Source organism: Strix aluco, chromosome 11, assembly GCF_031877795.1.
Source record: "Strix aluco isolate bStrAlu1 chromosome 11, bStrAlu1.hap1, whole genome shotgun sequence".
Taxonomy (NCBI): Eukaryota; Metazoa; Chordata; class Aves; order Strigiformes; family Strigidae; genus Strix; species Strix aluco.
Window position 1 is genome coordinate 13,838,813 of NC_133941.1, and position 65,309 is coordinate 13,904,121.

Genomic DNA, 65,309 nt, shown 5'->3' on the forward strand with positions numbered 1-65,309 from the left:
TGTGAGTCCTGCACTTCAGAGCTCACGTCCCCACACCATCCACATCACACTTCATGGTAACAGACCTTTCTCTTAGTTTAAAATGGAAACTCTTATGTATGTTTGGAACTGAATCTAATTCCAGGTGTCCAACGGAGAGAAACTGTTTACAGGTAATCTGTGTAACAAGTTACATACATTTTTAACTGTCTCGTGTTTTTCCCCTGTGAAGGCTGCAACTGGAAAGGCTGATTACCCATAGTTCATTGCAAGCTCAGCACTCAGTCCAACTAGGTTGAGTTTTGTATGTATCTCTGTTAATGCTTGTTACTTTTAACTAATCAGATCTTTTTACAGTATCCATGTATTATGTAATGCTTCTTTAGGAAAAATCTTATAGTACATGTTAATATATGCAACCAATTAAAAATGTATAAATTAGTGTAAAATTCCTGAATTACATGTTCAAGTACTGAAACACAGATTGTGTAGAAAGTGAGGAGGACACTTGTGAACTGCAGCGTGCTAGCAACACAAAGTCCAGATAGAGGCAGTATTCTGTACAGTAGAGATGAACTATGTAAGCCTTCTTGTTTTGAGGCCAAAAAGGCTTCATCTTCTGAAGAATCTGTCTGGCTTCCTTGTATCTAAATTCTCAATTTGCATAACAGCATTGATATGCACACTGGATTATTGGATTTAAAATTAAATACAGCTATGAAATGACCTCATTTGTTCACCTCCCCTACTGCTTAACTCCTAACATCCTGGAGCGAGTGTGAGAAGGAGCCAGAGCTGAGGTGTCCCAGGGGCTCTTTGTACCGTGGAAGGAGCTCCTCTCCCACCTTGGGTTATGGTAGCTGTTTCCTGATGAAAGACCTGGACTATGAATCTTCCCTTTCTTCTTACTGACTGCTAATCTGGATTTTTGGTATGGAAAAACTTGGCAATCTAGTCCCTTTCCTCTCTTCCTTTCTTCCTGGTATTTGTTCTTGCGTTTGTAGCTTGCTTAAATGGAGCCCTTCTACCTGTTTTCCAGAGGTCTACATTCTAGTACGTAGGCTGAGCTCTTATGTAAAGAGACAAACATGATGCCAATAAACTTAACAAGAACAAACCTTCTTGTTTACTCCTGTTTCTGACTCTCTTTTTTTTCCTTCACTAACATGCTCTCTTTCCTCTGTTTAGTCACCATTTTAGCAAGCCAGTGCCTGCTAACTGAAGGATGTTTGTACTTCCTCCTTACTACAAAGTCTGTGCCTTACAGATTGGTTTTCAGGAGTGCCTTGAGCAGGCCCTGTTTGCTTGGCTGACCTGAGACTCTGCTTTTCTTGAGGCTGCTTGCAGTGACAGGAGTGGTGCTGGATCTGATTGCTCTTTATGAGCATAGTCCCTCAGTCCTGTCCTGGGCATATGAGAACCTTTGTGGATGTGGGAAGAGGAGGGCAGGGCTGTTAAAGCTCTTGCCTACCTTCCTCAGGGAGGGGGTGGTGAGAAGAGCAGGCTCAGCCCTTCCCAGCTTACCAGTTAGGTGCTTCAGGTGGAGGAGAGGCAAGGCTAGCCTAGAAGGTACCTTGGAGTGAGTTAAGGCCTAGTCAAGGTTAAGCCTTTAATTTCTAGATGCTGGCCAAGACCCTCTGCTTGCACTCAGCAAGGCTGAGCTCACTACTCCTGTGCCCACAGGATGATGGAAAACAAAGTATAGAGAAATGAGGCCAGTTATTTCAAGAGCCTTCTAACAGTCTTTGCTCTGTATCCTATTTTATGGCTTTGTCCTGTCATGCTTTTCTCTCACTTGACTGGGCTTTTGCTGTCCACATCAACTTCAAATAACTACTCTGCAATAGCAGTGTGTCCTGGTGGGACCACTTTCCTGTCTGCATCTCTTTGAAAGACTTGGACCTTCTGCTCATCTCCAGTTAAAGCATCACTCTGCACTTGTTTTCTGTAGATAAAGTTCTAGTGTGGAGAAAGCCAAGCTGGGGGAGGGGGGGAGCAATAACTATAAAGTGATGTTTTGGGTCTTAACTCTGCACCTGTCTCCTGCTGCTTTGGCCTTGGGTGGTGGAGCTCGGGCTGCAATGGCTGCACCGTGCAGCTGTGATGAGCCCTGAAGAGCCACTGTGTTTAATCTCCCTCCCATCAAATAAACCGTCAGTGACATGAGGCAAAGGGGGAGTGCTCCACGGGGGGTAGGATAGCTGGGGAGCTCCTTGCCACAGGATGTTAAGGATGCTAAAGAGGAGGATTCCATTTGCCACCTACAAACTGATGGTTTTGCAGGTGGGAATATGATAGGTACAAAAATCAGTGCAGGAGGGGAGCAGGGTGGGAACTGGTGCCCTCCTGTTGTGCTCAGTGCTGGTGCTGATGGTGTCACAGATGGGGATGGGTGTTTGTGCAAGATTCACTTGTCATCACTGTGGTCTGGAGAAGCTGGCTGGACTGATTGTCCCTGCAGGGTGCAAGTGTGCTTAAAACTGCTCTTCAAAACCCCTCCTAGCATCAGTGAGGCCTTGTGACTTTTACTTCTGTGCTGGCCTTTTGGCCCAATGAGTTGCAGGTGCAATGATGATGTGTACGAGGGTGACTTGCTGCTGGGCAAATTGCAGAGGAAACCTTGTCCTGGAGGAGGCTGAGATGTTCAGCCGATGCACCGAGGCAGCCAAGCTTGAGGACTGGTTTTGCTCTTTGCCCAGGTCCCGGCTGGGCAGGAGGGAGAGACCTGAAGAAGGAGGCTGGTGGCATGAGGGGAGGGGGTCGGTTCCCCAGCTCACACCAAGTGTAACAAAAGGCTACAACCAGCAATGACTTTGCAAACTGTTGTGATCCTGGCCCCTGCCAGGGGGTAAAACCTCATGAGGTTGTGGCAGGGCAGGCAGGTGTGGGGCTTGGTGGCTGTGGCTGCTCCCTGCGGGGGGCTTGGAGCCGTTTGTGAAGGCAGCTGTGTTTTGTGAGATATTGGTGCAGATATAAAAGCTGGGGAATCACACAACGGCATCTCTGCTGCAGGGGCTGGGGGCGGGGGGAGGAGCGTCGAAGAAATTAAAACACCGACCGCTGGCGCATGGAAAGCAGCACGGAGCTGCCAAGCTGCGAAGCCCGGGGCGGGGAATCTCGGTGCGTGCCTTGGCAGCGGCACCCGGGTCGTGTCCTGCATTGCCACCTGCCCCGACCCCGCAGCGGGACCCCCCGGCAGCCCAGCGCCCGCTGCCGCAGCCACCTCAGGCGGGCAGGGTGCCAGCCCCCACCCTGCGCACCTGGAACCCCAAACGGCCGCCACCGGCCCCCACCGCCACCCCCCGGCACCCAGGTGTGCGCAGACCCCTGCCTGGCACGCACCCCGGGGTGCTTGTAGGGAAAGGTGTGATATAAGCACAAAAATGTGTTCAGGATTCTATAGATACAGAGAAATAATTTTAGCTAAACATCTGCGTGTATGTGGTTTACATGTGCACACGCAGCAATGTGTAGATGTGTGTATTTATCAAGACACATCTTTTGAGAGCTAGAGCACGAAAGAGCAAGGAGGCACAAGAGCACAAACAAGACAGTATGGACGTGGAGTGTGTGTGCACTTACACAGACTTACACAGCACTTACACATACTTACACAGACACATACCCTGAGGTTCCAAGGCAGAGAGCACGAGTGAGTTTAGTTACAGCTTTCCATTTGTGAGACATATGTGGTTGCGGGCTTACCAATGTACACACATGCAACATACATATATATATATATTCAGCATATAGATATATATTCAGCAAAACAAAATTGCCTCACACATAGATATGGCTACCCTCATGTATTTTATTTATATATTTATATAAAAACATTTAAATATGAATATATAGATACAGATGTACACACATACAGATGTCTATGTATTATCTATCACCCCCGTATGTGGAGAGACAGAGATGATCATACACACTCAGACACATTTTAAATTATTTTATGCTTATATACGTGTATGTGTGCATGTGTGTTTTGTCTTTCTGTCTACAGACACAGATACTGCCATATTTTATTTTTTTATATTTATACCCTGTGTTTTATATATATTTTTATATATTATTTATAATTTTGTATATATTTATAGATTATATATTTCTGTGTGCTTTATATATAGAAATGGGTCATACACGTGTGCGTGGGGGGGTGTATGTGTGTGTAGTTTGGCTATTTTCATATTTCTTTGAGAAAGAGAGGGGGAAGGAGGGAGGCAGGGAGAGAAAATGAAAGAAAATACAGACATGTAAATAAATATTTAAATAAATTCGATGTAGAGGTGGATATGGTGATGCGTGTGAGTTGGGAGGGAGGGAACGACCAGCTCCCTCAGGCTCTCACTCCATATACACACACACGCAGCCAGAGAATATATATCAAGATTGATACACACACACACATATGTATGTATGTATATGCATCCCAGATATTATATATGGGGGCAAAAGAGAGGGTGGGAGAGAGCGCAGCCTCACACACACAGATACTCCACATGCATTTTTAGGGGTGGGGAGGATGTGAGGTGGGTATGTTTTACCATTCTCTGTGTCTTTTTCTCTCTCGGGGGGGGAGGGGAAGACAATGATAGCAAATACAGACACACACACAGGTAGTTACATATATAAGTAAACGCTTAAATAAAGTATATGTGGCAGGGGATACGGGGAATGCTCTGTGTGTGAATAGTGCACACGCTCTCTTGCATATATGTATATATGCACAGGTGTGTGTATAGCAAGAGAAAGTGTGTGTGAACAGCTCTTGCCCACACTCTGCCAGTATAATGTATACATGCATGCAGAGAGAGAGGGTATTGTGTGTCTTTAAGTATATATGTATAGATGGGGGATACTGTGTGGGTGAACATCTCTATATCTGTTATATAAAATTAGATATTCATATATATCTATATAATGAGGAAGTATTGTGTGTCTGTGTGAACAGTGCTCTCTCTCTTGGTGAGTATCTATGTATATATGCAGAGAGGGAAAAAGGTGGATGTATGGTTCACTCTCCCCTCCATATATAAGTATATATGTATATATGCATATATATGTGTTTGTGTGTGTATTTATAGCAAGAGAGAAATAAGAGTGTGTGTGTGTGAGAACAACTCTGTATATACACGTGTGTATATATATATCAGAATTTGTGCATGAAGTGAGTATATACAGTGAGAACTATACATGTGTGTGTGAACAGCTCGCACGCTCTTCCTCTTTATATACGTGTGTGTGTGTAAACTGCACTTTAATTATATATGTATATATATCTAAAGAGAATTATATGTGTGAACAGTCTGTGTATATATGTAAGTACGTATGGATAGATGCATCTATATAGGTAGGCACATCTATAACAAGAGAGTATTGTGTGTGTGTGAGCACAGCTATCACTCATGCTCTACATGCGTATATACGGAGAGAGAATATGTATCAATATATAAACATACATCTGTATATATTCGTGCACCCCAGAGATTATACATGGGGCAGGAGGAGGGAGAGAGAATGATAGAAAGTGTGTGTGTATGTGTGTGTGTGTGTGCGTGTGCCCTCTCCATGTGTATATGCGTATGTACACGTCTACAGACAGAGACTGAGAAGGGGGGGTGAACAGGGCCCTTGCAGTATATATGCCTATATGTGTGTGTATATGTATATATGTATATAAAAAGAGAATTATATTTGTATGCATGTGAACAGCCTCTGTGTGTGTGTATATATAGCAAGAAAGTACTGTGTGTGTGAGAACAGTTCTCTGAACAGCTCTCTCAGCATATATGTATATATGCGGGGGGGGGGGGGGGGGGGGGAAGAGAGTGAGACCTGTTACCTCTTCCCCCCTCCCCAATATCTAACTATATGTGTGTGGCAAGAAAGAATCGTGCAATTGTGTGAGTGAAAAGCTGTCTGTGTATACATATATATATACATATAAATATATAAGTGTGTGTATCTAGGAAGAGATTTGTGAGTGTTAACAGCTCTACGTATATATATATGTACTGAGAAGTGTGTGTGTGAACAGCAGTCTCTATAGAGTGCATATATGTATATCTGTGTATGTATGTATACATATAGCAAGAGAGGAGTAGTGTGTGTGAAAACAGCTCACAGAATATACGTATGTATGCATACATATGGACAGAATAGCGTGGGTTTGTGTAAACGGAATGCGCTCGAATTATACACATATGTATAGAGACAGTGACAACTACGTGTGTGCATATATGTATATATACATCTATATATTCATATATATAGGATGAGAGAGTAGTGTGTGTGAGGAGGGCTCTTGCTATCTCTACTTATGCATATACATACAGGGAATATATCAATATACATATACACATATAGATGCATATATTTATGCACCCCAGAGATTATGGGGGGGGGGAAGTGATGGAAAATGTGTTTGTGCATATGAATTGCTTTCACTCGTTTTCTTACATATATATCTCTAAATATATAGATATAGCAAGAGAAAGAATGTGTGAGAACAGCTCTGTACATATGTATCTCTGCAGAGAGGGGGGAGAGAGGGGAATATACATGTGCGTATATTCGGGGGGGGTGTGTGTGTGGTGCTCTCTCTCTCTGTATATATGTGCATAGTGACAAAGTGTGCATGTGCCTGTCAGAGAGCAGACTTCTCTCCCCCCATACCATATATATGTATATATGCATACGTGTGTGTATGCGTGTGTGTGTAGTGAGACTTGTGTTTGAACAGCTCTCCCCCTTCTCTGTATGAGTATGTGTGTGTTGTATATATGTACAGTGACAGAGAGCTCTCTGAGTGATCATCTCTCACACTCCCTCTCTGTATATATATGCATATATATGTATATATATCTTGCTCAAGAGAGAAGTGTTTGTGAGAGAACAGGTCTATTCTTCATTATATATGAATTTTTTAATAGAGAGAGAATTGTGTGTGTGTGTGAACAGCTTTGTGTGTGTATGTATGTTTGCAAGTATGTATGCATATATGCCTATATATATTTCTACATAACGAGAGAATTGTGTGTGTGTGTGAACAGCTCTCTCTCTCCCTAACTATACGTATGTGTAAATATGTAGACAGAATTATGTGTTTGAGAACAGCGCTCTCTGTATATATACATACAGTATATAGGCATGCAAGTGTGTGTATGTGCATATGGTGGGGGGAGCGTGTGTGAGAGAGAACTGTTCTCTATATACCCAAATATATGTAAGTGTGTATGTGTATATATAGCACAAGAGTATTTGTGTATGAACAACTCTATGTATATATATACAGGTAGTGAGCAAACTACATGTGTGAACAGGTCTTTCCCTCCCCCATATACAGATATGTGTGTGCGTATAGCAAAAGAACTGTGTGAACAACTCTGTATATAGAGTATATATGCACATATATATACATACAGCAAGAGAAGGGAGTATTGTGTGTGTGAGAACAGCTCAGTATATATGGAGAGCCTAGTGAGTGTTTGTATAAGCACTCTAATTATATATGTATATATGCATATATAGAGAACTATGTGTGAACAGCCTCGCTCTATATGTAAGTATACATGTATATATGCATCTAGAGAGACACGGTATTGTCTGTGTGAGAAAAACTCCTGCGCGCTCTCTACATGTGTATACCCATACAGAGAGAGAACATACACACACACACATATATATATATGCATGCATTTATGCACCCCAGAGATTATACATGGATATGGGGTGGGGAGAGACAGAGAATAGTAGAAAATACATGTGTGTGAGAGAACAGCTCTCGCTCTTTTTCTCAAGTATATATGCATATATTTCTCTCAAGAAAAAGACAGCAAAAGAACGTGTGTGAACAGCTCTTGCTCACCCTTTGCATGCACGTATCTCTGCTTACACGTGTGAACCGCTGAGTATAGATGTATCTGTGCAGTTCTGTATATCAAGGGGGGGTAGCGTGTGTCTGTGTGTGAAATATCACACACTCGCTCTCTCAGCATGTCTGTATATGTATGTGCTTACAGAGAGGTCGGGGGGGGCAGGGAGAGAGAGAACAGGTCTCTCGCCCCCACAGCAGTATATATGCATGCGTTATGCATGTGTGTGTGTGTGTGCACGTGTGCGCAGTGAGACTATTGTTTGTGTATTTGAAGAGCATGCTCCCTCTCGATCTCATCCCCCCTTTTCTATATGTCTACATATGTATATAGGCATGTATAGTAACAGAGAACTGTGTGTGAACCTCTCACTGTATATATGTATAGATGCATATATATACTGATAGAACTGTGAGAAGTGTATGCATATATGCCTATATGTGTATATATAGCAAGAGTAATTATGTAAGAACAGTTCTGTCAGTATATGTGCATATATGCATATACAGAGCATGTGAGAGAAGCGTGTGTGTATGTGTGACCAGCTCTCTGTTGTATATGTATATGAGACGTGTATGTGAACAAGACCTGCTCTCTGTGTCTATATAAGCACATATGTACATATAGGGAGAGAATGTGTGTGTGTTGGGGCTATTTTATCCCATTCTCTGTGTATCTCTCTCTTGAAACGCACACACACACACACACAGCCTCCCCCTTTAGATTTTATTCAAATATTTAATCTTCATATATTTATACATGTGTTTTGTTTCCTACCACCTCTTTGGGGGCGGGGGGGGGTGGCTGGCAGGGACACCCCGGGTGCCCTGCGGGGGCTGTGCTGGTCCCTCACGGTGCTCGCTGCACACCCACAGCCACACTGATGTGCGTGAGCTCATCCCAGCCCGGCCTCTCTCACACCCACCTCCCCAGATAGATTTTATTTAAATATTGATATGTTTATGTCAACATTTAAAAAATATATACCCGGGTGTTTATGTGTATGCGTGCACTTACATTTCTTTTAAATTTACATATAGCTATTACAATCAATACAATTGTATATTGGACACACATAATACACGTATGACACACACACTGCCCCTGTCCAACCATACCCCGCAGCCAGCTTTGCCGTGTGTTCCCATTTGGTTACAGCATTACATCTACACACGCAGACACTCGATGCTCGCACGTTCCACACACGCACACCTATAGACATTACACACCCCAACCCACCTCCCCCTACACCCCCCCCCCCCACCACCCCGGTCGCAGCCGTGCAGGCGGGGCACTGGGGGCCGTGTCCCGGGGGTGGGTGTGCGATGCTGCCCGCCCCAGGGCCGAGGGGCTCCCGCTGGGGGGGGGTGTCCCCCCCCTTCTCCCCGGCACACGCAGGCCCCCTTGCACCCGTCCGGGCCGACACCCCCGTCCTGCCCGAGCACGCTGCAGCTCCTAGAGGCCGGACGCAACTCATCACAGGGGTGCCTGGCCACGGCTGCCATAGGGGGGGCGGCAGAAGCTCGCTGTTGGGGTGGGGGGGCTCTGTCCTCGGGTGGGGGGGGCAGGGCACCCCAATGCAGGGGGGACGGACGGACGGACGGACACACACGCGGCCCCAGGGACCCCCAGCACGGCGGGCTGCAGGGGCCCGGGCGAGGGAAATGGCGGAGAGGAGACGGGGGATGGGGAGAGGAGGAGGAGGAGGAGGAGGAGGAGGAGGAGGAAAGGGAGGTGGCGGGGCCGTGCGGGCTCGGCGCGGCGTGCGTGGGCAGGGGGCGGGGTGCGAGAGTGTGTGCGGGTGGGGGGGGGCGCTGTACGCGTGTGCACACCCCTGCGCGTGTGCCCCGTGTCTCGGCACACGCCTGCGAGCCGGGCACGCGTGTGCCGGCCGCGGGGATGCCCCTGCACACTCACAGCCCCGAACCCCCCACGGGGGATCCCACTCCCAGGTGCGGGGGGAGAGGGGCCCCTCCACGCCCGGCCCCGGGGCTCTGCAATGGGGGCGTTGTGCATAAGCCCCCTCCCCCGCCCCCCCGGAAGCCTCGTTCCCCCCGTGGGATTTGGGGGGGTGGGGTGTATTGGGGGGGGATCATAGCACCGCTGCTGCCTCCCCCAGCCCATGCAGAGCTGCGGCCTGCCGCGGGGTTAGGAGCCGCCCCCCCACACCCCGCGGCGCGCCGGGTCTGCGGGGGCGACAGCGATTCACAGCGCCCCCCCTCACTGTGCCACACCGGGGGTCCCCCCACTCCCCCCTCCCCGCAGACCCACCCGGACCCGCCGCGCTGCGCCCATCCTCCGCTGCGGGGCGATGCCCGCCGGGGGGGGGGGGGGGGGGGGGCACACCGGACACGCAGGGCTCCCCCCTCAGGGGCCTCGTCCGGGCGGCCGCGGGGATGGGGGTCGGGGGGGGGCGGCCCCCGTCGCCGGGGCGGAGACCCCCGGCCTCGTCGCGGCGTCTCCGCGCTGCTGCCGGCGGCCGCGGGAGGGCGTCGCCTGTGTTAGTTCCCTCCGGAGAACCCGGGGCCAGCGCCGCCGCCGCCGCCCCCCGCCGCCCGCCGCCTCCCCCCCCTCGCGGCGGCCCCTCTTGGGCGGCGGGCGGCGGCGGCGGCGATGCGCGGGGGGGCCGCCGGGGGCCTCCAGCCGCCGCCGCGCCGGGCGCCCCCCTCCTCGCTGCCGCCGCCGCGCCGGGCGCGCCCCCGAAATCGCGGCGGGGGGCGGCGGGCGGCGCGCGGCGGGGGGCGGTGGGGCGGCGGCGGGCTGGGGGGCGGTGGGGCGCGGGGCGCCAGGCGGGCGGGGCGGCGCGGGGGGGCCCGGCGGCGGCGCGGGAGCCCCGCGAAAGGGCCCCAAGAAGCACAAGTTGGAGCTGGCGGCGGACCAGGCTGTTGTTGTTCTCAACGTGGTCCGCCCCGCGCCCATATAAAGGGCGGCGGCGGCGCCCGCCCCGCCAGAGCGCGGCGGCGGCGCGGAGCCGAGCGGAGCGGAGCCAGACAGCAGCGCGCCGCGCCGGGCCTCTGCCACGCCGCGGCTGCCCCTGCCCGCCTCCGTCCTGCGGCCCGCGCCCCCACGGCACCATGTCGGTAGAGCTGGAAGAAGCCGATCTGCCTCTGACCGAGGCGGAGGAGGTGCCGCTCGCCCCGGAGAAGAAAGCGGCCGCTAAGAAAGCGAAAGGCGGCGGCGGCGGTGGCGGCGGCTCCTCGCTGTCGCCGTCGAAGAAGAAGAAGAACAACAAGAAGAAGAACCAGCCGGGCAAATACAGCCAGCTGGTCGTGGAGACGATCCGCAAGCTGGGGGAGCGCAATGGCTCCTCGCTGGCCAAGATCTACAACGAGGCCAAAAAGGTGGCCTGGTTCGACCAGCAGAACGGCAGGACCTACCTGAAGTACTCCATTAAGGCGCTGGTGCAGAACGACACGCTGCTCCAGGTCAAGGGCACCGGCGCCAACGGCTCCTTCAAGCTCAACAGGAAGAAGCTGGAAGGCGGCGGCGACGGGGGCGCGGGCAGCAGCGCCCACAAGTCCCACAAGAAGGCGACGGCCTCCACGTCCCGGCGGGCGGAGAAGAAGCCGGCGGCCAAGAGCAAGAAGCCCGAGAAGAAATCCCACAAGAAAGGAGCCGGCGGCGCGGCGGCGAAGAAGGACAAGGGCAAAGCCAAGAAGGCCACCAAGAAGGGAGCCGCGTCCCCCGGGGGCAAGAAGGTGAAGAAGTCCGCAAAGCCCAAGGCACTCAAGAGCAGGAAGGCATGAGAGCGGGGCGCAGGGAGCCCCCCGCCGCCCCCCGGACTGTGAGCCCCGCCGCACAGACTGCTCTTGAGGACGGACCCCAGGGGACCCGCTTTGTCTTTGTGTTGCTGACTCGGCTCCGCAGCCGCCGCCGTGCGCGGTGAGCGGGGCTGCGGCTGCCCCAGCCCCCCCTTCCCCCTTCTCCGACGCCTTATTTTTTCCATCCCCCCACCCCCACCCCGCGGCTTCTCCCCGATCGCGCCCTTTTGTTTTCGGCCGTGCCCCTCCCCGCGTGTAGACGGTTCCCGACCCCCCCCCCTTCCCCCACCCCCCGCCCAGTCTCCCCGGTGCTTCACAGGGTTTTTTCCCGCCCGGTTTCCATAGCAGCCATTTTGCGGCGGCGCCCCCGCTGCCCCCCGCGCCACGTGGGCCGGCTCCCGCCGCCCGGGCCCGCTCCGCGCCCCCGCCCCGCCCCCCCCCGCCGGCCGCCCCGTGCCTGCTCGCAGCGATTTCGAAAAGCCACGGCGCCCCCTATTGGCTCCTGGCCCCGGCGCCATGGCAACGGCCCGTTGGGCGCCAATTGGCTACCGCGGCGTCGGGGCGCTCTTAAAGGGCCAGCGCTCGCGGGCGGCCGCCCGCCCCCTGGCGGGACAGCCTGCGGGGCCCTCGGGCCGCCGGTTCAGGTCGCATCTTCAATGGCCTTTAATTTTTTTTTTTTAAATCGGTTTTGGGTTATTTTTTTTGTTGGGAGGGTGGGGTTTTTTTTGTGTTTTTTTTTTCTTTTTTTCATTTATTATCGTCGTTTCAAATAAATTGTTAAAAAACGTCGAGCTGTTGTGTGCTCCCTGCAGGCACCGGGGCGAGGCGGGCGGGCCCGGCCGTGCAGCGTCGGTCGCCGCGGGGCGGGGGGGGGGGGGCGGGGGGAGCCCGTCTCCCTGAGGCCGTGCAGATGCTGCTGCGCCAGAGCGGGCCCAGGGGGGCTGCGGCAGAGCTCCCGCCTGCGCCCTGCCCCCGGGGGGAGCTTTTCCCTCAGGGGCCGGGGCTCCTGCTGCGCGCAGGCCTGCGCGACAGCCCGGGGAGGGCGCTGGGAGCCGGGGCCCGCCGCCCGCCCCGCGGAGCTTCCCCCCCCCGCCCCCCCTCGCCCCCCCTCGCCCCCCCTCGCCTCCATGGCTGCGCCTATTTATAGCCCACACCGGCGAGGTTGCGTAAAGCCCTGCCGGGGATCTGGGCCATCTTGTTCCGCCGACCGCGGGAGCACGGGGCGAGGGAGGAGCCCGCAGCTCCGCACGCCGGGGAGCCTCGGCTTGCAGCGGGGGCGGGGAAGGAGCCCGACCCGCAGGCTGGCGCTGCAGCGGGGCGGGACGGGCTGCAGCTCACGGCACAGCCCGCGGCGGTAACAGCCGCACGCCAGGGACCCGCTCGGCTGCCGCCGTAAGCGGGGAGGAGAGTCACCGGGCGGGGGCATCACCCCAGAGCCGCTGCCACCGATGCTCTCATCGACGATGCCCGGGGGCGCAGCACGGCTCGGCCCAGCGCACAAGGCCCCCGTTGGGGGGGGCACAGAGGGACAGCAGCCAGCCGGTGCCTGGGGATGGCCACAAGCCCGGGTGAGGACAGGGAAAGGAGCAGCCCCCTCCCCCAGGGCCCAGTCCCCAGGCGGCTGCCTCGCCCCTGGGAGCACACGCAGGGAGAAGGGCCCCAAGTTCTGCTCCCTGAAGAAAAAGGTCCATCGGCTGAGTTCAGCGCGAGCAGCCAGCTGTGCCTCCTCCCACATCTGTATTTGGGACCGGCAGCTGCCCGCGCAGGCCCCCCGCCGAGCTTGGGCGCCTGCCTGCACCCCCGGCACGGTACCGGGAGGGAGCGCACCGCTGCCTTCCTGCGCTGAGCTGGGCTGAGCTGCAGTGGTCTCCTCCGTCAGCAGATGACACTGCAGGTTTCGAAGGGTCGGAGGGGATGTCACCCCCGGGCCTGGCTGGTGTCACAGCCCGATGTCACAGGCAGCAGCAGGTCACACCTCAGGCACAGCTGCAGGCAGGGGGGTGTCCCCACTCCCCGGGAGGGGGGGGTCCCACCAAACCCGGCTCAGCAAGGGCACAGCTCTGCCCCCAGCCCTGGCTAAGAAGCTTCACCTGGAAGTTAAACCACCCGTGGCGCTCGCATAGGCAGGCACGGGCAGGGGCAGGCAGCGAGCCTCGGGCTGCCCAGCCGCAGGGGGCCACACCGTGCCAGCCCAGGCAGAGCCCTTGGCTCCTGGTCGCAGGGGCTGGCAGCATCTGGCCCCCCAGGCTGAGGCCACCAGGAGCTGTGATGCTGCAGCATCTCCCCATGAGCTCCTGTGGGTGCTGCCAGCGTGAGGGCTGAGCTCTGGAGGGAAACCCAAGACCCGAGGGCTTCCAAGGGCCCGTGACTCCCCTCACCCAAACGCAGCCAGTCCTGGAGCTGAGGCACAGGGCTGGTGGGGACTGGGCGGCACTGGGCGAGGCATGCTGCAGCCTCCTCCAGAAGAGACCTTCCGCTCATCCCACCCACGGGTTGTGGGGGAAGAGCCCTGCAGCCCCCCTACCCTCTCCTGGAGGGAGGCAAAGACTGACAGACACCCCTTCAGGCTCTACTCAGCCAAGTCCTTCACATCTCCTGAGCTCAACTGCTGTGGTGCTACAAAGCAATCAGAAGAGCTGGGACCAGCAACACAGCTCCAAAAAGCCATGAGACCCATCTCTGGAGCTGCGGACTTGAAGGTGACAAAGTCCATTCCAGCTTTCTAATAAAAACCAAGACTTCCACTCTCCTGGTTGTGACGATGTTCAGATGTGAAGTTTCGGAGGTGACACAAAGGCCAAGCACTTTAGCAACGCTTGGCAAGACGCACAGGATTTCCTTTGGTCTGCCTTGCAACAGCCCAGCTTTCCCAGCTGGCCCGTCACGTGGCCAACAGCAGTTCAGAACGAGCTGGAACTCTGTGGCAAGGGCACTACATGTGCCACCAGCGCCCAGCCACCCCTCTCATTACAGCTGCATTACTAGCCCAGGCAGAGCCACACAACAGCTACCGTGGCTACAGAGCCACTCGGCCCCAGGTGTGCAGAGCACTGGCCTGGCCTGGGTCCCTGCCCTGGGTCACCCCCAACCACTCGCTGCCCATTTCCGCCACGGCTCTGGCCAGCACGGTCGGTGGGGCAGAAGGCAGCACGTTGCCCTACGGAGCCCAGCCCGGCAGCTCCAGTCCTGACCTGCACCTTCCACAGCCCAGCCCAAGCCTGGCCAGCACCCAACCCTGACCACACTGGAAGTTGTCCAAGCTTCCCACAACTCTTCCTCCCCGGAACCCAAGCTGGGAGCAACTCTGGCTTGCACACCAGGACAGCAAACTGTGAGATGTCCCCCAAAGGGAGAGGGTGTCAGAGTGAGAAACAGCCTCCTCCCTCCCCACCAGGAATCAGCCTTTCCCACCTGACCCTGGAAGCCCACCTCTGCATACTCGCCTGCAAAGCCACTGGTGGGTCCTGGGGCAGCCCGTGGGAAAACACCTCCAGCACAGCCAGAGGGTCCTGGGCCTTGCTCCTCCTCTGCTGCTCCCAGCTCAGGGGCAGCTCAGGCATTCCCACAGCGGGGAGAAGAGCCAAAGAAGGAGTTTGTGCACCCAGGAGTAGGGAAAGACTATTTGTCCAAATGAAGGGCAAGCAGGAGCACTGCTAGGCCAGATTTGGTGTTTTACTAGTCTTGCCCCCCTTGGAGAAAACCGAGCCCAGACACCAAGCTGCGGCCACAGACCACTGCCAGATCCAGTAGATTTGGTGAGGTGACAAGACACGGCACATCTGACAGCATTCAACAGGGAACCAGTTTAATCAGATATTGGGTTTGCACCGTTCTTTTCAGTATCACATGTTCTGCATTTTTCTAAGAAATACAAAGCACTCGGGGGTTGTACAGAACGCTGGTCCTGGAGAAGACAAGAGGGAGAGAACAAGACACTCAGATACAGACACGTTGACCACCGCGTTGGGCAGTGGAAACCCCTCGTCCCCACCTCGCTGACAAAAACAGCCACTTTACAGGAGGAAGAGGGATCCCAGTGGGTCCGTGCTGAGGTCAGGGTACCCCACCATAACATGTCCATACCCCCCTCAGCACGACACTAATGAACACACCGCTTCCACGTTCCACAACAGAGTGAAAAACCCCTTCATGAAACCAGTTGACGAGCATCCAGGTTCATCTACTCTATAGATAATCATAAACTCAGAGCCAGGGTAAGTTACTTCATCCACAAGATTAACAGCTGATTCAATAGGTTGAACACATGCTACTTACAGCACATAAATAGAAGTTGCTCTTTTTTTTTTTTTTTTTTTTTTACTTAAAAAAACATGTTATGAAGGTCTACGGTCCGATTGCCTAGACACTGTCGCATGCACACGACTATCGGCCTCCACAGAAGCGGGCTGCTCTGGGCAGCGAGGAAAGCTGTCTCTGCATCAGCTATTCCAGGTGTCACGGGACAGCTAGCCTGCCCCCGTGCTCGCACGTTAGCCACACAGCCATTAAATAAATACGGAACTAGCTAAAAGGGGGGTTTATACAAACTCTAGGGTTGTTTTTAAAAAGAAATATTAATCCATCGAGGGTTACAGTTAACAGATATCATCATCACTTTATTTCTTAGAACCAGAAATAGTGTTGAACAAACAAACAACAACAAAAAAAAAAAGACACAGCATGTAATTTCCAGAAGTGCAACCAGGGTACAGGGTAGCTCTCAGCGAGACGAAGGGCTTCTGCAGCCAGGAGAGGAGGGGAGCCACGGCAGAAGATGGCAGCTCCCGCTCCCGGCGGGCGCCTGACCTTGCGACGCTCTCCGAGGGGATTTGTCACTGCAGCCTCCACCCCACCCGCCAGCGGGACCCACGGCATGTGGGACCACCAAGTCCCCCAGCACCCACCGAGCCAGGGAGCTGCGGAAGGTGACTTTGCAGGGAGGTACCCCAAAATAAGAGACCTTAAAATAACTAGGACCAGAGCTTCTTTACAGTAGGCAATGCACTATGAGCACTATGCAGTAGGCAATGCACAATGCACTATGTTCACTACCATGAACAAAACTAAGACTAACAGTCACTTCTTGCCAACGGAGAAACTTTTCCTCCTTTTCACATTTTCCAGACCTCTGCCCTCCCCGCTGCAGTGCGGCCGGGATGGCGTTGCTGGGGGCGGGGTGTGGGGAGGGGGGGGGGGGGGGGGGGGGGGGGCACAGCAGCAGTGAGTCCCATCCTCGTGCCAGGGCGAGCAGGGCCAGCCCAAGGGGCCCCGCACAGCCCCAGGGCTGGCAGAGGGGAGAGGCAGCCGGGGGTGCCCGTGTCCATCCCCACGTCAGCCAAAACAATCCTCAGCAGCTACCAGCAGCTCTGCACCGTGACCCAACTATACGGCTCCAGATGCCACCACCACCAGCTGTGATCCAGCTGCCTCCTCCAAAAACACTTCTTCCACAGAGAAGAGGGGCAGGGTGGGGGCACAAGCGGGGCCTGACCTCACCCATGCTCCCCCAGCACCCCATCGCAGACCAGGCTGGGGGGGCTAGTGGAGGGCTGGCAGGGTGCTGCCGCTGCTCACCACCCAGCCCGGGCTGGGGGGCAGGAAGGGGGACCCCAGCCCCATCGGGAGCAGAGACAGGGCAGTGGTGAGAAGGGGGCCAGGAGGGGGGAGGGGGGGGGCAGCGCTCACTTCTTGGAGCTCTGCGTCTTCTTGGGCAGCAGCACGGCCTGGATGTTGGGCAGGACGCCACCCTGGGCGATGGTCACGCCGCCCAGCAGCTTGTTGAGCTCCTCGTCGTTGCGGATAGCCAGCTGCAGGTGCCGCGGGATGATGCGCGTCTTCTTGTTGTCGCGGGCCGCGTTGCCCGCCAGCTCCAGGATCTCGGCCGAGAGGTACTCCAGCACGGCCGCCAGGTACACCGGCGCCCCGGCGCCCACCCGCTCCGCGTAGTTACCCTTCCGCAGCAGCCGGTGCACCCGGCCCACGGGGAACTGCAGCCCGGCCCGCGACGAGCGCGACTTGGCCTTGGCCCGCGCCTTCCCGCCGGACTTCCCCCGGCCCGACATGGCCGGCAAGGCAGCGGCCCCTCGCCGCCGCCTCCCGAGAAGCGCCGCGCACAGACGGTCCCGGCGCCTGCAGGGAGACAAACGCCGTTACACCGCGCCGAGGCCCCGCCGTCCCCGCCCGCTGCCGCCGCCGCGCCTCCCTTACCCGCAGCCGCCGCCGCTCCGCCCTGCGCGCCTCCCGCCGCCGCACTGCCAGCGCCGTCACCGCCGCGCCGCGGATATCCCTGCCCGCCCCGCCGTCCGCCTCTTCCCATTGGCTACCGCCGCGGCCGGCGCGGCGCCGATTGGTCGCCGCCTCGATCCCTGATTTGCATAGGGCTCGCAGCGCCCCGGCTCTGCCGCGGGGCCGGGGCCGAGGGCAGCGCTCGGCGGGGAGCGGCCCGGCTCTGCCCCTCGCCCCGGGGGTTCCTGGCTCCCAACCGGACAAGCCCGCCCTCAGGCAGCGCGGGTAGCTCCTTCCCGGCTGCGCCGGGGCCGAGGATGGGGGAGGGAGGGAGGGGGTTTGGCCGGAGTCCCCGTGGGTGTCCCGGCTGCGCTGCTCCTCATCGGCCGTCCCTTCTGCCTTGCCCAAACGCAGAGCCCCCTCCCCGGCCAGCGGGATGCTTTTCCTGGGAGGGTGCCAGGGCCTGCGGGTGCTGCCCTCCCTGCCAGAGCATCATTATGCCTCAAAGGGGAAAGTTTCTCCCAAACCAGCTTTTGGGGCCAGGTCGCACCGGGCTGAGTGCGGTCATCTCCTCCCCAGGTGGGAGCGGCCACTGCAAACGGCGCTGGGTGAGCAGCCAGGGTCCAGTTTAAAGGTGGGGTAGTTCAGCAGTAACACCTCCTCGCTAAACCCTCAGCGTAGGGGGTTTTGGGTGATGACGCTGCTGATGCTCACAGCCTGAAGGGAGATAATCTGTACCCTTCGTCTTTGTATCACCCCTGCCTCCCCAAGGAAAGGATTATGTTCCCCAGAGCAGGGAAAGGTGAGCGTCCCCCACTCATGCTCAGCATCTTCACTCTCTCCACAGCAACTGGAGACCTGAAACGAATTTGAGATGAGCCTGTGACCTTTGGAAAAGCCTCATCTGCAGTTAGCACTGAGCAGGGCAGGGCAGCTGAGCAGTGATGGCCAGGCAGGGAGAAGAACCTCCCTTATGGTTCCAGCAAGGTGGAGGTGACAGCCCCAGCACCTGAAGATCGATTTATTCTGCCAGGAGCTGCTAATGCAGCAACTCTCTTGCCTCACTCAAGTCACTGTGGGAGCAATGAGGAACCAGCTAGCAACAGGCTTTCTGGCTGGAAATCCTAATCCCACCCGTTTCCCATAAACCAGGAGATCTGGGCTCAGTCACATCCATAGCATGCGAGGGAGGCGGAGATGGATTTGGTGCCCATCCTGCTGCTCCTGCCCCAGCTCTGCTGTCCCTCCCCAGGGACAAGTCCCAGCTATGCCGCCCCTGCAACTCCCCAGTGACAGATCATTCAAGAGGAACCTCAGAATAAATCACTGGGGAATATTTTCCACTGGCGAATGGAAATGCTCCAGCAACGGGGCCCTGCTGGTAGCCTGAGAGTTCAGCAGCGGGTAGCTGGTCTCCCCCTCAGAAGATGGAGAGGAGATATGAGCTCTGCCTGTGAAACTGGAGCAAGGGGGCTGCGGGGGGCAAGGGGGACACAGACACACACACAGAGACAAGGGCACTGTGCAGTCAACCAGTTAATTCCATTTTATTGTTCCCAATACAAATGAAGTCCTACTTTCCAGCAAGGGTCCCACGGTGTAAGGCTTTTGGCCTGTAACATCTGCCTCTGTTTACAAAATCCCTGACCGCAAAAACAACTACCCTATGCTGTTCTGTAATGGCACTTTGGTTATCTGGGCTTTAATGAATGACCTTTATGAACAAGGCAGAGCACATCCCTCCACAGATCAAGAAAATCCTCTCTAAGTCTTCAAATCCCATTAACAAAATGATTGTACAAACAACGTGACCAATACATGCTGTCCCACCCCGCTGCCCGCAGGGAAAACCCAAGCAAAGTCCAGTTCCTCCCAGACACAGCTTAAACATCTCCCTGTTCAGGAGCCACAAATGCATGTGGCAACGCTGATGCAGAGTGGGATGACTCTGGCAGATCTTCTGGGCCTGGGGTTTCCTCCTCGTTTATTGCATGTTCCTCTGTCCTGGAGCCATCTTTTGAGGGTGAGAGTATTAGAAAGCAATTTGTACAGAATCAATAGGGAATTAAATGGAAAAGAGGTATTAGTTTAATACCAAAAAAAGGGAAAAGAAGAGAAAACAGAAGGAGACATGAAGTATGAACACTGTCAGAAGGCAGAAGCTACTCCTCACAGGCAGGCTGAGATGCTTCTCAGGGCTTTATCTTTGCTGGGCACAAGCGAGTGGCAGGGAGGGAGGACAGCAGGTTATATTCACTCCCGTCAGCACAAGACAAAACCAAAACTTTTAAAGACAAACACCAACCTTTAACAAAACACGAAGGACAGAGACAACAATCTAGAGCGCCAGATCAACACCTGAGAGGCTTGGAGAACCTAAACACCAGTCTGCAAAGCCTTCCAAAAAAACATTCCTCGTTCTGCTTAGGAAAATCAGGAGGAAAAAGGATGGCCAGCCATCCCAGCTAGTGCCTAAGCCTTGCGCTTCTTCGCAGCCGGCTCTCCCTCCTTCCCCAGCCACTGCTGCATGATATCCACGCTGGTTTTCTTGGGTGACGGGCTGTGGATGAACTGACTTGTCCACCTGGGTAAATCATTTTCTTTCTTCTGAGGAGAGCCCTCCTGGGAGTTTTTTAACCAGCCCAGCATCATTTTGCTGCTTGGGGTGTCTTTGACCTCCTGGAGAGACAAAAGACAGCGTGGGAAAAGTCAGAAGCATGGCAAGAGCAGGGCAGGCAGCCGACTGCGAGAGCTGTTCCAGAGCGGGATGTGGAGGCTGGAGCAACAGCCCTGCCTGCAATCAGGTACATCTGCAGGAGATTCCCTGGGCTGCTGCAACAGGCTTGTTCCAAGCCCCATTTCACATGGAATTTGCCTCATTTGGCAGAGAAATCCTGGCACGGGGTGACAGTTTATTTCTGGAAGTGGAGGGAAGGGAATCTATTCAGGGCTCTGCACTCCAGCATCCAGCACAGGCATGCCCTGCAGACGCTGCCTGCTGCTGCCCCTCCTGCAGCCTGGCAGCACTGTCCCTGCTCAGGGATGTCACCGTGACCAAGCTCTCCCCTGCCAGCACTCACCTTCTTGGCTCCCAGCTCGATGGGTGTGAGACACTCAGGTGTGTTGTTGTGGACGCTGTTGACAAAGGTGGACACTGGGTGGAAAACGATGTTCTCCGTGGGCTGGATGAGTTTAACCGCTTCTTGGGTTGGCACTTCAGCAAAGTCCAGCCATTTCCTGATGGCCTCGTCCCCGTCCAGGATGGCTGGCATCCTAGGGGACAAGACAGTCAGAGCCAAAGCCCAGCACCGATATGGCAGAGTGTGGTGACAAAAGCCAGGCTCGTAAGCTAGCAAGCAGCCGGCAGTGTGGGGGGAAACAGGGGGAAGACCAAAGCAGCAGGATGCTCTTCCGCAAGGCAGAGCGTGCATTTGCTTTGCCCCAGTAGCTGCTTCACTGGAACAGGCAGAGGGGTTGACTGCCAAGCTCCAGTCAGGCAGAGCACGATCCAACTCTGCCACCCACCGGGGCACAAAGATGGTGATTTATGAAAAGGCCATGAGCCAGTGACCCAAAACAAGCCGGTAACATTGTAGTGTTTTTCTCTGATGGCATCAGGAGGAAGCAGGATTCCCTGCCTGCGTGCTGCCAGACTGGTGTTTAAAGGTGCAGTTTTCCTCCCTCGCCCTGCCACCGACCCTGCAGCCCCCTTGCCCGCTCACTTGCCTGTGATGGATGAAGCTCACGTCCTTGGAGGCATCTACGGTGATGATGGTGTAAGTGTACAGCGTTTCTCCTCCCGTCGGCGGCTCCCAGCAGTCGAAAATCCCAGCCATGGTGAGCAACCTCCATCCTTTCCACTCCTCATCACCCTCCTTCCCCTCGTCCTGCAGGGGAGAGGCCCCATCGCCCCAGTCAGTGCCGACCCATGGGCAGCTGAAGGATCGCAGACTGGCCAGTGCTGCAGCAGGTCAACGACTCACATCTAAGTCATGAACTGCACTGATTTGAGGGCTTTCCAGGAGCCCTGCTACTAATCTGAGGTAACTCCAGGCGAGGTACTGGGAGCCTCATCGTTCTACAGGTAAGCCAGCGCCCTCCTCCCCTTCTGAACATCCCGGCCAAAGGAAAGAGGTAGTGAAACTCCCAGCACAGTCCCCTGCGAGATGCATCACCCACCCATGCAAATATCTGGCATGTGGGGAGCAGCGAGCGTGACGGCGGGGACGCTGCGACACCGATTGTATCCAAGGGACCACAGTGGAAGGGACTGCTGGCCAGAAGGATGTCGGAGTGCCGAGCCCACCGCAGAACAAAGCCCAGTTGGAAAAGAGAGACCCCCAGAGATGGGCACAGCTGGAGGGAAGGGGGTTCTCCCAGGGCAGCTGGAGAGAGCAGGGGCTCAGAGCTGGGCGCAAGCGTTCAGACATGGCGAGGGACTCTACATACCACGGTGTCCTTGGTCTGGGGGAAGTAAATGAAATACGGCTGCTTCCCCCCACTCTGCTGCTGCCACTCATAGAAGCCATCCGCCAGGACCACGCAGCGCTTGCCCTTGAGCAGAGCACCCTGGAGGAGAGAAAGCACGAGTGAGCGATGAAGAGCAGCCTTGGGCAGCCTGTAAGGGAGGATGGGGGCTCCTGGGACCACCCAGCCTGCTCACTCCCTCTCGGGGTTCCCCTAAACTGCCCCGCAGGGTGCACAAACGCCACCACCAGCACTGTGATGAAAGATGAGCTTCACCAGCAACTACCTTTTCAGTTCTATTTTATGAAATCCGCCAGCTCTGCAGTACAGGGACCTACTCCCCTGTGCAGCAGGCAAACGGTGATTGGTACTCGCTAGGGAGATGCTTCAGCTCTGGTTTTGCCGACTGCAAGATCTCTTCAAGCTGGACACAAAGGCAGCAGCAACTCACCTTGTAGGAGGACTTCTTCAGCATGGTGTCACTGCGGCAGTTGGAGGTATTAAACTGCATTTTGGAGGGGTCGTCCTTTTTGAACCAGGAGGGAACCAGGCCCCAGCGCATGTCCATGAGGACCCGCTCGGAGGAGTCAGCATCCTTTCAAATGAGAGAAAAACACCCCGGGTCAGAGCCACGTGGCGGGGGTGTGGGGAGCATCCCCACACCTTGAGAGAGGGGCTTCATGCACAATTGGCTTTTCCCCCTGCATGGGGGGCAACAGGCCAGCGTCTCTGCTGAGAGCGGAGCTGGGGCTCACGGCCCCTCCAGCACCAAATCTGCCTCTGCTCTGCTGCAGGGACGCGCTCACAGGCCATGCAGAAATAGCCACTAACTATAACCCTTTGCATATTCTTAACGGCTTTCCTGTAAGAATTAACCTTCAGCAGAAAGCACAAGAATATTTTGCAGAAATAACTAAGTGTCTCAGCAAGGCTCGGCAGACAACTCTCGAGAGGAATAAATGCAGTTTTACTTCAACGGGCAGTGCCTGGGCACACAAACTCCCCAGCTCTTAAGTAAAAAAAAAAAGTGTCAGGCTGGTGTTAAGGTCCTCAAAACATCCGTTCCTCTTCACAGCGAGCGTGCCACAGGGTGTAAGCCTCACCTTCATTTTAATAACGTGATTTCTGTTGTCCTGGTTCACTTTCACTCCTTGCGCTTTGCATATCATCTGCCTTCGGACAATGGAAAGGGCTTGTGGCTTTCACTTCTCCCCCAGCTCGCTCTCGCTTTCTGCCCGCAGCTGCCAGCTCCAGGCAGCACACACCTGGGGCGAGCGGGCCCCAAAGAACTGCACTAGTTATACATATATATACACACCTACTATAGGTGCATCTATATAGGGACGCGTATGTGCCCAGTTTCATGAGGTCTTCCAGAGCCTCCCACAGATGAGGAGCAGCAAAAAGTGGCACCTTAGGCCGTGTCCCTGTCCCAATGACTCGACAAGAGATGGACAACCCAGCACGTGGCTGCCTTGGACCTGCCTCACGCCCCCAGCCCTGTATTCCCCTGCTCCACCAGCTGTTCTTGGGGGGATGTGGGACCCCAAGGCAGGAAAGGAGGGCATGAGGATGCCTGATGGCATCGCCCACAGCACTCCAAAGCGGCCCCACCGAGGCATCCCACCCCCTCCCCTGTGCTGGTAATGGCTGTGAAGCGCAGCAGCCCCTTCGGCTGCCCCTTTGGCCAGGGCAGGAGGAGCGGAGGGGGCCCAGGCCGGGGTGTTTCAATTCAGCGCACCCCGCTTCACCCCGCTGAACACCAACGAGCGGCAGCTCACCGGGCACCCTCTTACACAGAGACCAAAGAGGATGCACACGCAGTTGTACAGGCTGCTCAGGTTGTCTGGGGAAGGTCTGGTGAGGCTTAAATTAGCCGGGATAACGGTCACCACAGGTGTACAGTTATTCTACAGCTCTAAAGTTGAGATTAATATTTTTTTTTTCCCTCTACCCTCCCCTAGCAATGAGACCTGGACACTCTCAGCAGTGTTATGAAATGAAAAAAAGCCTCAGGAAAGCAGAACAAACCCAGCAGAGTAATTATAGGCATTTGGGAAAAATTTCTACCGCAGTTAATCACTTGTATATGATCTTTTGCAGAAAATACAACACTACACTGGACGCATGGTACTGACTCCCCGCCCCCCTCAGGAACACGTACATACAGCAAGAACAGACACCTTTTCAATTAGAAAATTCAATACCTGCCACCTGCACCGAGCGAGGAGAGGCCAGCCAAGCCGCTACAGTTCAGAGGGGGGTACCACCCCCCCGGGGCACAACCCCGTCCCCACCGCCCGCCCGCCCTCGGTTTCAGGCCCCCGGATGCAGAGCGGCCCCGCGGGGTTGCTGCGGGCGGCAGCCAGGGCCCCCCCGCGCCCCCGGCGGTTCGCAAAGCGCGGGAGGGGGGGAGGTACCTGCTGGAGGTGGCGGCGGGAGAGCAGCACCGGGCCGCGGGACTGCGGGCCCTTGTTGTAGGAGGGCCGGTACCGCTCCGCCTGGATCCACTCGGGCTGCCGCCGCCGGCCCTGCCGGTCGCGATAGGCGCAGGCCCGGCGGAGGTTGTCGGCGCCCAGGGAGCAGGCGGTGCGCCCGCACATCGCGCCGCCCGCCCGGTTCTGCGGCGGGACGGGACGGGACGGGACGGGTCGGGTCGGGACGGGGCCGGCCCAGCCCCCCGCTCCGCTCCGCCCCGGCGGGGAGGTGGCGGAGGGCGGAGCGCGGCCGCGCAGGGGCGGGGCGGGGGCCGCGGCGGGCCCGCACCGCGGAAACGCCGCTCCCGCCCCCCGGGGAGCCCCGACGGGGGGTTGGTTCTACTGGAACGACACCAAAGGACAGGGAACGGCTGGCGCCGTCTGGCCACCCGCTACGGAACCGGCCGGTGCGGGGACAAAGCGCTTCGCGAAACCAGACCTTGAAAACATCGTTATTTTATAGACAGAGCCCCAGTACAGCTGTACTGCAGAGAACACAAAAGCTGCTGTGGTGAACGCGATCCCTACGCTGCTGCCAGAGAAAGAAGCGTTGCCCGCGGGGGCTCGGCCTGGGGACAGTCCTGGAGAAGGCGGTTTATCCGACGGAGGCCATGATCACATCCACTGGGAGCTCCTCGCTGCTGCGGGCGGTGACCTGCATCGTCACCGTGTCTGTCAGGACGAGACGAGACCGGACCAGGAGGTCATGGCCACCCCGGAACACGCCTGGAAGGGAGAGTGGGAGGAAGGAGTGAGCGCGCTGCAGGCCGCCCTCCCCTGCAAGCCCAGAATTGAACACTACTGCTTGGCAAGGGCAGGTTTCCTGGAGGTAGTCTGGCCAATCCCCAGCACTGGGCTAGGAGAGACCCTCGAGCAGCACATTTCTCACTCGTTATAACATACCTGGGCCTCTTGCTACTGTAAAACTCATGAGAGCAAAGTGTAAAATAAACTCCAGCTGAGAAAAGATCCAGGCACTCCCTTCTGTGACTACCAGCTCCAGCGCACATCCGTTTTGCTGGGCACGGGTGCTGTACTTTCCCCCCACAGGCTCACTCCAAACGAGGTGCCACAGGCCATGAAGACAGCAAATTGCACCCAGCAGAGCCTGGGGCTGATCCCAACACTCCCCGCGCCACCAAAGCCTCCAAATCCTACCCGGAGTGCAGCGGGCTCCATCAGAAACTCCTGCCCTGATTTTCAGCAGGCAGCTCTGTGCAACCTCCCGAAGAGCTGCTCCTCAAGCAGAGACCTCACCCCACAGCTCACCTGCCAGGTACAGAGTGTGAGAGTTCTTGTTATCGGGCACTTTATCCGATCGCTCACAGGGCTGCATCCCCAGGAACTTCACGATATTACTAACTGCCTCTGTTAAGAAAAAGTAGATAAAATAGGCTCCATGTTGCAGGTATCTTAACAGGGACACACAAAGAGCACCTGAAGGTGACTCAAGCCCTCCCCATATGTTAGGGTTCATGCTCCTTGTCTTGAGGGACACTTGGCCAGGATAGTGTTTTTGGAGGTCACCAGGGAGGCAAAGGCAACACACAAAATACCCACCGCCACACGGCAGTTCTGTTATCTGATGCAGCAAAGGTGCAAAAGAAAGAAGAGGGTGAATGAGTCAGACTACGGAAGTAGGGGAGTGCAGCTGGCTGCACACTTACTGCACAGCCCCGACAGCCTGCTTGCTTCTCTGGGGACAGACGCAGAAGGAAGGAGACATCTTGCAGGAGACACAGGTCTTCAGGAGGAATTTGAAGAGGCCTCAGGGAGGGTGTTTCAAATCCTAAGGGGCTGGGCAAGGAAGCCCAGAGATGGCTATAGGACAAGGACACCCTTCTAAGCCATCAAAAAGACTGTTTTTACAGGCTTCTCAGGAAAAATAAAAGGACTCTAATACACGATGAAAGAGGGCTTACACCACGAGCCTGCCCACCAACCTCATGTCTTCTGCTCTTTGCATCTTTTCTTACTGGTCTCAAGAAGGGAAGTGGGAGCTCACAGCTGAGCTATGGTCTGTCTGCTTGGGAGGGTAGGGTGCGAGAGCAAAGCGAGATGTTCTCTTGCCTCCCACAACCCAGCCTGGTCTCCACAGGGCCCAGAATACTCATTTGTTTTTTTGAAACCTGAACTAACTTGTTATCACAGTAACTGTAGCTCCGCATTTAACAGCTTCAGTGAAATAGCTTGTGAAGGGTTTTGCCCCATTAGCCTTTCTGTGAGAGATCTAAAGTGAGCCAGACTGTGCGGCCGGACTCTGCCTGCTGGAGGGAATGTTAAGAGCTCTGCTGGGCTCAGACACCCCCTTACCTTCAAGGGTTTTAATAGCAGATAAAGTAAAGGTCTCTTCCTTTTCATACTCGTCACCCACTTCATCCCAGGCTGCTCCAAAGTTTGGCTTCAGAACTCGCTGAATGTGATCAGCCACTGTTACCTCCAGGTCTTCAAGCTGGCAGTAGAAGAGGTTCAAGTGAAACATGGTTGTTCTTAACCCTGCTCTCTCCAGAGTGAACTTTAGACTGGATTTCCTGAGATCAGGTGAATGTAGGAGACAGCCTTCACTTTCACTCATGGATACGTCAGAGCAAGCCCTGCCTCTTCTGGTTTGCTTGAGCAAACACGGCTTGGCTGAGCAACTGCTAGGCCTGGGAAAGCCACTGGCCAAGCCATTTCACACAGCAGGTTCTGTTCTAAGCACAGCCCTTGGCCTGACAGAGATCAAACCACTGGACCAAGGTCCAAAACAGAGGAACAACCAAAACCTAAGAAAAAACTGCTTGTGCTCACACAGGTGCAGCATTTGCTTTCCCAGGGTGCACATAAGCTTCTATTTTGCCTTTCTGGCTTATTGTTTTGTAGGCTGGTAGAGTACAGTGAGACACTGGCAGATGCTCGCTATCACCTAGCGCTGCCTGCCAGCTTAGCCGAACTGCTGCTGTGACTGTGTCTGTGTGAGGCAGAACCGGGCCTGTCCCTCCAGAGCATGTATGGAAGGGCAGTCAGTGCCAGAGCTGGCCGGACACCAGCCTGCATTCATTTCAGCGACTGCTGCAGGAAAGAGTCTCCTCCTGAGTCTAGTTGAAACACCCGGAAGAGTTTGATTAAATATCACTCAACTGCCCTGGGTGGGAAGCAGAGAGAGGGGTTAACCTTCCATGTTCCATTGGGAAAAACTCTCCCCACTCCTTCTGGGAGGATGCTACATCCTCAGTGACTCACTGCACAGCAGTGCCTCTAATCAGATTCACAGCAGTGACAGGCAACGCATAGAAAACAGCCTCTGGAGCTAACAGGGCAAGCTGAGGTGGTGTCACAACATCCCTTCCTCTGCAGAGGGTAAGCACCACCCTCTGCGAGCTAGTCTCAATTTCTGACCAAGCATTAAATTCAAGCTTCTTCCTCTGTGGTAAAACAGCCTGCCTGTAAATGGCAAAGCCTGGAAGAGAGGTGCTTCTGCAGCATCGGTGCTTTCATCGGTCTCGGTGCTGTGGAGGGAAAAGCCCACCTTCCCCAGAGCAAGAACAAGGATGGCAATCTCCCTGTATCAGGCAAGCCACTAGGCAATTAACTGTGCCACCACGGAGAGCAACTCACGGAGAACAATAGATGTCCAAGGCCCTCTGTCTCCACAAACCTGACTGTGCAGTTGCCAGAGCCCATAGGGCACAGCCAGCCAAAGCTGGAGGACACACCTTGGCCTCCCAAAACACAGGCATCCTGCAGTCAGGTGTCTGCCTGGAGAGCAACAGGAGGATGCTCCAAACGAGACAAAGCAAGTTCTGCAAACCCGCATCTGCATCCTGGGACAGACACCGGAGACAGCAAGAACCCCCTCTTCAGGCGATCCTGCCCACATCAGTGTCAGCGGTCACATCACTGTTTGCAGGGATCTAAGTACAGATCACAATAACCCTCAAAATGCCAGCAGTTCCTGTGATCAGGTACACGCCCAGCTCCTTACCACATACTCATCCTCGTAACCCTCGTCATCCGTCTCTCCTGTGTTCGGATCACAGTCCTTGACAGTGAACTTCATCATGCAGCTGAAGGTACAGGCCACTGGAGGCAGGGGAGGCAAAGGCAAAGCCCACGTTACCACCAGATCCGCACTCCCCTGCAGCAGAACAGGGCTGGGAGATTTGGGGCAGCTGGGGTCTCCCCGTTACTGTCACCAGCACAAGCTTAGCCAGCGACCTAGAGGGGGGTCTCCAACAGTTTCCGTCTCTCAAGAACAAGGTATTTATTTGTAATATTAAGGCTAGCAAACAGTAATAAAGATGGGCTCATGACGGTTGTACAAGACCATAATCCTCAGATCAACCGCTATTACCAATGAGTCTCAAGTTGTGTAACTAAACATGTCCCACCAGCGCCTCATGAAGAGGCGAGATCCTTATCTAGGGATCAGTTCATGCACTTCCGAAATGAAGCCGCCTCGCACTGCAGCACAGCAGCTGATTAATACCACCCGGCCGAGAGGGGAAGCGATGACTCAACCCTAACATGGGCACTGCTGTGTGAACAGCAGCAACCACAGAGGTGAGCAGCCCCAGAACACAAACCAGGGAGACCAAAGCATAGGTAAGGCCTGGCTCATGTTCTGGACAGTGATAAATGTTCAGTTCCAACAGACATCCCTGAAATTCTAGTGGTTTGTCTGAAATAACCCTGTGCTACTCAGAGCACCTGGGCACTCACAGCACTTCACAAGTACCAGCCTCCTCACATACTAACACTAAGAATAGACAGGCTAAAGGACTGTGCATGGGAGATAACTCAGCAGAGAGCTGAATGCTCATCTGCCAGCTCTCATAGCCTGACTCGACAATGCTACAGCACAAGGGAACCAGAAGAGGAGAAGGGAGGCCTGACAGCAAAGAGAAGTCATGCTCAGCATCACTCAGGGCTGCACCCACATCCAGGCTATAAATACCTGTCTAGGACGCAAGGTAGAATGTGTGGAGGCAAGCAATACAGTACGCTTACTTTGGGGGATGTTAGGAAAACAGAGGGCAAACTGTTTACCTGCTGTTGGATCCTCTTCAGACAGTGCCACCAGCGTGTAGCAGGTACCTGGCTGGTTGTACACCAGGGTTTTGGCAGGTACGTAGCCAATGACCTCATACCCCTCCGTTGGCTCCATCTGCACCGTGACATTCTCCAGGATCTGATCGTTCAGGGTGTTCGTGCAGTCAAACTAAACAGGGAAGAGGAAAGCAGCAACATCTTGAAGCTGCTCGCTACAGATCTAATAGCAGACTCGCTTTAGGCAGAGTGGGAGCAGGGTGTCAAGCTGTGAACCCCTAGCTCTTTGTGTTTCATAGTGCACCTCGCTATCAGCTGGCTAGTCACAGGGCTCACGCGTTCCAGTTTAGTCACAGAACAACTGTGACTACAAGCTACACATTTAAATGCTTCGAGGGAGAAACTAAAACCCTGCAGGGGACTCCAGGGCTCTGGCAAACTTTTTTTTTTTTTAAAAGGAAACAACTGAACCAGCACACAACTACCCAATGCCTGCCCTCTGCAACCCAGGCAGGAGCACAAATCCAGTGAGCACAGGGATGTGTCAGCTTCTGCCTGTTTCAGTTCACCTGTTGTATGGAACTTTTTCCTCTAAATGTACTTTGTCCTTTCTCCCTGGACAGTAATTCCCAGGTTAACTCTTTGCTGTATGGAAATGCGAGCGCTGTGTTGCCTACATCTTCTCACTTGATGCTACAGGGACACAGTGCCCCACAACAGATGGGAAAGTGATCCTTTGCACAGCCCAAACTAGGGGGAGTTTGAGCAAGTTTCAGCAACCTTGATGGTTTTGGCAAGTCTAAATTTGCTGATTAGACTTCATTCCAGCTGCAATGACAAGCCACTTAACCTCATACAATTGTATCTGGTGGATGGACAACAGAAACAAAGATCAACCCCTATGGGGGCTGTGTAAGCAGTTCCAAGCTTTTGAAGAAGGAGCTGGCTAAGGACAAAACACTGCTGCTCACAGGCTAGCGTAGGACTCGCTGTGCCTTGAACTCCCCAAGGCCCAGGCAAAGATGCTGGCGCATCAATCCTAACATCTCACATGCAGCAGCAGGGCGGTACAGCCAAGGCCAAGACATACAGAAAAAAACCCTGTACTACACAGTCTAAAATAAAACACAGGGGATGAAGAGCTCTCCCCCACCATGCCCCTTTCTTGGGTACCCTTTTCAGCCTCTCGGATACAGTAAGTTTCACTCTTTTATGCCCAAACCACGTGCCTGGGAACCCTGAGGAAAGAACACAGCTGCCCTTGCCGACTGTTCAGTGAGAACAGCCCCATCTAGTGCTTGTTTCATTTATTTTGACTGTACATTTAAGCATTGTTCAGCCACACACACACGCTCCCTAATTAATTGTTTCTGGGGCTCTGCTGCCCTGGATGAGAAACTAAGGACTCCTCATTGCAGTGACGTGCTTTGAACACAGATATCCCTGAGCTATTTCTTCCCAGTGGAGCTTTAAACTGGTCAGGAGCTTATTTTCCAATCCTCTTTCAGCACCACGTGCCACAGCTACCCACCTGGAACACCATGTGGCTGACAAATGTGTGCTTGGTGCAACGGACCACGTACTCGGTCTCCAGCTCTGTCAGGGCAACAGGCTCTGGGGAAGACTTGAAGAGTGGGCCCAGTCCCCGAAACTCTGGGATCGCCCCCAGTTGCTCTGAAACAGAGGACACAAACTATTGCCTTCCCCAACCCACAGGAAGGTTTTTAGCAGTTTCAAAGCCCTCGTTTAAGCTGCCAGAAGCTGCTGCAGCAAGGAACTATTCAACAAACATCCATAAACTAAAGGCAGAGTCATCCCACATCTATTGCAAGATAGAAAGAACAGGACTGCAGGCAACCCCAACCCCCAGGAGTGAACAGCTGACAAAGCTGGGAGCCCATGTCACTCTCTGAAAGGAGATGGGAAAAAGCCAGAAGGGCTAAGGAAGGCTCAGCAAGAGGTGGCTATGTTGTTCTCACACACAGGCATAGGAGAGGCTTTGCATCAGTTTACCTTGGAATATTTCTTGCCGTGTTGCTGCCACCTTCTCTGGCTGCTTGATTACAGCAACAGGGGCATTTTCTACAAAAGAAAAAGAAAACGAAGAAAGAAAACCCAAAAGATTCGAAGATGAAGAGTAAGCAGTAACTAAATCAGAAAACAGATCAATGTCTGGAGAGGGATTTGACTAAAGAGAGTAAGGGAGCTCATTGCTCATCTTGCTATGGACTAGACACCCGTATTTAGCTTCCTAAACACCTCTGGAATTGCAGCAGCTCCAGTGAGGATTACCAGCTATTACTATTATTAGCAGCTCGACTAAACTGAAACACTAATGTGGGAACAACCAGATTTGCTGGCCTTAGTCTTTACAGGAGATGTAATCCCACAAAAATCAAACAGAATGGAGCTCAGCAATTCCCAGCAAGCCCAATGCAGTTGCCTGTCTGAGGACTGGAGCTGCAAGGGAATTACTGTCAGTTTGGACCAGCATTCAGGGGACTGTTCCTCACCTGCTCTTTGCTCGACAATAGGAGCTGTTGCCAAAGGAACAGATTTCAAGTCAAAGGGTTTCTCAGAGGGCTCCAGGGTGTACTGATGCAGAGCTCTCTCCAGGCCAGGGATGGACACCGTCAAACCTGGGGACAGAAGGGACAGGTCACTGAAACCACAGATAATGCCACCTCTTTTGTCACTTGTTAAACCAGGAAAGAGGTGCAGACTTGTTTTGAGGAATTCCTGCATTACCATTCAGGATGTAGCCAGCATTGAGGGCTTTCTGCTTCTGCTCCAGAACATTCAGGTAGAAAGTAGCTCTGTCTCTCACTTCATTGTCATCATCCATCACACACCTGAGAAAAAAGTGGAAAACTTTCTTCAGTGCAAGACAGCAGAGTCCACGCAAATGAAAATGAGTAACTAAGCCACCTTACAGGGCGAGAAAGAACATGCCATAGCAGACAACCAGCAATCCACTAGTAATTGTATTAGAAAGGCAATGACCAGCCACACTTGGCTTCTGTCCACTTTGTGGTGCTGAACGCAGTGGTGAGCCCGTCACAGGATCCTGGGGACTCACTGCACTTTCTCAGGTCCACAACTAGAAGATACTAGACATGCACGGGGAAGCTAACAAGCTCTCAAGTGAACAGGGTTTTTGACTCAGGATGTGGAGAAACTCTGAGGTACAACTCACCTTTTCAGTAACACCAAGATACTGGGTAACATTTCTTCATTCTGGGCTCCAAACTTGGCCAGGGCACTTACAGCACCTGTAGCACCAGTCATGAAAACAGATTTAGAAAGCAAAGAAATCAGCTGAAGTTTCCTCCATTTCCTGGCCTTGATCAAATGCCACGTCAGAGATGCTAGCACTAGTATAAAGCATTACTGTGACTAGAAAGAGGAAGATGTATTACAGCGAAGTGCCTGCAAACCTCCTCTGTCTAGATTCAGAGTCACTGCATCTCCCTCCCCATTTCTCAGCTGCAGGCCACCTCTTTCATCAATACTACTGCAGGATCTTTGCTGTGTAAAAAGATCTGCTCAGGACTAGAGCAAATCACAATTCTCAGAAGCAGAGGTCTTCATACACTATGTCTCCCTGAAGGTCTGTCATAGGGCTGACAGTTTTCCAGGTGTGTCTCTTACCTGCCCGGACTTCTTCATGCTCCAGGACAACCCTGTTGTAGATGAAGCGAATGTATTTGGAGGGGTTGTTGGTTTTGGGCCCTTCCTGCCCCAAGAGGTGGAGGATACGAGTGGCCAGCACAGTGAACTCGCAGTCCTCGATGAATTCGCAGAGGTGAGACAGGCCTGTCTCTTTGCTCTCCGAGTTCTCCTCAATGATGCTGATGATGCAGTCCACAATGGCTCGCTTGTATTCAAAGCCGCCCTAAGGAGCAAAAGGGAACTGCTCAGCTGAAAATCTCAGTATTTTAGAGACTCTGAACTAGCCAGACAGGAAAGAATTTCCTTTGAAGAGGTCATTCGCACTTAGTGCTTTGAATCTGTATTTGAAAGGAGAAGGGCAGTAATGCTGCCCCCGCTTCTGACCCTCTCTACACTCAGAGGGCCAGCTAATACTCAAGCTCTCTTGCCAGCTCCCTTCAGAATGGCTGCAGTGAAGATAAAAACAAGACCTAAAGAGGGTAGAAGAATCCATCCGCCTGAAGGGTTTACATCTCCTTCAAAATCCTCTGCTGCTAGAATCAGTACATAAGAACAGCCATATGGGAGGAGAAAAAACCCAACCCTCTCCCCTTTAGCACCAGACATCTGAGAATGAATCACAATATATTAGGATCATATCTGCCACAGCAGGACCCAGCAAATAGCCCATTAGTGTGGGAAGGCAGGCAATCAATACCTCCCTAGGCACACCCCATAACCTGACATGCCGTTAATGCTTGGTTCTCTTCAGACATTATTTACTAGTGTCCTCGATACACACCAGGGGATTAAACTGCACACTATCCTCTGCCGATTACATGCACAGTGCTGGGCATTTGGGGGATCTTTCTGGAGCTACTTTGGATTTTAAAAAGCTTTTAAACAGAATGGTTTGAACTACAAAACCACATTCAAAATTATATCATCCACCCACAGAAAATCTGGGAAAGGAGAATGGTCCATTTTTCACAGGAGCAAAATGAGATGCTCTGGTCTGTTCCCAAACAAGAGGCTGTAATTGGCAAAAAGTGATGTCAGAGCAAGCAGTGGTGCCAGCTGTGTTGCAGGCATGTTAGCTCATTTAGAAACAGCCTCAGCAAACCTCTGTAAAGCTGTCTTTCTGCAATTTATGTCTGACTGAATGCAGAGAATGGTTATAGGTACTCGTGATCCCTTCACTGCCACAGCACAGAGAACAGAACAAAAGGGGTCCCGTGTCATCAATAAATAGGTTGTTATCAAATCTTTGTGTACAAGACAAAACTTCTTGGAATTTGCTGTCAAAGTATAAAAGAAAGCTGGTTCAAATGTGAAACACACATGGACTGCCAACAGATCTGCTGTTGCCTGCATTTGCTTTGAGAGTTAATAAACCCCCAGAAAAATCAAAGAATGAAGACCACATTCAAAATATGCCTGGCAGTATGCGTGTAACTATTGTGCACAGCTGGCCATTTCTGTCAGTTAGACTGCAAGCCTTTTAGAGAGAGGCTCTTACTGCACAGCATTATCAGTAAAAGCCTGACGCTCACAGGGCCACTGTGCAGTCCTGCAGTTCATGCATACAAACATGGAACACAAAGTAGTTGTCCTGCAAACTTACCTCTTCCCGAAGCATAGTGAAGAGAAAGTTCATGAGGACAGCATGTTTGCGAGGGTACTTCTGACACAGCGCATTGATGGCCTGCACCACTACGACCTGCAGGAAAAGCGGGGCAAGTAAAAAAGGATTCTGTCTCACCAGGCAGGAAAAAAAAAAGAATAGTTGAATTGTGTCAATTTTGTGCTGGTCCCTAGACTGGAAGCTACAGTTTTGCCTTTACTTATCCAACAAATGCAGTTCCAGAAGGTACAATCCTAAGAATTGGAGGAGACTGATCTTTATACCCTGGCCAGACCCTAGCAAAAGCCCACACCCACTGGAAAGAAGAAAAAGAGATTTAATTCTCAAAAGGCATCTCCCCAGAAGAGAGCATGTGACTCTGGAGCTGGGTGCTGTATGACAAAGGCATGTCTTAGGCCGATAGCCTCAGATTCTTTCTCTTCCCTGCAAATACTCTGCAGTCCAGTTCCTGGGAGCAGCTCCATGCAGGTTTCAGAGTGCACACACAAATATGGGCAAACACCAGGAACCTGTGTGTCCCTCCTCCTCCTGCTTCCTTACTTTGAACTCATCAGAGATTTCTGACATGAAAGAGGAGATCTGCTTCATGAGCCGGTCAATGCTGCTCTCACTGCCAGTTTTCAGCAGCGTGGTGATGGCCAGGGTGGCTATGCTGCGGTTGGAGTCTGTCACAAGGTTCTCCAGGTCTAGATTACAGGCAGTCACAGCAGATGGGTGCTTCATGGCCACCTAGAGCAGAGAAGGAAGAGTGGAAATCACTCAACAGATGCAAAAGGCCCAGATGGTAAAACCCACCAAGTCTCTATTAGCTCTCACTCCTTTCTGTAAAAATAAATGCTACAGACTGTACATGAAGGTCATCTCAGACAAACAACTGAACTGAGGTTAAAGAAACAAGCTCTTTCTTCTGCAGAATTGCATCTCTTGCTGGAAAAGTAGTAATAAATGATCTCTTACTATTTTTAACTCTCTCATTCTCCTCTATATATTAAGAAAAGAAAGCTATGAACTCCCAGCAAAAATTCAGCGAGCCTAGCTGTGCAGAACAGCTTTGTGGGTGGAAGCACAGCAGTTACTAGACATTGCCATTCTGTCTTTTTCTTTTTTAGTTTACAAGGTCAAGGGCAAAGCTGGAGCAAAGAGTGGCATGGAGCAGGCAAGAAGCAACATCAGAGTTTGATGCCTGTTTTACAAGTAGCTCCTTCACCACAGGAAGCTCAGAAGGGAAAGTAGTAACACATAAGACCAGTGACACTCTTATACAGACCTGTGAAATGATTGTGGGTTTTTTTTTTCCTTCTGTAAAGTGTTCTTTGAGGTTTTATTCCACTCAGAAAGCAATGAAATGTAAGGCTGTAGCCCAGGATAGAGGTTATTCACACAAAATCATCACATAACCTGGCCCCTTTTCTCTTCTGAAGTCTGCATCACCCTGCACATGAGAAACTATCACAGCTCCCAAGAGACCAGCTCCTACCTTGTTGAGGGTACGGACGGCTGCATATCTCAGTGCTGCTTTCGGGGAGCTGCAGAACAGCTGCAAAACTGCAAGGTGGGAAAACCAACAAAAGGCAGACATTTAGGCAATCTATTATTGAGAAGTGTTTCATACCTAAAGCAAGAGCTTCAGTGAAGAGACAGCTGCACACACAAGGTAACTAGAAGCATGCTTAAGAAGCAACTGTTAATTTACCAGCTTCCTCCCCTCCTTGCTCTTGTCCCCTTTGCCACACATCCCTGCTGACAACTAGCTCTTACCCACCTCCCTCTTTTTCCATGGTGCTGTTATCCTTCACTCCTCTTGAAAGCCAATTTCATCACCATGTCATCTTTCCTATTAAGTCAATTTGAACTACTGTTCTCCATTTCTGTGCAAACCCTGCTCCTTTTGCAGGGCTGGCCCATAAAGGGCACCCTCCCTGTGCAGAAAGGCAACACACAGCCTCCCCACCTGGCAACAGTCCCAGCTGAGGAGAACCTTTGGACTGGACTGAGCTGGGAAGGCAGGACCCCACCACCTTGGTTTCTTGCACGGTTACATTGAGTCTAAAGCAGGGAGATTTATCAGTTAGAATTCAGCCCTGTTTCACAGGAAGAAAGGACCCCTCCAGTAACCCACACTTGAACACACCAGGCAAATACCTTTACAGGAGCAAAGCTATTCACACACACCACAGGCTCTCAGCAGCAGCATAAAGCAACAAAAGGTACAGCAGCATTACAAGACTGAAACTACACAAGGTCCTTGTTTCTTGGGGTAATCAGCAAGTGTGGCCACTGCAGGGCCATAATCCCCTCGCCACTGTCACGAGTGCCACATTTACCCGAGACAGCCGGAGCCAGCTCTTTGGCAGTGCAGTTGGGCAGGTTAACGATGGCAGATGCAGCTTCATAGACCACCATCTCATGCTTGTTTCTGAGGCAGCTCTCGATGAAATCAAACAGGGGGCTATCGCGACTAAGGGACAAAAAAACAGAAGAATGAATTAAAACAAAAGGTGCTAACAGAAATGGAAGAATCCAACAGCAGAAATGGGCAGGTCCCACAGTCCATGGAAAGGTAAAACCAGCCATAGACTTATTGTCCCCAGATTTTGCAGTGGTCATTACGCTGTACTTCCAGCACACCTGGGCTGGAAGTCAGGCTGCCTTCTGAGAAGACACCCTCTGCCTTACAGCCTAAAGTGAATCTCCCTCAGCCCTCATACAGTGAGAGCTGATTGTACACACCACAAGTCTTATCTACCAGGAAGACACACTGCATACATGGTAGCCAAGTAATTGCGGAAGACAGAGAAAATGAAGTGGACTACCTCAATGAAGACCAGCTATGCAAAACAGTCCAGAGAAACAAGAAAGTATTTGATGTGCAAGAACACACACAAGACTCACAGAAGCCGTCTTATAACAATGATGAAAGCATCCTGTATTTTCTCTGCTGCCTTTTACCCAACAATAAGAGGGGAGAAGCTGCATGCTGCTCTTCAAAGGCGGAAATAAATGCCCTCATGAGATGGCAAGAGAGCCTGCAATAGGAGATGGAAGCAGGACCTGAGGAAATTCTTCCAGCAGGGCAAGGGAGGCCCCTCACCTGCCAGCCTCCTCCTCCAGCAGCTTGCTGGCTACTCGAATCATCATGCAGTAGGCAAATGGTGACTTGAGGCCGTGGCGCGTGAACTTGCTGAGCATCTTGTTGACTGCCAGGCGGTCATTCTTCCGCACATGGTAGAGCAAGCCCAGAGCATGATACTGTGCAGGGAAAGAGATTGTCACAAACCCACAGTGTGTTCTTTCCACTTTTATCCCCTCTGTTGCTCAGAGGTGCCTGGCTGAGCTCGAGCAGTTTGCTCCACAATCAGCTGGTGTTTGCTATTCCCTGTGCTGGTGGGGGTTTCCTACCTGCACCATGATGTTGTCACTGGAAGCTGCCTCCTGAGCCTCATTCACCCAGCGTTTTACCACATCGTAACTGGTCTTCAGCAGGTGCTGGGGGAGACAAAGCCATGGACAACCCATGAGAGGAGGATGGAGGAAGCTTTGGGAATCACAGCTCATATTAAGAAGCAAAGAGCCTTCCCCATGAGGGTGCTGGCAGCAGCACTTATAGAAGAGCAAGGGATCAGCATGCAGAGACCTGGCCATGACAGCTGCGGCCTCAAGAGGTCGATGATCTCCGACAAAGTCAGTGCCAGTCCCTCAGTTCACAAGGAGAGGAACAGCAACAACAAAACCCTGAAACTCCCAACACATCCAGTCCCACCACAGATGATGATTCCCAGCTTAACTGTCCCTCAGGCCTGCCCTGCAGGGAGTACATACCAAGGAGGACACCAGAGCAGAGCTGGACACACTTGGCACTTTGTCAACAATCGCCTGCTTCATGTAGCGCTCGATGGCCTGCAACATGGTACTCTGCAGGGAGAGGGAAACAACAGCTGATATGGAAAAGCTGTTAGGAGCATGAAAGGGGAGACGCAAAAGCATGAAAAGCAGAGTAGAAGATGGGATGGGGTGAAGCAGGGAAAGGTGAAGGGCCTAGGGCTGCCCCCAGGGAAAAGCAGCACTTACATCAGTGATTTGACAGAGCGCTCTCACAGCAGGGCCTCGGTAATTGTCATCCTTCCCAGTCATGTCTTTGGTCAAGCTGGTTGAAAACAGGAAGCTCTCAATACTGCACTCCTGAGCCAGCAGCTCTCAGGTGCACACACTGTGCACACAGAGCAGCAGGCAGCCAGCATCACAGCTGAATGCCCAGCAGGCAATTGTGGGCCTCAGGCAAGTCCCACTGGATTGGGAAGGCAGGTAGGCTGCATGGGCTCCTGATCACCAAGCGAGGCTGGAGCATGCACACATACCCCTGAGGCATTTGCCTTCCTTACTGAATGCTCATTCCTGCCCTTTCCCCAGGGTCCTGGTCAGTACGAGACCATCTATGAGGGGATGGGAGTTCATCACATCACAGCACTTGGGGCTGGTTTCTGCCTGCTGCATGGCCTCGGCCCTCAGCAGACCCTAAAGCCCCAGGCTCCTGTCTCCCCATACTGCACCAGTCTCTCAGTGGGATGATCAGCAATTCAGGAATGATTCACAGAGGGAATTTTGTTCCCCAGTGAAGTCACATCCTGTGCTGCTACAGGTGCAGTAAATCCTTGTCTACCCGTTGAAAGCCTTGAGATTTACGCCAGAAATCTACAAAAAACTTCAAGGCATTCAGAGAGGAAAGTAGGAGTTAATAAAACCGCTTTTTGCAAAGGGGAAAACACAGCAATGCTGCCCTATCACGTAACCAGAAGAGACAATCCAAACACCCATAGGCATGGGATATGGGGACACAGCATATTTCACATACATCACTAGGAGTTCAATGTCTGTATTTTAATAGCCTCTTTTAAAGGAAAAATTTTTCCTCACCAAGGGCATTCCCTATCCTCACCCTGCTTAGGGACTACAGTTATCTCCAAGAGGTTGGACAGGTATTACTGGAGGGCATGTGAACATAACAGTAAGAAAAGTGAAGTGACTGACCTGCTAGTAACAATGATTACATCTTCTGCAATAGAAGACATCTCTTTGATAGTCAGGTAACACATCCTGCGAAGAGTTGGCTGACAAGGAAAGAGGGAAGACAGACATCATCTGAGAGGATACTGGATAGAAAGGGATTTCAGTTTCAATCTGCTTCCATGATTTTACTGTGAAGATCAAGAACGTGATACCTTCAGAGAGCCCCAGTGCCTCAGTGTGAAAGATGTATGAAACACCCCTTCCTCTTCTAAATCCCCCAATCTTAGGGTGAAGCTGCAGAAATACCACATTTAGCTGGATCTACAGTTTCATCTTTAACTTATCATTCACATGACCAATGAGAAAAGCTTGAAATCATTAGCTGAAGGCACCCTGATGCTTCAGAAGAAAGAAGGCCAGCAATTTATATTCCTGAGTCTGGGGATTTCTACACCAGTCTCATGATTTTAATGCCCTGTGGTTTGAGGGACAGCTAGTGATGGTACTACTGCTGTGGGCAGGTACTAATTCCTGGCCTCCTCCAGGACACACAGTCATTGACTCTCAGCAGGAAGCAGGATCTTTTATGCTGGGCACAAAGCACAGTGTATTTAGCTGATTATATGCTTGATCCCTGCCTAGCACAATCTCAAGAGTTAAACAACAATTCAGAGGGAGGAATCTCTGTCTCAAGAACAGAGAATGCATCAGTTAAGCTACTACAAGGTCTGGGAAGGGCTAAGAAGCTGATCTCTGCTTCTAAACTTTCATCCTACTCTTCCCACTCAGATCACGTAGCTCCAGGAAGGACAGAAAAGCTGACAGTATAAAAACACACATCTCAAGGCTGAAAAAGACACTGTTGACAACTTGTCCCACCAGATAAATACAGCAGAAAAAAACAAGCAGACTCACATCATTGGACTGAAACAGCTTGGTCATAGCAAAGAAGGATTCAGTAGCTTCCATGACACCAAGGTGCTCCCCCTAGAAGATGTTTGGAAAGAAGGAAGGAAATCCCAGTTACCACAACCAGCTTTGGACCTGCTGCAGGTGTCTCTGTATAGGTGTAAATTTTCTCTCCCTTACCTGGTTTATGAGATACAGGATCTTGGTGAGGATATGAGCACATTTTCGTGGGTTTATGGGAGTCTCATTAAACACTCGTGCCTGGAAATAAAGCACAGACAAGGATGCTGACACCAACACCCCTTGCAAACACTGTCCTGTCTGGTCTTGGCCATCAATACAAACAATGCATTGTGAGCCAGGTATGGCAAGATTCTTAATGACTTTGGATCAGATTTCCCCTTAATTCCTGTTAAACATGGAACTTTCTTAAACAGCTGGTTCTACAGTCTGGGATTGAAAATCCAAGTGCAATTAAGGTTTAAAGGCCAAATCCTCACCACACTTTCACCCACACAAGTCTGGATTGTGTGCTAGCTAAAACACTACTCTTCCGACAGATGTACGCGAGCTCTGCGAGGCTAACAGGAGCCAACACCATTCACCACATTGCAAGCAAACAGTTAACTCTGAAACAACAGGGTCCAGGGATCAAGAAGTTTACCTACTGGTGAATAGAAAGGCATTTTTTCAGAGCAAATTCATAGACTATTCAATAATCAGTCACACCCCACTCATTAACTTTGTCATCTGCAAGACATTTGGGGTGTTCACAGCCAATCTCCCAACCTTCCTGTTTTAGAGTGAGCTTTCCCAGATAATTTTATTCATTTTATTACTATTTATATAGTTCACAGTCTTTTTCTATTTATAGTCACAGAGACCATTTCAACTCTCTCCCTTCCTCCCTCCAACAATAAAATAAGAACTAACGGGAGTGCTGCCCATTTCCTTCAGAGCTAGCAGGACTGTAACAAACCCCCACTTCTTTGCTGAAGTTCTTCAGTGACCTACTCAAGAGGGAGAGACTTTATTCAGAAAGGGGTACACAGAGGAGATCATCTGAGGATTTACCTCTTGCAAGACTGCACTCTTCTCCAGGTGCTGGAATGGGTTGGAACCCCCACCTGCAAAATAAAGAGAGTCAAAGTCTTTCCAGGGATAGTGCTATGGGAAAGCAACTTTCTAACCATGCCCATATTTTAAAAACACACTGAGTGTTTTGGGGCAAATGTTTGATGAATACCAAGCAAACAGAGCTCCCTCTTTTAAGCAATATTAATTGGATGTCTTCGGAGCAGTTAGGGGAGGCTGAGCAGACAGGACATTCCTTGATTTGTCATCCCCTCCAGAAGTAACTAGCCATGAGCTGAGGTGGACTGATTAGCTGGAAAGTAACTGCTCCACTGTTATCCCCAAAGACCTATTTCCATCCCTGGGGCTGGGAGCTTGCTGACAGTTAGAGCATCAATAAGGCAGGCCTAGAAACAAGAGCTCAGACAAAAAGAGGTATCGCTTGCCAGACTGGTGAGTCAGGAGTGCTTTATAAACCAATCAGGAATCCACCAGTAAAGTATTTTTGGCTCTATCACTAATTAAGAGAACAAGACAGTGGACTAGAGTCTGGACACAGAGTAACTTTCATTGTTCCACTTAATTGTTTAATATAATTTATTCTGTTAAAAACCTCGCCAATTAAGGATGAAATAATCAGAGGGAAAAGCACTATGGTTCTGCATGGTCTCTATTAGCTCGCCTCCAAAGCATTTGTGAGCTGCAGCTTTTCAAAAGCTGCCAGTTATTGATAAGCAGGTTTTAATTAGTACCTATGTTCAGCCTGGCCCTGGGACAAAACACAGCCATCTCCAGCGTTGTTCCAATGTTTAACAAGCCTGATCTGCTACAGAGCACAGCTCCTGGGCGCAGCTCCGATCTGACCTGGGCTCGAAGCATCCTACACTAGTGCCAGGAGCCTTTGCAAGAGTAAGTCTTATACTTAAAGGGAAACCCATCTGCACTCTGGCTCCTTCCTGCTTCATGAACTGCCCTCCTTTGGCTCAGGAGAAGTTTGCAAATGCAGTAGGTGGCTGAACAAAGTGCAGATACTTATGTGGGGTTGAGGAGAGAAAAAAACAAGGATAAAGAACAAAAACATCTCTAGTATGAATATGAACTAGTTCTAGTATGAGCATGTAAATGTGTTCCAAAAAACCTGCCCAGCAACACCATATTTCCCATGGCCCTGAATGTCTACAGTCCCTAAATCAGCCATGAACAACAGAGCACCACCTCTTCACCTTTCATAGCACTAAGGATCTTGAAATATATTGTACATGAGGTCTTGGACCTCACAGCACCCTGTGTCAAAGTATTCTTCCATCAGAGAAGGAGAAAGATGCAGGGAAGGCAGAGGCTGTGTGTTCAGGAAGCTCCTAGTATTGGATGACTAACAACAATTTGTACTGATTTGCAGAGAAATAGCCACCAACTGAGCAAGGATCTCAGAACAATTATATGCCCAAAATAACATCTCAAAGTGCATTTCTGAGAGCCAGAGGAAGCAGCTCATCCAAGGCTACCTACACCATCCATGAAAAGCAAAGACACAGAAGCCAATTAAGTGGACACACTCATCTCAACAAAAAGACTGTCCTGTTAGCCTTTACAGGGAAAAAAATAGGTATCCAAGGCCTGTACATTCATGGATGATGCGCTCCACCTAATACTGAGAATGACAAGCACTCAGGCTGTATATTTTGGACATATACGCAATCCACAAGAAAAAGGCACCTGCCTTTCTCTTACCTGCAGTAAATGCTAGGAATCTTCATTTGAGACACAAGCAACGGGATGAGAAGTGAATCCAATAGCAAAGAAAAATGTTGGGAAGCATGCAAGCAGTAGTGGCAGAAAGAAGAAAGGAGAGCTCTGTGAGCTCTTGGTATGAACAAAATCAACAAGAGTCAGCACCATCATACAAGGAAGTGCACCTCCTGCCAGCCTTGGCCATAGGTAACGCCAATACCTTGAAGCATGTGGCAGGTGCAAATGAAGAATAGCCCCAAAAACAAAAGTCAAGAGCGATTCCCCTCCAACAGTTGCATCACTAAATCCTCTACTTATATCAAGATGTCACTGGAGGCTTTGGACAAGGCAAACAAGGGCAAAGCATTTAATGCACATTAAAATAAAAAGTAAGCAGAGTCACACAGAATAATCACTAAGATTTACACTGAATCAGTTCGCTTCAGGACACGCTGACTTGTTATGCAGAACAAGCTACGCAGAAAGCTTCACAGGGAAGATGAAAAAGATACCACAAGGCACAACCATGAACGTAAACACTGTCATATCTAGATTCAATTCCACACCACATAAAATATCAATCTCTTTCTTACTACTCAGGCCTAAAGTTTTCAAAGGCCAAGCAATCACTTCATGTTTCTTCAGTGCTCTCAGTCTTTCAGACCCACTGAAAGTGGCAGTGATCTTGTTGGAAGAGCAGACCAGGTGTGTCAGAAAAAGCACCAGAAACTACAAATTGGATTCTACCCTGCTTTAGCACCTGGTTTGAGAGTTGGGCAACTGTGAACAGGGCTAATATGTTCAATATTTAGTCTCTGGCTCCACACCTGGTGATGCAGCAGGTCACCTCGGTGTGCTGGGCCAATGCAACTGGTTTAGCCTCTGGCTGCAGCACTGAGAGGACGGCAGCAGACTGCTCTAGGGCTTCCACACTGCTTACCACTGCGCTCTTGAGCACATCAGCCAGCCCTGCTGCAAAGCTGTGTGGCACCCTCACAGCTCCCTCCCTCGGGGGTCTCCCCTTACAGCTCCCCCCTCGCCCACAGCAGGGTCTCCCTTACAGCTCCCCCCTCGCCCACAGGAGGGTCTCCCCTCAGCTCCCCCCTCACCGCCAGCAGGGGTCTCCCCTCAGCTCCCCCGTTACCCACAGGAGGGTCTCCCCTCAGCTCCCCCCTTACCCACAGCAGTGTCTCCCTTACAGCTCCCCCCTCACCCACAGCAGGATCTCCCCTCAGCTCCCCCCTTACCCACAGGACGGGTCTCCCCTCCGTTCCCCCCTTAACCACAGCAGGGGTCTCCCCTCACAGCTCCCGCCCCTACCCACAGGGGGACTCTCCCCTCTCAGGCCGGCTCCCCCCCGCCTCCCCTCACCCGACTCCTCGTCCTTCTTGTCGAACTTCTTCAGCATGGTGCTGCCGAGCGGCCCCTCGGTGAGGCCCTTCCCTTCCCACCCCGTAGCAGTCCCGGTCCCGAGCCCGGTGCCGGTGCCACCGCCAGCCCCTTCCTGCTCCCCGCCCCTTCCTGCCAGCCTGTCACTGCCACCGCCCGCCACAGTGCGCAGGCGCGGCCCCGCCCCCCGACGTGGCTCCCGGCGGCGGCCCGAGCCGCGGGGGTGTGGCGCGGAGCGGTGACTGACAGGAGGGGGGGCGGGGACCGATTGGGAAGGGTGCGATCTGATTGGCGGGGAGGCGGGGGCGGGGCTAGGAGGGAGTCTGGGCCTGGGGGCAGCGCTGGAGCTGGGTCAGGGCTGGCAGTGGGGGCACTGGGAATGAGGGGACACACTGTAGGAGACACAGCATGGGGGGACACACTGGGATTGGGCGTGGGGATCCCTGGGGGGACATCGGGCAGGGTGACACCCTGGGAGCGAGGGGAAGGGCAGTGGGGCACTGGGGAGATCGGGGGACACCGGGGCCAGAGGGGGACTGGAGCAAAGGGGGGCACACTGGGACTCGGGGAGGGGAGATGTGGCAGGACATGGGAAGGAGGAGATCCTGGCAGGGGCTCAGTGCCCCGGGGGATGAGGGGGATGGTGGGGGAGAACCCCCTCCTGCGGATGGGCAGTTGTCCCCTGGACTGCCTGCCCTGGAGCATCCCCGCTGTGACACACCGTCTCTGGCAGCTCCTCTTGTGCTCCATGTCCCCACTGCCACCGGCACCCCATCTCTACCCTGCACCGCCAAACCCCCAAGCCCGGCCCCGCGGCACCCACCTGCTGCAGCGGGGTGTCCCTGGGGTCCAGCGCTGCCCGGGCATCGCCTGGGCCCTGGGGCAGGTGGGGAAGGCAAAGGACCTGTTACCCACCCCGCCACCTCACCCCAACCCATCCACCTGCTGGCACATCCCTTCAATGGCTACAAAACTACGTCCCTCCCATGGGGCGCAGGGTCACCCCGATTGCTTCTGCCCCCTTCCCAAAGCCAGCACCTGCTCCAAGACAAAGGGGCTGCACTCACCCTGCAGCAGGTAATCCTCAAAGAGCATGGCCATGTCCCCCACCAGCTCCAGCGGCCTGTGTGGCAGGCGTCCCCCAGGCTCTGCCTTGCTTGCGCCGCCCTGTACTTTGCACGGGGCGGCCGCACTCTGCTTCGCACTGCTCTTATCTCCCAGTCTTGACGAAGACGGCGGCTCCAGAGGCACAACGTGATGTCCCCGTTGGCCTAGAGCAGCTGTGGGAACCCTGGGCTGGGGGCCAGCCCTGCTGCTGGTACAAGGGCTGACACCTCTCATTTGGGGTTTAACGAACTCTGGTGCCGGCCCTGGCCTGGGATGTGCCCCCACTGCAGCTCTGGGGAGAGGGAACATGAAATGGGGGTCTACAGGGCTGCAGGACTGATATAAACCACCACAAGTCGTGTCTGATGCCACGTTTTATTGTGCAAGCTTGCCAACTATGATTCTGAGGCTCAGCTGAGCTTCGTGGAGTATTTTGTGTGCTGCAGCCACCCAGAGAGAGACGGCACAAGGGAAAACCTGCCTGGCTGGATGCAGCCCTTTTGGAGACATCCCAGCGACGGGTGAGAGGGGAGAGAAGTAAGGCACAGAAATCCTGGTGGTGCCAGGGCTGCGACCTGGCTGTGCTCTGGCACTGGCCCCAGCGAAGGCAAACCCAGCTGTATCTTCTCCAGTGGTGCTGAGGTGACAGTTAGTAAACCAAATCCTCCCATGGCTGCTGCTTTTGCCATGGGCATTGGGACCCGGGGGACAAGGTGCCGTGTTTGTGGCCCCTCGTGGGCATACCAATGCCACCCCCTGCTCCCCTCCGCCCGTGCCCCCTCCAGCCCTGGCCGAGAAGCCGTGCCCCAGCCGGGAAGGTTCATTTCCTGCGCCCGAGGCGGGCCATCAGCTCAGCGTTGGCGGCCGCCTTGGCCTGCATCTCCTTCTCTCTGTCCAGGTCGAGTAGGATTTTCAGTACGTGGGTGGGGACATCAAGTGACAGGGACACCTTTCTCACCTTTTTCGCAGAAGCAGGTCTCTTGGCACTCGGGCTCATCGGCCAGGGCAGTGCTTTTGTTGCTGACCCCTCTAGCAGCGGCAGGCTGGCTGTGTCCGGATGAGACCCTGCCCCAGATCCATGGTCGTCCTTCCTCATTTCGGGGATACCTGGCACCATCTCGTTAACACCGGTGATTTCCTGCCTTGTCAACTTGCCTCCGTCCCTGGCTTGGGGGCCCAGCAGGAGCCGCTCAGGGCTCAGCCCCTTCCAGGCTCTTGCCGGTACCCCGAGGACCACCAGGAAGGTGAGCAGCATCCTGCAGCACGGCCTGGCTGGGAGCGCCTGTGGGGAGCAGCCCGTCAGTGCTGAGCATCATCCCCCGCATCATGCTGCCATGGCCCTGCAGCCCTCCAGGCAGGATGAGTCCCCGCTGGGGTGCCACATGCAGACCCTCCCCACTCCCCCCACCAGCTGGCCATGCCTGGCAGTGGGGGCTCACCTCCCTTTTGGGGACCCTTCAGTTTTCCACCCTGATTTTAACCTTTTTGCATGGAGCAGAGTTTTGGGGAGGCTGAAGGGGATGTGAGAAGCAAATCAGCTGGGTGTCCCCATCCTTTCCCACAGCCCCTGGCTGGACGCTGGCCATCCCCTCCACTTCACACCCTCCAGCCCTTTGCCACTCAGGGGAAGGGACATTCCGACCTGGGGCAGGGTGGCTACCTGGAGACAGCAGCTGCTCCCCAGCCCAGACCTGCCCTTTGGCCAGGGAAGCTGACGTGCCCAGGGTTTTGGGGCCGTGCAGGCTGTGGGGCTTTCCTCCTCCCACGCCTTCCCCAGCAGATGCCATCCCCCACGGGGCTACCGGGCTCTCTGAGGCAAAAGCCAACCCACCAGGAGGGACACGAGCCGCTTGGCCTAAAATACACAGTGGGTTGGTTGCAGTAGGGTGGCAAGGGCACACGTCTGGCCATGTGCACTGAGTTGTGCTGAGCCTCAGCATCTTCCTCTGCCCTATCCCCCACCCTGGTCCTAGGGAGGGCCCTGGGGGATGCCGGGTGCTGTGCCACAGAGTGGGGGTCAGGGTGCTGTGCTGTGGGGTGGGTGTCAGAGCAGATGCAGGGGGAACCCCCACACAAATCCTGCTGTATGGCTGCCTCTCCCCTAAATCAGTTGCCCAGCAGGGTTTTCCCAGCTGGAAGAAGGGCAGTGAAAGGCATCCAACATCCTGCAACCCATCTCCCGTGTGAAACCCTTTGGAAAGTACCGGAGCAGGCAGCCAGAGGCCGTTTAACGGGCTGGGAAGTGGGTAGTGAAAAGCATCCAACCCCCTGTAATCGATTTCCCAGCTAAAAGCCCCCTGGAAAGCATCACCGAAGGGCGCAGCCTCACCATTTCCAGCAGGTCCTAGTCCCGCCGATGTTCAGGCAATGGTCCCAGGGTGCGGGGACCACGAGCTGGGGGTTTGCCCTGCTCCCCACCAAGCCCTGGCTCTTATTCTGCCCCCAGCTCCACCTCCAACCCATGGAGGGGGTGACGGTGACATGCGGGGGAGGGGGGGACACAATGTTATTAATACATTTTGCCTAATAGCAGATGAAATCATCCCGGGCCGTGGGTGGGTGTGTGCCCCCTCACAGCTCCATCAGCTGCATTTGGAGGGGATTCCAGGAACCTAGGGCAGCTCAGACGTAATCATCTCACATCTGACTCGTGAGATGTTTTTTCTCCATCTAATTGAGCCTTCCTGCTCCTGCCAGCCTTGTTTAATCACTTAAGGAAGAGAGAAAACACACGTGCATATCGCCACTGGCTGGCATCTGTGGCACTGGCTGCAAGTGCCAGCCCCCAAGGCGTTGTGCCGCATGAGGCTCCTGGACATCTCCCGGTGCCAGTTTGGTGCTGCCATCCTGATGGACACCCTGGCCCTGGCCAGCTGGGGGGATATATCTAGAGACACATCTCCTCCTCCTGTGCCAACCCCTGAGTGCTGCTTGGGCCACTGGTTTGCAGCCAGCTGCACCAGTTCAACCAGGACACCACTGGTTTGCAGCCCACCTGCACCAGTCCAGCCCCTCTGCCAGCTGCCCATGGTGGGTAGCAGCCTGTAGGCATTGCTGTAGGGTGAGCCCCACACAGAAGGATTTTGCCGCAAATGCCCCCCTTAGCAGCTGTGGGAGCACTCAGGGGCTCTCAGGCTGGGCAAGCACCTGAGATGAGTTGGTGGGTGCTCAGCCCATAGACTTGGCCATGGCAAGGAGCCAGGGCACCTGGGGCTGGTGCTCAGACCGCTGGGGGTCTTACCCAGCCTCGTGGCCGCAGGGTGACCCGTCCCATGCCAGCCTCCCCGGCGGGGGCAGGGAGAGAAAATAACGCCAGCTCTGTTCCTCCTCGGGGGAACGGCCAGGAACTCAACCCCAGCAGCCAAAATTAGCTGGTGGCACTGATTCACCCAGCACATCATGCAGCACCACAGCCCCACGTGCTGACATGTCACGGCCCAGCTGGGGGGTCATGGCCTGGCTTGCGTCAGCTAGGCACGCGCCAGGCACAGGGACAGGGCACTGGGGTCCCTTGGGGGTGAGGACCCCCAGACAGCACTGCCCGGCAATGAGCAGCTGAGAAGGACATTCCTGGGGTGCATAGGGGGCACGCTTGGCTCAAGAGCTGGCCCCAAACTGCACAGGCATCTCCGATGGCGCGCCAAGAAGCATGGCATCTCCCCGTGAGCACAGCTTTAATATCACAGCCCCCTCCTGCATCGGTACACATATACATTCGCTGTATACAGATATACACAGAGCAGCGGTACGTATGGGTGCCACAAAGCCTGCCCAGCAGTCCGCAGCCCCCCAGGCCCCAGGGTGGCAGGGGGACACGTCCCACTCAGCCCTGGGGCTGGAGGAAGGCAGGGGCTGCAAACCCACGGGAGCTGACATGGCTTTCACAAAGCCTTTGAGAGTGAGCGTAGGTGAGCAGGAACCTCCTCTAACATAGCACCATCCTCAGGGTTTCCCCGACAGGCTGGGGGGTACAGGAGAGCCCCCCTGGATTAAAGACAGATGTGCTGCTGACAGGTGTGCGAGCTGGAGGGTAGCGCAGGGAGGAAGCCTCTGGCCTCCCCATAGGTCTTTGCTAGACCATCGCAGCCACAAAAGGGGAACCGGACCCCAGTTGAGGTTAAGACGAAATGTATTCAGATGGAGCTGGTTGCAGGGTTGGGGGCTGAGTGATGCTGTGCAGGGAGACACTGCCTGGCCCAGGGATTCAGGCAGCCTCCCCCAGCAGAGAGTGGGGAGCAGGGGGGGGGGTTGGGGGTCTGTGGAGGGGCAGGGAAGGGGATGAGGGTGTTAAATGAGGGGACGGGAGCCCAACCATGCCAAGTCCCAGCTCTATTCCTGGGCCACCAGGGAGGCAGCACAGGGCCAAGTGTCATCCTGTTGGCAGCAAATAAGTTAAAAATCAAACTGTGAACAACTCAGGAAACCTCCAGGTGGGAAAGGGGGTTAAGAGCCTTGGGGGGTGGTGGTTTCCCATTTGATATAAATTTCACCTTAACGAGCAATAAAACTGATATGAAAGGAAAAACCCATGAGCAGCAAAAAGACACGTTAGAAAATAGCACCAGGTTCCTGCTGGGGACTGGTGGGCACGCAGCCCCCACCACGGTGGGCAGCCCAGATCCGGCCGGGGTGTCAGCCGGGCCCAGCTGCCAGGCAGCCCTGCCTGCCGAGACACTGCCCACACCTACGCCTTTGGCTGCTCTCCTGCCTTGCCGCTGGCAATGCCATGAGCATCTGCGGAGAGAAGCGAGGCAGTGTCAGAGCCGAGGTGGGGGACCAGCATCATCCCCCCAGCTTTGCATTGACCAAGCCCACGGCACTGGTCGGGGATGCTGCCGGACCTGCCGCTGCCAGTGGCTGTGCTATGCCTTGCCCACCTGCCCCTGGGCGCTGCCTGCAGTGCAGCTCGCACTCCTCCTTGCTGTCAAAGCGGTTGAGGTTGCCCCGGCAGCCACTGTAGACGAAGGGCCGGCACTCGGTGACTCTTTGGTTGTAGTACCACCGCAGCGTGTAGTGCTGGCAGTCCCCCTCGTCCAGCGGCAGGCTGCAGGGCTCAGCTGTGGGGGGCAAACAGCGATGGTGAGGGCAGGCAGGAGCTGGCAGCACAGCGGTGGTGAAGGCAGCCAGACCCACTTGGCAGAGGAGAAACCCCAGAAGGGGAAGGCAGGGGATAGCTCCCAGCTGAGCGCAGGCAGGGTTTGGCTTGAGGGGACATCTCTCTGCCCTGCCCATGTCCCAGGGGCAGCTCCCAGCAAAGGCTGGAGATAGAGCCGGGAGGGAGGTGGCACGGGGACATGACGACGACAGCATCCGTTGGAAGTGTACCAGAGGGACCCTTTGCATGCTGCTGCTGCCACTGGGGTGTCCCAGCTCTCCTGGGGGCTTTGGGATCCCCTCCTGCAGTTCATGACCAAGAGCACAGGGAACCTGCCAGGGGCAGCAGGTCCCACCAACCCAGCAAATCACCAGGGACAGCTTTGGTGAGGGGGATGGAGCATGAGGTTTTCATGGGATGCATGGCACAGTGCTGCGATGGGGATCGTGCACCCCACCTGGGTGCCAGTGAGAGGGCTGCAAATCCCAAATCCCCCCAGCCAGAGGGCATGGGGACCTGCTGCCAGGTGGGATATGGAGGCGTCACCCCAGCAAAGCCCAGGCAGCCCCGCGGTTGCCTCTGGTGGCTCCATCCTCAGTGCCAGACGGCTGCAGGGAAGCTTACCATCCATCGAAGGCTGCTCCGAGCTGTCCATCTCCGGGACCTCATCGTAGTCCTCCTCCTCCCCATACACGCTATCATACTCAAGGTCATCGGTGTCGAGCATGACCTGCCTGTCCTGCCCTGGGAGACAGCACTGGGCATGAGCAGCTCTTGCCTCACCCTCCATCCTGCTCCCCCCAGCCACAGCCCCTGCTCTGCACATGCCTGCACGCACACAGCACACACCTGTGCACGCCTGCACGCACACACACACATGCACACACACTCCTTGCTGCCCTCTTCTCTCTCCGCTCTTTAATTAAAGCCCCCTGGGATCGGATTATCCCTCAGTGCCTGCAAGCCGAGGGCAGGGACATGACCAGTCACACACATGGAGCAGGAGAAAAGGGGGACAGGGACTAAAAGCCCAGGGATGACACTCACCCTCCTCTTCCTCAGCATGTGACAACTTGAGCACAGGGACTGCTCGAGCGCTGCCAACCGGGAATGGCTGAGTGGGGAAGAGCCCTGCAAAGGGGAAGGACATGGCACAGGCATCAGGGACGAGGTGAGGGGACCTGGGGTGCTTCCCTGGCACTGCTGCAGCCTGCCAGGGTTCACGGCCAGGGATGGGGGACCTGGGGACACCCCCTCCTCTCTCTCCAGTGCAGACCAGGGCTGCTGAGGCCATCCAGAGGGGGGACAGGCAGGAGGAGCTGCTGCCCAGTGAGACAGTGCCCACTGGGAGCCCAGCAGGATGGGGATGGGGATGATGATGGGCACAGGGAGGCACATGTGCCCACAGGGCCAGGTCTTGTAGGTCCTCCGGGCTCTCCATCACCTGTTTGGCCATGCTCCCTCTCCTGGCGGATGCTTCTTCCTCCTCCCAGGGCAGAATGGAGGCTGCTCCTGGCCTGAGCCCCCCAGCCTCCTTGGAAAGAAAGCACCCACCTCATCCCAGCCCCCCCATTGCCTCCATCACTCCATCCCACTACCCCAGTCCATGCTCCCCTCCAGCAGTCCTGGCCCCTGCAAGCCCGCCTGCCCCGGCTCCAGCACCCAAGCATGGACGGGGTGCAGTCCCCATGGTCCTTTCTTGATTGGGCAGACCCCGGCAGCACCCAGACCCCACGGGCACTATCCTGAGCCGGCTGCCCCTGGGGATCCCTGCTGTGCCATCACTTCTGCCATGCACCATCCCTCCTCCCTGCACACAGTCCCACACTGATGCCAGCCCTGACAGAGGAGGTCTCAGAGGGTCCCAGCAGCCTCCAGCCCCCCCAAAACCGGTGGCACACCTGGGTGCCAGGACCCCTTCAGTGCCACACATGTGGGGCAGGGGCAGGGGGTAGGAAGGGAGAGCCGCAACCTGAGTGCTCACGTGAATCCAGGTGCCGCGGGAAGTGGCCACCGCAGGCTGTGGGAGAGATGGGATAGGGGGTCAGGGGCAGTGGGGACCAGACCCCCAGCCCCAGGGCAGTGTGGTGGGGGATGCTTACCACAGTGCTGGTTCATCTCCTGCCTGACGAAGGTGCGGATCTCATCCTCCTGCCGGGCACGCAGAGGGGCAGAGGACCCACGTCGCAATGGGGGATGGTGTAATTAGAGAGGAGGAAAATCCCTTCTCCCAGGCCCATGTGGTGGGGCAGAGCCCCTCCGTCAGCGGCGGTGGGATGGATCCAGCACCCCATCCCACCCTGGTGACCTGAGTGCCACAAGCCTGTGCCAGCTCCCTCCCGGCTCCTTACCGTCATGCCTGGCTCCCCCTTCTCCCCACGGAGCCCCTGGGTGCCAGGACTGCCCTAGGGACAAGCAGAGGGGAGGTGGGAGGCTGGCCCTGGCTGGGGCTCACCCGCCGAGGACTGGGCACCTGCTCACCCACCTGCTCTCCTCTCTCGCCGGGGACGCCGGGCACGCCGCGGGCCCCCGGCACCGACTGTCCAGGGGGGCCTCTCTCCCCCTGCAAAGGACACATGCTCAGGGTCTGGCTGGTAGCTCCAGAGCCTCTCTGCCCTCCCCAGCACCATGGATGTACTGCTTTCCCTGTCCCCACACCCCGCGGATGCCTGTGCAAGTGGGGATGGGAACAGGGATGGGAATGGGGATGGGTCCAGTCCAGCCCCACGACAAGAAGGTCCCCAACCCCCAGACTCTCATCCCCTGGGCTCACGGACACAAGGGAGGACCCCAAAGCCAGTGAGCTGGCAGGGCAGGGACAGAGCTGGGACATGGCTCCTGATGCCACCAAACCCTCTCCCACTCCAGGGACAGGGCCACCCATGGTGGGGACTCACCTTCTGGCCCTGCATGCCCTCAGGACCTCGGGGGCCAACACTCCCCGGTGGCCCGGGAGGGCCAGGAGCACCGTCACTGCCCCGGGGACCAGGACCACCAATAATGCCTGGGGCGCCCTGTGGGAGAGCAGAGGGTGAGGCCAGGGATGTTGGAGCCCCTGACCCCAGAGCAGGTGCCATGGGCATCCTCTGACCCCACATCTGGGCATCCCCAAAGCACCAGCAACAGTGCCTTCTTGTCCAGAGCAGGGATCTGTTGTCACTTATGGTTTAGTGACATAATTTAGAGCAGTGCCAGATGGCTCTTCTGGGAGCATCGGGCTTCGGACCAAGGCCGGATCCTGGTAAAAGCAACGTGGTGCAATGTGTACCATCCCTTTCCAGCCTGCTCACCCGGTCTCCTTTCTCCCCCTGGTCTCCTTTGGCTCCCTGCTGCCCGTCGAATCCCCGGTCGCCCTGTGAAAAGGAAGGGGCAGGCAGTGGTGGGCAGGCAGCCAGGGGCAGGCAGCGGGGGGCTGGCAGCAGGGGGCAGGCAGCCAAGGGGCTGAAGTGCCATCACAGCTTTTCCCAGCATAGCCCTGACCTACCTTGGGTCCCATGAGCCCCTCCTTCCCAGGGATGCCCGGTGGTCCCGACAGACCCAGCTCTCCCTGGGGGACAAAGCAGACATCCATCAGCCACTGGCCATGTGTTCCCATCCCTCCCTGGTGCCAGCATGGTGCTTACCGGCTCGCCTTTCCTTCCCGGCAGCCCCGAGCGTCCCGGGATCCCCGGTTCTCCCTACAGCAGGCAGGAGAGAGGCAGGGCAGTCAGTCCTGTGTCCCTCAATGCTCACCCCAGAACTGCAGGCGAAGGAGGGGACCCCATGCCCCTGCCGCGGGGCCAAGCTCTGGCCTCAGCCATCTCCCTGCTCCTGCCAGCTGGCAGAGGGGATCCAAAGGGCCACAGCCTCCAGGCACCATCTGAGCTCCTGTGGCACCCTGCGGGCACCCACTCACCTTCTCGCCCTTGTCCCCATCGAGGCCACAGGCGCCTTTCATGCCCCGGTCACCCTGCGAGAATGAGGAGGGGAGTCAGAGCCCTGCTGAGCCAGCACAGGTCCTGGCCAGGAGACCACTGGCAGGCAGAAGGGCCAGCTGACCTTGGGGCCACGCATGCCCAGGGGTCCTGTGTCCCCCTTCTCTCCCCGGGCTCCAGGGATCCCATCACGGCCGGGCTGGCCCTGCAGGAGAGCACACAGTGTGATAGGGGTCTGCTCCTGCCCTGTGGTGGGGTGGCAGCAGCACGGAAACGCAGCTTCTCACCGGCTCACCAGGCTCTCCCGACGCTCCGACCTCTCCCTGGGGAAGGCAAAGGCATCGGACAAGGCAGGCGAGGGGGATGGTACTCCCAGCACCTCCCCAGCACTGCCCCAGCACCCCACCAGCAGCAAGGGGTGCCCAGCTCCTTACCTTCTGCCCACCAGGGCCACGTGCCCCAGGGAAGCCTGTGGAGCCCTTCTCACCTTGCTCGCCCCTTGCCCCCTGCAAACAGAAACCCAGATCAACACAGGGCAGGAGGGAGAGCTCTGGCCATGGCATGGCCATGGCATGGCCATGGCATGGCCACAGTGGCCTCTGAGGCCAGCTCTGGAAGCTCCCCTTGTTCCAGGGTGCCAAGCACTGTGCCAGGGTGCCCACAAGTATCAGCACAGGTCCCCCCAGCCCCGTACCTTCTCTCCAGGCATGCCTTGCTCCCCCTTGTCCCCCTTGTCCCCTTCCATGCCCTTCAGACCACGCTCTCCCTGCAAAGGGTGAAACACAGGGAGGGGTCAGGGGATGGAGATGGTCAGATGCACGTTGGGGTGGGTAGGACAGACCCCCCCTGGGGCAGGGACACAGGGGTCCGTGGAGTGACTGAAGGAGAGGAGACAATGTGCTCTGCAAGACAGGGTCCCTCAGCAGCAAGACCCCCAACTCCTCTGGCAGGCAGAGGTGTGTGTGGGGCTGTTGTGTGCCACTCGGGAGAGGGGATGCAGGATCAAACCCGTAGGGCTGGGAGCTGCCCTGGGCCAGGAGCAGGGCAGGCAGGGCCTTGGGGAGGGGGATGGACAGGAGGGCCCTGGCCCATCAGGACAAGAGGGATGACTCAGAGTGGGACAGGGAGGATGGGGATATCTCTTACCGGCTCCCCCTTGCTGCCTCGTGCTCCAGCAGGCCCCTCCACCACCACAGTGTCACCCTGCATGCCCAAAGGAAGCGGGAGGTGAGCAGGGGGGCCAGTGCTGCTGTCCCCCTTCCCACTGTCCCCCGCCTCAGGGACTCACCTTGTCTCCTTTGGGCCCTGGGGCTCCAGTGTCTCCCTGAGAGGAAGGGGAGATGGTGAGATGCTGCAAGGATGCGCGATGGGGAGCAGGAAGCATGTCCCTGGGCACCCCAATCCCTAGGGGTGCATTGTTCACCCCTCCCAGCTCTCCAGCCCCCAGGGTCCCTTACCTTGTCCCCACGCTCCCCCCGGTTCCCAGGCAAGCCCTGCAGGAGAGAGGAAGAGGTGTGGTCAGGGAGGGTCCTGGCCAGGGGTGCAGCTGGGAAGGGGGATATTTACCGCAGGCCCTCGATCGCCTTCTGGCCCTGGGCGCCCGTCTTCACCCTGTGAGAAGAAAAGGATGTGAGAAGGGGGCCTGGGATGGGGACACCCCCAGTGTCACCCCACCCTGGGTACAGGTGCAGTGCTGGCTCCCTGTCCCCTCGGCCCTGGTGCTGTGGGATTTCCCATCCCTGGTGGTGGGGACATGGGGGTCTGCAGTGGGGATGCAGCGAGGATACCTGTGGTGGTACCTACCCGTGGCCCCGGGTCTCCACGCTCGCCTCTGGCTCCTGGTAGCCCAGCCCCTGGGGCACCCTGCCAGAGGAAGGCAAGAGCTCGTCCCTGTCCTTGCTGCCCCACCGCTCCTCCCAGATACATCACGTCCCCCCCCATGCCAGGGGACACCCCACAGAGCCCCCACTGTCCCGGGTAGGCGGCACAGAGCAGGCTCCCATGTGCCACCATCCAGAGTGGTTTCAGCATCACCCAGGGGGTGGCTGCAGTAGGGACACCCCACAAGAGGAGTAGCCCCACACCCCTCATGCTATAGGGCTGCTCCCATCCTACCTTGTCACCCTTCAGGCCAGAGGCCCCTTGTATGCCCTAGAAGAAAGGAGAGGGGTGAGTAAACCACAGGAGGAAGGCAGTACCAGGCACCCTGCAAAGCATCCCTGAGGCTCCCACAGTGGGTCCTGCCCTGTGCTGGAGCCCCTGGGGCTGGGAAGGTGCAGGGTGAGGCCCCATCACCCTGCCTGAGCTGGCAGGGGAGCCCGGGCAGAGCCTGTACCCCGCAAGGATGCTGCAACAGCAGAGCCCTGTACTCACAGCTGGCCCTGGGGGCCCCGCAGGTCCTGGTGGTCCGGAGGTGCCATCTCTCCCAGGAAAGCCGATCAAACCCTGGTAGGGAAACACAGTGAGTGGGCAGAGACCACAGCCAGGAGCTGGCAGAGCTTGCAGAAACCCTGCTTGCACTCCCTGAGGGTCCTGGGTCACCCATCCCAGTGAGGCCAAGCACTGGCCATAGCCTTTACCCTCTCTCCCGGGGGACCAGGCGGTCCAGGCTGCCCATTGTCCCCTCTCAGGCCAGGCTGTCCTGGTGTTCCAGCGATGCCTGCTAAGCCTGGGGGTCCTGGTGGTCCTGGCAAGCCGATGTCACCCTGCAGCAGGGAGGAAAAAGATGGGACGGCTCAGGGAAACAGCCCCCAGGACCATGCTTCAAACATGGCTGGCTGAGCCAGGGCAGCACCTGGATGTCTGGGACATGGTGAGAGTCAGGGTGACATGCGGGCAGGGGTTACCTTCAAGCCTGGAGGCCCATCCTGTCCTGGAGGTCCCCGCACACCAACACCTGGTGATCCCTGTGTGATGGCAGAGCACACGGTGTGTCCCCGGGCTGGCAGGCACGGGGGTGCCGCAGGCACCGTACCACCCAGAGCAGGGCTGGGGAGCACCCCACTCCCCTGGGAACAGGGGACACTTACCTTCTCCCCTTTGGCTCCAGAGGACCCCTTGGCTCCCTGCAAAGACACCAAGATGCCAGGAAGGGCTGGGTGGTGGGGGCACATATTCCCCCCCAACAGCATCCACTGCCCCCAGCACCCACCCTCCACCCCCCCCATGTGACTCCTACTCACATCTTCCCCAGGATCCCCCGGCTCCCCGAATCCTCCCGACTCCCCCTGGCAGGGGGAAACAAGCAAAAAGCAGGGTTGGGAGACAATGTGCAGGGGGAGCGCTGCAGCTGGACCCCCCCCTGCCATGGGCAGGCAGCTGGGGAGCCCAGGGCCTCCATAGCTCCCTCCCCACCAGCCCCCCACGGCAGCGCTCACCTTCTCGCCCTTGGGGCCCGGCAAGCCTCGGTCGCCTTTGGAGCCCTACCAGGGGGAGAGAGGCGCTAGGGGAGGGGGGCAGACACAGGGCTGGCTTGCGCCCTGGAAGGTATGGGGTAGCAGCAGGGAGTGATGAGGTTAATGGGGGGGACGAGGTTAACGGGGCCAACTCACAGGTTCTCCCAGCAGCATGCCCTCCAGCAGCGCCGGCTCGCCCTGCAGTGACACAGGTGCTCAGGTGTGTCTGCAGCGGGTGCCAGTGCTCTGCAGACCCCTGCCCACCCTGGGGACTTTGGCAGCACCCAGGGGTGGGGGTCCCCCAGCCTTGCACCCTGGCTCCTTACCTTCTCGCCTTTGGCACCGGGGGGGCCAGCAACAGCCTGAGGCACAGGGGAGAGAGGGGGCAGGTGAGCAGGGCTGCATGGGGATGCTCCCCCTCATCCCAGCCTGGGAACGAAGGGGAAGCTCCCAGCTGCTGAGACAGCTCTGCATTCACCTGCCCTGGGGCTCCGGCATCCCCTGGCTCTCCCTTGGGACCAGCAGGGCCCGAAGGTCCCGGCACGCCCTGGCACAAACAGCACAGCCCTCAGCCTCAGCTGCAGACACCCCTGTGGGGCTCCCGCTGGGATGGGACGGGGTGACCAGCAACATACCATCTTCCCAGGCATCCCTGCCTCGCCGTCCTTCCCCGGCACGCCATCCCTGCCTGGCACACCCGGCTTCCCGCTCTCCCCCTGTGGGCAGCAAGACCAGGGCTGGGGTGCCAGGGTCCCACAGCCTCCCAAGCAGCCCCAAGCACCCACACTGATGGCAGCTGGGCAGGGGAGGGATGACACACTCACCACTTGTCCTGGCAGCCCGGGGACACCCGGTGGGCCCTGCAAGGGAGACATGAGCAGAAATCAAGCAGCAGCTGAGCACCAGAAACAGCCAGAAAGCAGGTTGGGGGGCTGCAGATACTTACCCCTGGGCCAGGGGGACCAGGGGGGCCGGGTAGCCCCACGCTGCCCTGGGGACCGGGCAAGCCCTGCAATGGAAACAGCCACGTCAGAGAGGGGACACTGCACTGCCCTGGAACAACCAGGAGCTCAGCTGCCCTCATGGGAAGGTGTGTGGCTGCGGGGCCAGCTGGCTTTGGTGGGGCCAGATGGTTTTGGGGGGCCAGGTGGGGAGGGTGCAGGTGCTCACCCGGATGCCGGAGCCAGGCTCCCCTGGATCGCCCTGTGAAGAAAGTGCCCATGTCTGTCCCATCACCCCAACCCAATGGCCACCATGGTCACGGACACATCCCCACCCCACCATGAGGCTGTTCCCCAGGGCCAGCTGGATCCGAGAGAGGAGCCAGCCCAAAATGTCCCTCCCCCCATCCCAAAATATCCTGAAACGTGGCCCTCCCTCCAGGTCCCCCAAATCTGGCAAGGTTGGACGTGGTGATGCCGATGCTGATACTGTACCTTGGTCCCTGCTGGGCCCTGGGTCCCTGGTGGGCCAGTGCTGCCCTGTGGGGGACAAGGGGACATTATGTTGGCAGTGCTTGCTGGTGGCACAGGTTGGGGAGGGGGCAGAGGGGCAGCACTGTCCCAGCACTGCCACCCTTCCCCTGTTCCTCTGGGGGATGCCTCCCCGGGCTGAAGTCCCCCTTGCATAACAGTTCCCTGCATGTGGTGTGGGGTGGCTCCTTACCGGAGGTCCTGGGGGTCCTGGGTCTCCCTGGCTGCCCTGAAGGGAGGAAGAGATGGGGTCACTGCAGGGATGGGTTTTCCCTGGTGGGTGAATGGGGTATCCCCTGGGAGAGGAGACCCAGACAGTGCCAGCAGCTCTGGTAAGCACCCACACCAAGTGAGGACAAGCCTGGTCAGCTCCTGGCAAGATGCCTGGGGCCAAGCACCCACCCAGGCAGCAGGGTGGCCCCCACGGTTTCACCCAGCGCCTGCAGCCAGAAGTGCCTGGCTACACGCTGAGGTGGGGGGACACAGTGACATGGGGGGACGCAGTCACCTACCGGGCGTCCCAGCACGCCGGGGAAGCCTGGCAAGCCCTGCAAAGAACCACATCAGAGCCGGTGGGTGAGTGGGAGCCTGCCACCCCGCAGCCCTGCCTGCCCCCCAGGGATGCTTCCCGTTCCCAGCATGCAGTACCCAGCCTGGGGTATTTACAGGGGGTACTGGGAAGCCCCCTAAAGCCCTGTGGGCCCTGCGCAGGGTGGGAAGGAGATGTACGAGCTGTGAATGCTCCCACTGGTGCTGGTGGTGGCTGGTGTGGGACCACAGGACCTTCCCCCTGTCCCAGCCCACATCCCCCCACCATGTCCCCACTCACCGGCTTCCCCTCGGGGCCAGCCAGCCCTCTCTCACCCGGGAGACCCTGGAGCAAGAGACAGGGATGGGGTCAGTGCCAGGCAGGGGTCTGGGGTCAGCGCCAGGCAGGGGGACAGTGCAGTACTCACCGGGGCACCATCCCTGCCCTTCTCGCCAGGCTCCCCTCGCTCGCCCCGCAGGCCACCCTCACCCTGCAGCAGGGACAGAAGCAGGGTCATAGGACAGGCAGGGATCTTCCCGTCCCTCTGAGATCCTGCTGACACCCAAAGAGGGGTGCCCCCAGCAGTCCTGCCTGGGACTTTGCTTCATGGGGCCACCCCATTGGCAGCGGGAGACTTACGACCACAGACCTTATCTCCTTTGGGTCCCCGCTCACCCTCGGCTCCTGGCTCGCCCTGCATTGGGAGAAGACAAATGGCATCAGCCCCCCACTGCCACCCTGGGGACACCCATCCTGCTGCTGTCCCCAGCCCAGCCCAGCCCATCACACTGTCCCCAGCTCAGTCCCCCCTGCTCCCTTCTGCCCAGCCACGCACCTTCACTCCCTTGGGTCCAGCAGGGCCACGCTCGCCCGGGAAGCCCATCAGGCTGCCCTCCACCACGTCTGCCTGCGGGCAGGGTGTAGTCAGGGCCTGCACCCGGGGGGGACCCCAGGAAGGTCTCCCCAGGGGTACAGCCCTCTGCAAGCCCCTGTGCCAGGTAGTGGATGTGGCCATCCATCCCCGGAGGTGCAGACTGGCACCTCCTGAGGATGGTCCCCAGCAGCAGCCATCACCTACCTTGGGCCCCGGGGGCCCCGGGGCGCCAGGCAAGCCATCCCTGCCCTGGGAGAGGAGAAAAATAGGTTGAGCATCAAAGGGACAGCAGAGCATGGGGGAGCAGAGCCATCCCGTTATGGCCACTCCTGGCCCCCGCAGGGCATTCCCATCCCTCCCGGAGAGCCCCCCATCCCCTCAAGAGGTGCAGAGCACAGGGAGGACAGAGGGGACCATGTCCCCGTCCCGGCTCACCTGCTCACCCCGGTCACCCTTCTCGCCCCGGTCACCCTGGGAAAACAAGGCAGTGGCTGTCACAGGGCCATCCCCAAGCCCCTGGACCAGGTCCCCCAGCCCTCACCCCGCGCCTCCGCACACACTCACCTTCTCACCGGGCCGCCCAGCCTCCCCCAGCTCCCCGGCCCGGCCCGGCACCCCGGGGATGCCCGGCTTGCCAGGCTCCCCCGGCTGCCCGGGTGGCCCCTCGGGACCCCGCTCGCCCACAGCCCGGCCCATGGGGCCCTGGGGGCCGGGGGCGCCCAGGTCCCCCTTGTCACCTTTGGGTCCTCGCTCACCGGGAAAGCCTAAGGAGCCCTGCAAAACATAACCCCGTGCTGCCAGAGAGCCAGCCCTGTGCCGGGGGCTGTCAGCCCTCCCTGAGCATCCCAGGGCTGAGCCGACTGCATGGCCCCCCGGGTAGGTGGGGAGCGGGGCAGCGTGTTTGGCAATGGCACTATGCCCAGCTCCGCTCACCTCTCGGCCTGGAGGTCCCCTCTCTCCTGGCTCCCCCCGGCTGCCCTTCTGGCCCCGCAGCCGTTCGGACAGCGGCAGAAATGAGTCCGAGCTCCCGTCGTAGGCACCTGTGAGCTCCTTCAGGGATGAAATCTGGGAGAGGAAAGAGTCACCGGTCAGGGGATCAGTGCAACCCAGCTGTGGCAGCACCCCATGGCCTCACCAACCCATCCCAGGTCGCTTGGGTCTCCCACCACCTCAGTGTTCCCCTGACAGCTGGGGACTACATACCTTGATGCCAAGTGCTTCCAAGCTACGTTCAATGTTCTGCAATAAAAAGACATTAAAAACAAAGCAGGTGTTGGCCTGTTCCCACCATGGGGTCTGTGGAGGGTCCTCCATCCCCCAGGGCTGATGGCCCAGCCCAGCAGGTCGGGGGGGGACTCACCACTGCAGTCCCGGGGTCTCCGCGTGCTCCAGGGTCACCAGGTCGCCCCTAGGTTTGCAGAGAAAGAGGGAATGAAAAGATGTACAGAGGTGCGGTAGATGAGGTGAGCAGTGCCGATGCTGCCCTCAGTAGGTTTCAGAGTTAACACCGCTTGTGCTGCCCGGGCAGGGGCTGTGCTTGCCACCACCCTGGGGTGCTTACAACTTGTCAGGCTTCGTGCTAGGTACTCACCGGCTCCCCTCGCAGTCCAGGCTCCCCTGGGTCCCCCTGAAACACAGCAAAGGCATCAAGAGAGGCAGAACCAGGCTGCCCAGTGCTGACTCCAGGGTCCAGCCCTGCCAGCCTGGGGGCAGAGAGTCCCACCAAGGATTTTTCCCCTCTAGCATGGGGTCCCCCAGACCTTTGCCTTGGGGGGCTCGGGGGCAAAAGCACACCTACCTTCGGTCCAGCCACCCCACGGAGGCCCGGTGAGCCCTGGAAGATGCAGAGGGGACACAATGGCACCCAGCACCCATGGACATGGGGCAGTGCCCCAAGGGAGCCATGGACAAGGCTTCTTGCAACCCAGACTCCAGGGTCTGGTGCTGGGTGGCACCATGGGCTCGAGGACTACGCACCTGGCCTGGGGGGCCAACCTGCCCCGGGACACCAGGGAGGCCGGGGGGGCCGAGGGGGCCTGGCACACCTCTGTCCCCCTGCTCGCCCTTGGCACCACTGCGGCCCTGCCGAGAGAGCAGTGTCACCCCCAGGACCTGGGTGCCCAGGTCTGTCCCTGGTGGGGGTGTGTACCCAGCACCCCCCATCACCACGCTCCTCTGCGGGGTGGTACTCACCTCTCTGCCAGGGGGTCCAGTGTCACCTTTGTCTCCCTAACCAGAAGAGAGGAGTTAGAGGGATGCTGCCCCATCCTCATGCCCCAAAATGATGCTCCTGGACCCAGCAGGGTGGGGACCATGCAGGGGTCATGCAGGGACCACCTGGAGTTCAGCTCCTTACCTTTCTCCCATCCTCTCCTGGTGTCCCATCTTCTCCCTGAGGACACAGGCTGCCAGTCAGCACCCGACTCGACCACCCCGGCACAAGCACGGCATGGGATGGGGACAGGCACCAGGGGCATGGCTCAGAGCAATGGGGCTCTTTGCCATATCCCCCCCCTCGCCTTTATGTTGTACTGGGATTACCAGCCCTCGGGACCCTCGAGTGAGCCCCAAAGCCAAGCCCTGCTACTCCTACTCACATTCTTGCCACTGAGGCCGGGTTTGCCGTCATCTCCGGGTTTGCCCTGGGAGGAAGCAGAGGCAGTGAGAGAGCCCCTTCGCACTCCCCTGGGGAACCATCAGTCAGGGGTCCCCAGGCCCCACCGTGGCCCCAGGGTGCAGAGAAGGGGGAGCTGGGCATGGGGCGAGCCCCAGCAGACAGACCCAGCTGGGACCGACTGCAGAGGGCACTGGGCAGGATGCGTCCCCAGGGCACAGGGTGGCTGGTACTTACGGGGACGCCGGGTGGTCCCAGGGGGCCCACGGGGCCAGGTGGTCCCTGTTCCCCACGCAGCCCAGGCAGCCCCTGCGGGGAAAGGAGCCAGGAGGAGCACAGGGCGGCAGGGCACCCATCTCCCCCAGCCGGTTCTGGGAGGAGGGAGCATGACCGACAGTGGCACCCTACTGGGGACAGAATATCGTTCCCTTGCAAGCGCGATGGCCCCAGTGGGAGCACAACCCAAACCTGCCCTCTCTGGAGGTACTTACATCCCGGCCAGGGTCCCCCTGCTTCCCCGAGTCCCCCTGCAGACAAGGAGGAGGTGAGAGCAGGGACAAGGACACCCCGCCCTGCCACAGCCCCACCACAAGCAACCCCAGCCCGGAGCAGAGGCTGTCTGGGGGGGTGGCTCCTCCCACCCCATCACCCCTCCATCCTGCAGCCCCCACCCGCAGTGCCTGGGGGGTGGCCGTGCCCCACTCCCTGGACCATGCTCACCCGCAGCCCGGCAGGACCTGGGGGCCCAGGTTTGCCTTCCAGTCCATTGCGGCCATCCAGCCCTGGTGGGCCACGGTCCCCCTGTAAGAGAGCATGGCAGGAGGGCTGGAGCTGTGGGACGGGACAGGGGTGCCATGGGGCAGCCCCCCCAGCCCCCAGCCCCCTCACCTTCTCTCCTGGCAGGCCTCGGTCCCCAGGGTCACCCTGTGGGGTGGAAAGAGGAGTGAGCATTGTCCCCCCTGAAGGGGAACCGAGCAGGGCCATGGACCCCCCACTCAGACCCCCGTGGGGAAAAGGGCACTCACCCGTGCACCGGGGGGGCCACGAGGGCCCTCCACGCCCTGCAAGAGAAAGACATGCTCAGCAGTG

General features: G+C 56.1%; 6 protein-coding genes across 6 annotated transcripts in view; 2 read left to right on the forward strand and 4 right to left on the reverse strand.

The window, feature by feature from the left end:
- The window catches only part of RAB7A (RAB7A, member RAS oncogene family), a 20,349-nt gene extending 19,253 nt beyond the window's left edge, over positions 1–1,096 (forward strand). The window contains exon 6 of the mRNA XM_074836121.1: positions 1–1,096. This exon is cut by the window's left edge and continues 244 nt beyond it. The gene's annotated coding sequence lies outside the window, so the exon portion shown is untranslated.
- Positions 1,097–10,805: 9,709 nt separating this feature from the next.
- Positions 10,806–12,409, forward strand: H1-10 (H1.10 linker histone). Its single transcript, XM_074836125.1, has one exon. The coding sequence runs from the start codon at positions 10,934–10,936 to the stop codon at positions 11,603–11,605; it is 672 nt and encodes a 223-aa protein (XP_074692226.1). The 5' UTR covers positions 10,806–10,933; the 3' UTR covers positions 11,606–12,409.
- A 2,999-nt stretch (positions 12,410–15,408) lies between these two features.
- Positions 15,409–17,876, reverse strand: LOC141928244 (histone H2A type 2-B). The gene is made up of 2 exons (XM_074836127.1): positions 17,828–17,876; positions 15,409–17,749 (listed from the first exon to the last, which is right to left on the reverse strand). Exon 2 carries the CDS (start codon positions 17,680–17,682, stop codon positions 17,302–17,304), a length of 381 nt encoding a protein of 126 aa, XP_074692228.1. The 5' UTR covers positions 17,683–17,749; positions 17,828–17,876; the 3' UTR covers positions 15,409–17,301.
- A 1,490-nt stretch (positions 17,877–19,366) lies between these two features.
- Positions 19,367–25,007, reverse strand: HMCES (5-hydroxymethylcytosine binding, ES cell specific). Its single transcript, XM_074836130.1, has 6 exons — positions 24,733–25,007; positions 22,764–22,907; positions 22,295–22,414; positions 21,572–21,732; positions 20,926–21,118; positions 19,367–20,524 (listed from the first exon to the last, which is right to left on the reverse strand). Exons 1-6 carry the CDS (start codon positions 24,913–24,915, stop codon positions 20,318–20,320), a joined length of 1,008 nt encoding a protein of 335 aa, XP_074692231.1. The 5' UTR covers positions 24,916–25,007; the 3' UTR covers positions 19,367–20,317.
- A 222-nt stretch (positions 25,008–25,229) lies between these two features.
- Positions 25,230–45,330, reverse strand: COPG1 (COPI coat complex subunit gamma 1). Its single transcript, XM_074836129.1, has 24 exons — positions 45,203–45,330; positions 42,101–42,153; positions 41,207–41,287; positions 41,033–41,104; positions 40,139–40,218; positions 39,182–39,257; positions 38,933–39,025; positions 38,513–38,599; positions 38,205–38,362; positions 37,438–37,571; positions 36,591–36,658; positions 35,654–35,842; positions 35,093–35,188; positions 33,469–33,712; positions 33,014–33,089; positions 32,566–32,669; positions 32,331–32,456; positions 31,831–31,899; positions 31,349–31,491; positions 29,818–29,989; positions 28,754–28,851; positions 27,103–27,241; positions 26,059–26,157; positions 25,230–25,515 (listed from the first exon to the last, which is right to left on the reverse strand). The coding sequence occupies exons 1-24, from the start codon at positions 45,237–45,239 to the stop codon at positions 25,385–25,387; spliced, it is 2,625 nt and encodes an 874-aa protein (XP_074692230.1). The 5' UTR covers positions 45,240–45,330; the 3' UTR covers positions 25,230–25,384.
- Positions 45,331–49,985: 4,655 nt separating this feature from the next.
- Positions 49,986–65,309, reverse strand: part of COL7A1 (collagen type VII alpha 1 chain) — a 33,343-nt gene continuing 18,019 nt past the window's right edge. The window contains exons 63-123 of the mRNA XM_074835746.1: positions 65,246–65,281; positions 65,109–65,144; positions 64,941–65,021; positions 64,712–64,747; positions 64,458–64,529; positions 64,204–64,248; positions 63,963–63,998; positions 63,800–63,835; positions 63,584–63,688; positions 63,405–63,440; positions 63,198–63,233; positions 62,967–63,014; positions 62,810–62,845; positions 62,540–62,671; positions 62,171–62,380; positions 62,042–62,077; positions 61,811–61,855; positions 61,568–61,639; positions 61,382–61,426; positions 61,160–61,222; positions 61,033–61,077; positions 60,716–60,751; positions 60,397–60,432; positions 60,168–60,212; positions 59,902–59,934; positions 59,678–59,740; positions 59,556–59,591; positions 59,367–59,447; positions 59,210–59,278; positions 59,058–59,093; positions 58,888–58,929; positions 58,714–58,758; positions 58,519–58,563; positions 58,366–58,401; positions 58,183–58,242; positions 57,916–58,041; positions 57,710–57,781; positions 57,452–57,487; positions 57,140–57,199; positions 56,903–56,947; positions 56,794–56,829; positions 56,625–56,660; positions 56,483–56,539; positions 56,031–56,102; positions 55,771–55,842; positions 55,624–55,659; positions 55,461–55,541; positions 55,318–55,371; positions 55,046–55,099; positions 54,907–54,969; positions 54,713–54,775; positions 54,320–54,436; positions 53,908–53,985; positions 53,774–53,827; positions 53,525–53,573; positions 53,395–53,442; positions 52,867–52,956; positions 52,470–52,553; positions 52,047–52,166; positions 51,205–51,384; positions 49,986–51,061 (exon numbers count right to left, since the gene is read on the reverse strand). Of these exons, the coding sequence (XP_074691847.1) occupies positions 51,012–51,061; positions 51,205–51,384; positions 52,047–52,166; positions 52,470–52,553; positions 52,867–52,956; positions 53,395–53,442; positions 53,525–53,573; positions 53,774–53,827; positions 53,908–53,985; positions 54,320–54,436; positions 54,713–54,775; positions 54,907–54,969; positions 55,046–55,099; positions 55,318–55,371; positions 55,461–55,541; positions 55,624–55,659; positions 55,771–55,842; positions 56,031–56,102; positions 56,483–56,539; positions 56,625–56,660; positions 56,794–56,829; positions 56,903–56,947; positions 57,140–57,199; positions 57,452–57,487; positions 57,710–57,781; positions 57,916–58,041; positions 58,183–58,242; positions 58,366–58,401; positions 58,519–58,563; positions 58,714–58,758; positions 58,888–58,929; positions 59,058–59,093; positions 59,210–59,278; positions 59,367–59,447; positions 59,556–59,591; positions 59,678–59,740; positions 59,902–59,934; positions 60,168–60,212; positions 60,397–60,432; positions 60,716–60,751; positions 61,033–61,077; positions 61,160–61,222; positions 61,382–61,426; positions 61,568–61,639; positions 61,811–61,855; positions 62,042–62,077; positions 62,171–62,380; positions 62,540–62,671; positions 62,810–62,845; positions 62,967–63,014; positions 63,198–63,233; positions 63,405–63,440; positions 63,584–63,688; positions 63,800–63,835; positions 63,963–63,998; positions 64,204–64,248; positions 64,458–64,529; positions 64,712–64,747; positions 64,941–65,021; positions 65,109–65,144; positions 65,246–65,281 (3,783 nt within the window). The 3' untranslated portion in view covers positions 49,986–51,011. The remainder of the gene's footprint in view (positions 51,062–51,204; positions 51,385–52,046; positions 52,167–52,469; positions 52,554–52,866; positions 52,957–53,394; positions 53,443–53,524; positions 53,574–53,773; positions 53,828–53,907; positions 53,986–54,319; positions 54,437–54,712; positions 54,776–54,906; positions 54,970–55,045; positions 55,100–55,317; positions 55,372–55,460; positions 55,542–55,623; positions 55,660–55,770; positions 55,843–56,030; positions 56,103–56,482; positions 56,540–56,624; positions 56,661–56,793; positions 56,830–56,902; positions 56,948–57,139; positions 57,200–57,451; positions 57,488–57,709; positions 57,782–57,915; positions 58,042–58,182; positions 58,243–58,365; positions 58,402–58,518; positions 58,564–58,713; positions 58,759–58,887; positions 58,930–59,057; positions 59,094–59,209; positions 59,279–59,366; positions 59,448–59,555; positions 59,592–59,677; positions 59,741–59,901; positions 59,935–60,167; positions 60,213–60,396; positions 60,433–60,715; positions 60,752–61,032; positions 61,078–61,159; positions 61,223–61,381; positions 61,427–61,567; positions 61,640–61,810; positions 61,856–62,041; positions 62,078–62,170; positions 62,381–62,539; positions 62,672–62,809; positions 62,846–62,966; positions 63,015–63,197; positions 63,234–63,404; positions 63,441–63,583; positions 63,689–63,799; positions 63,836–63,962; positions 63,999–64,203; positions 64,249–64,457; positions 64,530–64,711; positions 64,748–64,940; positions 65,022–65,108; positions 65,145–65,245; positions 65,282–65,309) is intronic.

What these genes read in the sequence shown, in the direction of transcription:
- HMCES (XM_074836130.1), bottom strand. Translation starts at nt 24,915, where the DNA reads ATGTGCGGGCGCACCGCCTGCTCCCTGGGCGCCGACAACCTCCGCCGG. An exon ending in CCCGCCGCCACCTCCAGCAG is followed by an intron (nt 22,908 to 24,732) that starts GTACCTCCCCCC and finishes CTCATTTGAAAG; the next exon opens with GATGCTGACTCCTCCGAGCG. An exon ending in TGAAGAAGTCCTCCTACAAG is followed by an intron (nt 22,415 to 22,763) that starts GTGAGTTGCTGC and finishes TCTCTCCTCCAG; the next exon opens with GGTGCTCTGCTCAAGGGCAA.
- H1-10 (XM_074836125.1), top strand. Translation starts at nt 10,934, where the DNA reads ATGTCGGTAGAGCTGGAAGAAGCCGATCTGCCTCTGACCGAGGCGGAG.
- LOC141928244 (XM_074836127.1), bottom strand. Translation starts at nt 17,682, where the DNA reads ATGTCGGGCCGGGGGAAGTCCGGCGGGAAGGCGCGGGCCAAGGCCAAG.
- COPG1 (XM_074836129.1), bottom strand. Translation starts at nt 45,239, where the DNA reads ATGCTGAAGAAGTTCGACAAGAAGGACGAGGAGTCGG. An exon ending in GCTGGCTCCGGCTGTCTCGG is followed by an intron (nt 36,659 to 37,437) that starts GTAAATGTGGCA and finishes CCCACCTTGCAG; the next exon opens with TTTTGCAGCTGTTCTGCAGC. An exon ending in TGCTGGCTACATCCTGAATG is followed by an intron (nt 32,457 to 32,565) that starts GTAATGCAGGAA and finishes TTCTGTCCCCAG; the next exon opens with GTTTGACGGTGTCCATCCCT.